The following is a 72,089-nucleotide window of genomic DNA, read 5'->3' as shown; positions in this document are numbered from 1 at the left end:
AATGTCCCTGCAGGAAGGTTAGATTGAATTGAAATGCTGTTTTAGCTCCCATCTTGCCTGAGGAGGCTGTACTGCTCAGCCACAGAGCATTACCATGTCTGCCTTTGATCCCTTTTGCACACCACTTTCACTACATGATGTGCTCCTCTGCTGCTCTCATTGTCATGGTTCTTAGTGAGAATTACACTGACCTTTCATGTGTTTTTGTAAACTCCTATGGGCAGAAAAATCCCCTTCTGCCTGTACTGTATAGGTGGAACCTGTGTAAAAACTGTGTAACGTATTGCAACTGAACAAAGTGCCAAATGCCTCAGGTCTTTGATGTAGAATACAACTGCTAAATATCAATAAAACAAAGAGATAATAATCTCTTTATGTGTCAGACATACAAAAAAAAAAAAAAACAAACAGTAAAATCCTTAAGATGGTTTGATAGTTTTTAGATATTTAAAAATGCATTATGTAATGTCATACAGTAAAATTTATGGTCCATCTTGAACTTATAAGACCAGAAATCTCTGTCAGAAACCTTTCATACATCCACATCCAGTACAGGTTATTTTAAAAGCTGTTAGAAGTTGTTTAAGAAAATGATGTTCAAAAAATAATTCTGTATCCTACATGGCAATGAAATGGATGTAACTAAACCACATGAATAATTTTTCTTGTTTTTCAAAAAAGTCAGATGATATGTGGATAGCTATTGACAGCTTGCCAAAACTAAAAACAAACAAGAAGAAAAGCCAGGTTTGGCCTGACTCCTGAAATTTTTCTCAGGTGGTAGAAGCAAAGTCTCTTAAACACCTCATTCAATATCCATCTTTGTGTAAAACAGACATCAATGACTGGAAAAATACAATTATAGGCAAGATAGTTGAGATCATATCTTAAGTCTAGGGCAACAAACCACGTGCTTTCTCAGTGCACTGTTCTTCCCCTCCTCTAAGTTACTCAGCATGACACTCATGAGAAGATGACCACAGACTTCATTTTAATAACTGATTTAAAATCACGCACTATTTGCTAGAACCTTGAATGTCTTCACTTATTTCACCACAGTAGCAGGTCTTTTGAGTTGTATTTCTCCCAAAATGTTAAATGTCTGTGTGAGACAGAGCATGAGTGGGGGAAGGGAGGTGGGTTGCAGAAGGAAAATAGTACTCAAAAGACAGTTTAACCAAGGGAACAACGAGGTCGTGTGAAAATGCAAATGTTCCTATGTATTCCTGTGTCTTCATGTGACATTTAAGATAGTGCTTCTGAGCATGATATTTCAAAAAGAAAACATAATATAGTAGAAAACAACAACATAATAAAGAATCAAGGACCTTGAAATACTGAGTTAACCCAATCACAGAAAAATCAAATCAATTGAAAGCCTTGAGGTAACTTGCATCTCTAATATACTCTATGTGCAAGAAAACGCTTTGTCTCTGGAGTTTATTTCCCCTCTGGAATGATTCTGCTATTGTGATTTATTTGTTATTCCTAATATTTCTATAGGCAATGATATCAGTGTTTTTGTTTTTGTTTTTTTCTCAGATAAGTGAATTTATTTCAGATTTTACCCTCAGAAGACTTTGAGGAATCATATGAATACATAAAAAAAGGCTGTACTAAAAAGTCAAACTCTGTGAAAAAAACCCCAAAACCAAAATCAAACAACAACAACAACAACAAAATTCCTGGACAGATTTCAGTTATATAAATTAGAAAAGTCCAGTTTATAACAGTTTCATCAGTCAAGTTCTTCTTTCTTTCAGCTCTGTTTGCTTTTTTTTTCCTTCTGTTAAGACCATTCTTTTTTTCAGCTCTGTTCAGCTATGAATTAATCCTAGTACAATTTTCAGTACTACGTTCAACTATGTTCAGCTATGAATTAATCCTAGTACAATTTTCTAAGATCTTGGTTTTTAGCCTTCTTTAATGTCTTATGGAGACAGAGTAATAACATTGGAGGAAGAAATGGGAAATAAGAAATACTCTCCCCACAAACCCAACACTTTTATATTTGTTTCAAAATTTACTTGAATCTCTACTGTTAGCAGATAAATATGGTAAGCTGAAGTTATTTGAGACAATCTCAGGACAAAAAGCTCAGAATTTTTATAGTAATGAAAATTCCTAAAGGTCTTCAAACTAGAGTTTTTCTTTTTCAAGAGAGCTAAAACTTGCAGCTGAATGTCAGACAAGAATCTCCTTCATAATAAGTAGCCAGAATCCTCTGCAGCAGCTGAGGGGACTCATGAATAGTGTGGACACATGTATAGAAACAAGAGATTTAATCTTTAAATTCATGTTTATTTCTTCCAGAAACCCACTAAAGAACTAAAGAACACACTAAAGTTCCTTAAAGAAAACTCAAACCTGAAAGGGTTTTTGTTTCAGTTTGTTTTTTTGGGGGTTTTGTTTGTTTGTTTTTTGGGGGTTTTTTGTTATTTTTTTTCTCTGGAAAGGCTGTACTAAAGTATCGATCAACATTTTTTCTTTTCCCCATATACAAAATTGGATACTCTCACAGTTAAGACTTGGCCTTTTTCTGAAAAAAGGTCTAAAATTGTTCAGATGTTTAATTTCCTTTTGTAAGAACTACATAACAGCAGCTAAGGTCTAAGAGGTCTGGGAAAAAGATTTTTGGAATCAGTGGAAAAAATTCCAATTTTTTTTTGGCTTTGTGTCATGTTCTAAGATAGGACAGACCACTGAGCAGACAGTCTCATAATTTCTATCCTCTTGTACAATTGAAAACTTACTGAACCATTAGTTCCCAAATGTCCCTAATCTGGAAACTGATATTTTGTATCACAATAAATCACTTTAATTTTAAGAAGAAGATTAAGCTAGATTAGGACAATTCAATTAAAAAATGAGGATGTGCCTGATTTAAAGTTTGCCTTTACCTTCAATAAATAGAGATAAGAATGAGCATGTTTTTATTCATATTTCATGATATTATAGCAATTTGCTATTCTATTTGCTAATTGAATTCATAACCTAAATATTTTTACTTTAAAGTGTTCAGCAGATCACTTTATTTTTGAGTTCTAATAACTCATTTTTAGATCAGATGTTCAGGAACAATGCTACAAGATGCTACAAAGACTTTGTGGTCTCTGTCTGAGCTCAGATGTTTTGCATGCCAGCTGATTTTCTGGAGCTCAACCAGTGATCTGTAAAGTAAGCAATTTTCCTGTCAGCTTTCCTTCCAGATCTGATAACAGTATAAAAAAATTTAAAAGATGACATCATAGACAACTGACACTAACTAACATAAACAAATAAATTGTAATGTTTCATTTTCAGTCCAAGTTTATTTTATATATTTCTCTTCACCATAATAACTCAGAAATAACATTAGAAAATAAACATTATTATCAGTGAACAATGTTCTAAGCACAAATAATGAGAACTAGATCATGTTAAGTGATCAAGACTGATAGACTCAGAAATTTAGAAACACATAGAAAAGCTTGTTAGATGTGCTGTTTTTCCTACTACTCACAAGCATAACTCCCTGAAGCGCACTCAGAATTTTACGAGGGCCATTGCCATCCTGAGAAAGAATGTTACCTTGAGTCATGTCATTGCCAAAGTATTTGCTCAGCAGTGAAAGAATTCCTTGAAGTTGCATCTATTTTACAGTGTCCTGCGTCGGAGTGAACACTATCCCTGCACGCTGCTCTGACTCCGTACATCAAACAGCTGCAAGGGCCACAGAGTGCAATAACTTCTCCTCTGGGCTGAGAAGTAGTGTTAGAGGAGTACAGGATGGCATCACAAAGTGGTGAGTTTTCTTGGCATCCCCCCTGCTGTGGAGACTCATATCAAAGCCTCCCACTACAGCATGGGTGAGAGGGGTAATATCAGAGACAGAAGTATTCACTCTGATTCTCAACTTACTTTTGTCTCCTTACAACACACCATGGCTCTGAAAAGCTATCCACAAAGCTAACACTTGTGTCAAGATGTACAAAGAGCTGTTCCTATCTTTTCCTTATCTCAGGGTCAGGGGCTCTGCGTGCCGAAAATATTCTTGGGTTGAGCAAAATTTTCTCTTCCAGGGGAAGGATAATGCACAATCAGCCAGCAGCAGCCAGATTACATTGCAGTTTATTGATACAAGGTGCTACGACTGAGACCAAAATATTTATGGTTGAAAAACCCATAGATTTATCTTGAGTGTCTAGGAGAAGAATCACACCAAAAAATAGATGGAAAATAAATTGATTGCACAGAAATTATTTTTTTTAAATAAGTTTTTTTTGAAACATCATTTTCATTACTCTTGATGTAGATATTACACTGCTAATATTTTCTGTATATGACTGGGATTTAATAATGATTTCACTAAAGTGATTAGTGATGTTCTGTGCAATGCTCCCAGATCTCATGATTTCATGTAAAGGATATGTAGTACTTATAAGGGTTTTTTCTAATATTAATGTAATTTAGGCTAACTGATCAAAGTGTCTGACAGCATCTGACTTTACTAGTGATCCGATATGAAGTCTGAAAGAGGATTCTTGAAGTTTTCTTAGTATATCTTTGATGTCAGGAACTTTGATCTAATTCTAAACTGTCTCTGGAAATTTCACTATTGGAAAATTGAGAAACTCCATGCAGAATTATGGAAAATTAACTTAAATTTTTTCTATAATTTTTCATTGTCTTGTCATAAAGATCATTAAGAATTGGAAATCCAGAAAAAACTATGGGGCAATGCCATTTCATATTTTCATTAGTATAGAATGATGAAATATATTGATAGGACAAAGATAGAAAATATCAGTACAGGGAGCCTAATAAAATATTTTAGAAAGACTTAGACATTGATAAATGAACCATATTAAAAATGATGGGAAAGATCAAATAGTCTAAAGTGCAAGATCATGAAACTTGGATAATAGTTAGGTTAGCTTCTATGAACTGAAAGCAAATAACAGAGGAAAAAAAAAGGACTTAATTACATTACTATTGAGAATATAGTCAGGTTGGAGGGGGTGTAGAAAATGAACACAAAGACAGTTGAAGAGCCACAAAGATAACCCTAGGATTAGGATGCCTGCTATTAAAAGGAAAGGCTCAGAGAATTATGTTAGATCAGCCTTGAGAAAAGAAGCCTTAGAAGATATCTGGTCATCTTGTTCCAGAGTTTAAAAGGTGGCTACAAAGAAGATGGAGGTCCTCTTTTTCAAGGAGTCCCATGGAAAAGACAAGGAGTATTTGGTACAAGTTATTCCTATGAAGATTCTAATTGGACAAAAAAGGACCATTTTTTACAATGAAGAAAATTAGCCATTGGAATAATCTCCCCAGTATATAGATGGATTCCCCAGCCTCGGATAATTTAAAGATTCATCTGAATTGGGTACTAGGACAGCTTGTCTAGACCATGCATTTACCAAGAAAGGTTGAACCAGATGATCCTTCCAATCCCTTTTGGTTCTATGAATCAAACAAGATTGTGGAAAAGTAAGCATGATCATGCAAAAAGTAAAATTACTAACAGAGATAAAGGATACTGGAAAAACATGCATAGAAAAATGATATATGATGTTACACCAAGCTGGAAGGTAAAGTCTTGGAATCCTTTCCAAATCTACTTTCTATGAGTCTAGTGGTCCTAGTAAGATTTATTTAGAAGTACTATGTCCAATTTCTCTAACTGAAATTTAGAAAACTGGAAGTTTAACCTCAGGAAAAAAAATAATCTTATTATAAAGCTCTGCAATGACCTCTCATATGGAACACCTGTTTTATACTAGAAGCTAAAGTTTGGCAAAACATAACCAAAAAATATTTTGTTTCTCTTTGCAACAAAACAGGAGGTGGAAAAACACCATAAACATATTTAACTGAAGTTAGATGTTGATATTTAAGCATAATCTTTTAGCAATTGTCTGAGAAGTAGCAGGTATAAAAGCAATGAGATGGTGGAAGATTAAGAATGATGGTATACAAAATTTGAGAAAATTCATAATGGATGTTGGTACCTGAAAGAAAAGGGTGGTCCAATACAGTCACAGGATCAAATTAACAGAGGTGGAAAATCATATAATCCCTGGATTTTCACATGCTTAAATGGAGTCCTTTGAACTTTGTTGTAAATTGTAAACAGATGATAACATAATATCATATTCAGATTATTATAATTTCTATACTGTAGGCAGGAACTGATCACTTTTCTACTGTGAGAAAATGGAGCTCAGAGAAACCTTTCTCTTGAATGAACAGAAAAAGTTTTTCAGCAGTGGAAAGGTTTAAATTTTCTCTTAATCCAAGTGTGAAAAAGTAATTTCTACTTTGATGCTGCAATAATGTCTTGGCTGGTAGGGTAACAGGAAATGAGCTTTCATGTGCTCCCTTTGTTTTCTGCAGTAATGTTAATGCTCTCTGAAGTTCATCCAAGCTGTGCTTAGCAGCTGAGGAGCCGATATTAATAATTAAATAAAATATTTCATTTTTTAGTGTAGACTTTGGAACTTATTAGTGTGATACAGCAGCACTTTCTTCATTAATACCTCCTTGTAACATATCCAAGACAGCAAGATCTTTACCATTTTGTTGAGTTTCTTTTAGTCATATATATCTGTTACTGTATTTTGATAGAATGACTGTCCTTGTCAAACCTCTGTGCTGATTTTTGTCAATCAACTGTATAGGTTAAAAGATAATTAAAAAGATGCACACATTTTAGACAAATTCTGGAACAATTCTGATTTCAGATACTAAGTTTAAAAAATATAGAAGATATGCTGAATTCACAGCTCCATATAGTACCACACAGATTTTACTGTGCTTTTGTCAAAAATAAGAAAGCTTCTGTATATACTAATATATAGTACTGCACACATAGCCCAATATGTTACTGCATCTCAAAAAAAGAGTATGTTCAATAATAATGGACATGCTCATTTTGCATAATGTGAAACAGATTTGTTGGAACTGACTGGGAAAGCTGTAAATTCTGGGTTCTGAAAGGCAGAAATACTAGAAAGTAATATACTAGACAGTAATGGAGGAGCAGAGCTTAAAAAAAGTAGACAAAAGAGCAGAACATAGGAATAGAAAGAAACAAAGCTAAGAAATATGGAAAAAACTATGGGAAAAGGGCATTAGGCAAGGAGAGAGCTGTGATAAAAATTATATAGCACATGCAAGTTAGATTCTAGCAATATCTTAGACACCTAGGTTCTAATTATTCATACACTGCACTATATATCTTACACTGTCCCCCATTTTCTCTCTTGCTAATTTCTTAGCCTTTGTTGAATCCTTTGAAATTTTAACTTTATCATTAGAGTTCTAAATATGTTTTCCTATTTCTGAAATGCAAATAACTTTGGGGAAAAAATATCAAGTACACACACACAAACATACCTTCACACACAAAATCAATAAACATTACACTGTCTTTTTACTATGCTAAAAGTCAGGTTTTCTAAACCACTTTGGACTGCAAGATCATTTCAAGATACAATACATCTTCATCTGTCACAAATTGGCATAGCCATTATGGAAGCAGAGGAGATATGATTTGCAATGATGAAAATATGCCCCTATGAAGTTCACAGATTTTACTTCTGTATAAATAATATTTCAAAAAATAAAAAAATCTATATTATTTTGGGCATCAAATGGCCTCACTATCCACTTTAAATTGCCTTTGTGCCTTTTTATCCTCTTGTCTTGCTCTTCCTTCTACTGATAAGTTGCCATATAACTACCTTCAAGGAAACTAAGAATTTGAAGACTGGACCTTAATGTACAGGTGTGGTGGGTTGACCTTGGCTGCCTGCCAGTTTCTCTCCTGCTCATCAGGGGAATAGGGAGAAAAAGTAAGACAAAAACCTTAATGAGTCAAAATAAATACAGGGCAATCTTTTACCAATTACCATTATCATGGACAAAACAGTACCTACTTAGGGAAAATTTATTTCATTTTTTTGCTAATTATAATACATTCAAATGCTGAGAAACAAAAAATAAAACACCACTCACCCTTCCTCCCAGGCCTGACTGGACTCCTTCATTCTTGACTTTACCTCACTACTGAGTAGAGCAGGGTAATGGAGAATGGGAATTTTGGTTACTTCCTAGCTCTTTGTCCAGGCTGCTCCTTCCATCTCATACTTTTACCCTCGTCCCCCATGGGTCATTTCCATGGGATACAGATATGGACTCTCCACAGATTGCAGCTTCCTTCAGAAGTTATCTACCCTCTCCATGGCTTGCAGCGTGCTCCAGTGTAATCTCCATGAACTGCAGGGGAACCTCTGCCCTGCTCTGGCACCTGGACCACCTCTTGCATCTTCTTCTCTCACCTTGTTGTCTGTAGGGCTATTTCTCACCCTTGTCTCATTCACTCCTCTCCCACAGCTATTGTGTTGCTCCATTGGGAAGGGCAAGAAGAATGACACAGACTCTCTTGTGAGCTGAACAGGAGAGTTCTTTCCAAGGTTTATTACCTCAGATCTTCTTTTATAGAAGATCTTCTATCTTTAGATATCTTTATCTTCTTCTACCTCTATCTACTATCTTTATCTTCTTTCTTTAGACCGATACGTGAAAGTAGAGAAAAGTAAAACTCTTATTAGTTAGTAAACTAACACATCACCATCATTGGTCAGTGGGGTACACCACCCCTCGACCTTCTCTTGCAAGAAAACAAGAAACTGACAAACAGCACCTGCAAGGCTGTTTTCTATCTCTGAGGATTGTTTTAATTCTTCCTTATGATTTCCCAGGCCACTTTCTCAGGCGAGACTGAGAAAGTTATACAGCCTGCTATTCCACAGGCACTGTGCTCCCTGCTTTTGCTCATAGTCAGCATCCATACTATTGTGTAGTGTTTTTCCCTTTCTTAAGCGTGCTTGGCTGAGGGCCTGAGCTGTGCCCTTTGCTGAATCCACTAGAGCCAGCTGGAACCAGCTGTGAGGACAGGTCCTCCTCTGCACCTGTCTCGTTGCCAAGGCATTGCCAGCTACACCCAACACATCAGATAAAACATGAGGAAAGGTACAGCAAAAATACTGATGCCAGTATGCTCGGCCTACTTCTTTGACACAGATATTTTCTAGCTCTCACGAGTACAGTCCACTTCCCTGTCTCATGCAGAGACAACTTTATGAATCTAATTTTTTACCAGATTGTTGTTTCTTTAGCTGATAACAAGAAACTGAAGATCAGTTAAATGCCTTATGTTTTAAGCATCGCTTTTCTTGGCAGAGCAACTAGGATACTGCAAAACTGAAAATATTCCAATATTTAGGAATTAGTACTGCTGAAGTCATATTCAGAGAAGTGCCAGTAAAATAATGTAATTAGCTCTGAGAAACTTCTCTGACCTATTTTGAACCATCTATTCATCTCCATTCAAAATTTTTTGGAAGAGTCATCACGAATTTTACTTGTTAGTGTGAGTGAGCAAGAGAAATGTTTCTTGTGTTAATTAAAATAAAATCAGAGAAGAACTTGGCAGATAGGAAAAATCCAGGATAGGCTTATGTTTCTCTAGCTTGCATGCATATATCACTCCTGGAAACTTTTACTTTCCCTAAGATACAACCACTGATAAAATCAGTGTAACAGTTTTTGGGATTTTTGTTTGGTTTGGGTATTTTACCTTTTCATAGGAGAAGAGTACATTTTAAATGCACTAAATGTAAATGAAGTGTACATTTTAAATGTACTATCATGCCTTCAGACTTTCTCAGTGCTGGAGTGGTTAAAATATACTGAACAACAAACAGGTCATTTTTCATCTTCTGCCATACTTTTCCTGACAGTTCGAGAAAAAAAGGGGGAAAAAAAGGATTAAAAAAAAAAAAAAAAAAAAAAAAGTGGTATTTTTTAGGAAGATCCCATTAAGTATGCCTGTACTAGTGGTGAAACATGATCTATAGCTTGCAATAAAGGCCAGACTTGGACATCTAGCTTATAAAGGAAAAAAAATTTCAACATGATATTGGAATTCAGCATGGATTTAGACATCATTGACAAAGACTGAACTTTCAGGTTCAACCACTGTGCTGTATAGTCCAGCAGTAAGGTCCTTAAATTTAGCTTTTTCTCATAAGACTTAAACGCTGCCATAGTCAGTCAATGATAAAGGCGTTCCTTCATCAGAAGCTGTAGCTATAGGACAAGGAGTAATGCAGATGGGAAATTTACATTAGACATGCAGAAGAAATTCTTTACTGTGAGGGTGGTGAGGCAGTGGAACAGGCTGCCCAGAGAAGCTGAGCAATCCTGGTTGGATAGAACTGGTCTAGTGACAGATACCCCTGCCCATGGCAGGAGGGTTGGAACTAGATGATCTTTAAGGTCCCTTCCAACCTAAGTCATTCTGTGATTCTATTGATTTTATAGAAACCACATGAGTCATGAGGCACTGTATCTTGAAGACTTATCTTCAGCCTGCTATATAGTTGAAAAAACAAGTTCTTTGAAAAATCAAAAACTCAATTTTGAGAACAAAAATTTAAATATATCAAGGTCTCATGAATCTAAAAAAAGTAGTCATCGTCCAAAACTGGCAAGGAAGAGGAAGGAGGTTATGCATAGACAAGATGGTAGTAATAGAGAAGTTCTTCTGGACAAAGAATAGTGATAAAAAATTCTCTCATGAGAATGATGTTTTCATACCAGAGGTTCAATATTTTGTGTAAAAACTGCCTTCCTCAAAGAAGAATAAGCCTTCTTTGAAGCTTTCTTAACAAAGTTCAGTTTTTCATTAAAAAAATCACTTATTAAATGACCAACTTCTACAATTTCAAAACAGGGAAAAAAACCCCAAAAGAAGCACCCTAGAAATACCCATTTTCAATACCAGCAATAAGTGAACAAGATGATTTCTGTCCTCACAAAGAAACTTGAAAAATTCCCATTACTGCATAAAGGTGTGCAGCATGTTGAGACAGCCTGTGCTTCGGGAGCAGCTTGTCCTACTGGGAAGCAGCTGCACTAGACTTCATAGCTTCTGTAACTGAATGTGAATATGGAAAGCTATGGGGTGTCTACCATTAGTGCCTCAGCACCTGGCAGAATTTCACATTATGTAGACATCTACATGGAGAGAGAACCTCGTGGTAACGTTTGTATCATGCATCAAATGTTTCATTTCTTTAACAAGGGAATGTATTACTCTACAGTGGACATAACACTATTCACATCATCATGCAGTATAACCTTCCTATTATGTCAGTTGGTGATTCACCTATCTTATGTTAGAGACAGCAGCAGCTGGTGCTATCAATGAGTTGTTTTGAAACATAAAATGTTTCAAAATTTCAAAAAGATAGTTGAACAAAAGCAAGGATAAATTTTTAATTCACATAAGAACTAGAAAAAATTGTCCATCATCACACTTGAAGGCTTTGACAACTTTTGACAAATTGCTTTGTGAAGCTAATCTGTGGGGTTTAGTACTTTTAATTCATAATGCATGTCTGAAAAATATTTTCTTTGAGTGTTTGGGGATTTTTGGAGGGGTTTTTGGGGTTTTTGTTTGTCCAGTGGGGGTTTTTTGTTTGTTTATTTGTTCATTTGTTGTTTGGTTGGTTTTTGGGTTTTTTGGTGTTTTTTATGGTTGTTTTGTTTGTTTGTTAGTTTTGGGGTTTTGTTGTTGTTGTTGTTGTTGTTGTTTTTTTTGTGATAGCCTGCACCAATTTGAGTTATCTTAAGCCAACAAATAATAAATTACCCAATTTTTTTGTTTCATAAAGGAGTCAACATTAGAATATAAAGAAATCTTTCAAAACTAGGCCTGATTTTTGTTGTTGGGGCAGGTGGGGTGGGCAATAGGCCTTGGCCCATTTAACATAAACAATATTCATCCTCTTAAAGCATTCACAGTGTAGCCAATTGCACCATAGTATTGTGTGCTAAACTATCAGAATATCAGTAATTTGTAGTAAAGGTAGTCCATTGACTAGAGGGATGGAGCACCTCTCCCATGAGGAAAGGCTAAGAGAATTCAATTTGTTCAGCCTGGAAAAGAAAAGGCATTGGGGTGACCTAATTGTGCCCTTCCAGTACCTGAAGGGAGCCTACAAGAAAGATAGAGAGGGACTATTTACAAGGGCATGCAGCGGCAGGACAAAGGGAAAGGGCTTCAAACAGAAAAGGAGTAGATGTAGATTAGATGTCAGGGACAAAAATTATTTACTGTGAGGGTGGTAAGTCACTAGAACAGGTTGCCTGGTGAACTTGTGGATGCACCATCCCTGGGCCAGGGTTAGGCTGGATGGAGCTCTGGACCATAGGGTCTTGTGAAAGGCATCCCTGCCCACGTCAGGCAGCTTGGACTGGATACCCTTCAAGGTCCCTTCCAACCGAAGCCATTCTATGATTCTATGATTCTATGATTCTATGATTCTATGATTCTATGATTCTATGATTCTATGATTCTATGATTCTATCTGTGATTCTATGAATGATTCTATCGTTTCATCACTGTCACAGGAGAAGTTCTTTAGGAAAACAACACATTAGGTGTTGTCTACTTATATTGCAGCATACTGCAAACTATGTTGTATGTATGTGTGTGATAAAACTTGATAAAGCTGATAATGTGATAGAATTGGGAACAGCCCAGAGCTCTTGAGTGTCCACCTACTACTATTTCTGTGGTAATACAGAAAAAGTAAATTTAATTATTTGATGTTTTGACAGATTGTGTTTTTTTTTTCTTTATGCTTAAACAAAAAAATAAATCACCAAATACCCTTCATTGGTCATGAAAATGTCACGCTTGTCTCAGTGCTGGCTATAAGCCAGTATGATTTCTGTTATTCCTTTCTAAGTATCAACTGCATGAATTTCTGTGGTTAGCAAAACATAATTAAATACAATTCTTCCTAGTGATGGTACTTGCTCTTTCATATAGCTGTCAACTTGTTTTCCAACATCAGCTATACATTAGGCAATATGTAACCATGACACCAATTAAATAGAAAAACATACAAAAGCTTGACCGATTTCCTGACTTTACAGTCTCTGTGCTCTGGAAGATTCTGGTAGGCTATAGGATAGCAACATTTTCTGTAAATTTCCTATAGAAGTAATTTTGGCTTTGCTTTGAAAGATGTCTGTTATCCATACTAGACAAAATGCTTATCAGCACTTTCTAAAAATACTTAGAGTGTAACTCTTGGTATTATATGGTGTACAAAACTGTTCTTTACTTTCTTTAAATGTAAACTCTTTGGAATGAAAGGTTATATTTTTAAGAATATTATTTTTTTAATTTTCTAGAATAAAAGCCAAAGTGTATTCTTTACTTCACTGAATAATTAAAGCTTAAAGTGTCATATCACCGTGCAGTGTTGAAAGTTAAATCAGATCTTAAATAATTTGGGGAATAAAGTGATGTTACCTTTGACTCTTCTTTATAGTGGGAGTTTTGTATTTTATCTAGAGTAGTGCAGAGAATATCGGTAATTATTCTTTTTCATATATACAGAGAATGTGTCCGTAATAGACAGGAGAGCTGCAAATTCTTATTTTTAAAAAATGTATATACTAGCCAGGTTTTCAGCTGGTGTAAATCACTGCCTTCATGCAACCTATGCAGTTTCTGTCAATATTACCACCCACACTACTTTTCCTTACCTTTCCTTGTTTTACCCCTGCACGGTGTATGTGTTATTATGAATGAAGTGCAGACCCTGACAGAGAACCTGTACAGTGGATGAGACAAAAAAGAGAAATACAAATTGATTGTGGTGTGTTTTGGACCAGCACTATAACAACTTTCCCTTCAAACCTCATTAGGCATTTTCCTTTCTTCAGTCTGTTCTGCCTGCCTCTGCTCCTGCCAGGAGAAAATGTCACACTTCCAAAGATGTGCAGACATTTTAAAGCTTTCTGTCACATGTCTTCAACCCAGCACATTGTTTTCTTCAGATAACTACACTTTTCTTCCACTAATGATGGACTGTATTCATATCTGCTGTAACACTATTTTGGGCCACAAGGTTTTCTTTAAATCTAAAGTGCCTAAGTCATAGACAGAGCCAGGAAATACATTATATATAACATACTGAATTTGAATGCCAAATCCTTTGCAAAATCCTCTCTTTGGTTCTCAATATTACATTCATCAGTGTCTGTGTTTAATATCATAATAAATAAAAATAATGCATTAAAATTATGTTGTTAAAGAATGTACATAATATTTAAGTAATTCTTCAACAAAACTGAATTGCCTTTACTTCTGGGAATTGTCTTATCTTTATTTTGGTTTAAAAAAAATTTAAAAGGGGAAAAAGAAAAAAAAACAGTATAGGAAAAAAAGGTATACTAATTTGTAATTACAAATTTTAAAAAAAGCTCTAATGCAATTAATTTCTTTGAACTTATTTTTGTCACACCACTTTGTGTATACATATATACATATACATATGTGTGTGTGTGTGTGTATGCATGTGTGTTCTCCCTCATAATTTCCTGGGGTTCACCAGGTTTCATTTTCATAGTTATGTATTTTCATAGGGTCCATAATTCCATAATTTCAGAAATTTACTTGATCTATTGACTTTTGGAAGTTCTTGCCAAAGGATAGTACAAGAGGAAGAAAAACATCTAAGAGGGTATATTTGGCTGTTGCCTACATATGGTGTACTGTTCTATTAAGAGTTTAAATGTGAGGTAACTGTGGACTTGCCAAGATTAACAAAAAGTGTGCAATAAAGTAGGTAGAGAATGTACAGCTACTTTGAGCTAATTGTCTATGTGGATTGTTCTAGCATGAAAAAATAGTATATATGTAAATCTAACTGTCATTAAAGTGATTTATTCAATATGTGCTTCCACATTGGAAATGAGTCCCTATTAGCAATAACACATCAATTTAGCTGTACGGGCAAATTCTCTGAGGATATGTAAAATTAGGAGTTTAAATTATGTAAGAGTTTCTTACAAATTGAGGTCATGTACCCTATAAACAATGGGGAGTGAGTTTAAGTTTCTTCCTTCAAATAATTGTCTTAGATTTATACAGCTTTCCTAATCCTTCCTTTTCCACCATAGTGCTGTCTACATTCTTTAGATGTGTTCAATCTCTCCTCATATATACATGTATTTATGTATGTGTATATGTGCACGTGTGTGTAAATACATACATTTGTCTCTGTGTGTGTTTATGTACTCCTACTGAGTTTTGACATTTTAACTGCAACCTTATGTGCATAAATGAAGATATATTTAAACTGATGTATCCACTGTGGTGTCAGCCAGAAAACTCCAGGGACACCTTTTTCTGGGAGAGGTCACCTTCTATCTCAATCTGATGACAGCTGTTACTCCAGCTTCTTCTTCACTACATCAGATTTTTTATTTTAATGGTCCAGGGACAATTTTGTAAGACAGTCGCTTCTTTCTTCCCCACCCATGTCTATTACTCCTCTCCATTTTATTTTATTTTATTTTATTTTATTTTATTTTATTTTATTTTATTTTATTTTATTTTATTTTATTTTATTTTATTTTATTTTAATTTTATTTTATTTTATTTTATTTTATTTTATTTTATTTTATTTTATTTTATTTTATTTTATTTTATTTTATTTTATTTTATTTTAATTTTATTTTATTTTATTTTATTTTTTATATTATATTTTATATATTATATTTTATTTTATTTTTATGAGACTGTGACAATGCAAATCTTATTCCAGATACTGAACAGATTCCTGTAGCATGGCATCTTTTTGCAGTGCTAGCTGGCAGCAATGACATTTTTCTGTCCAACAGGAGGTGTTCTAATGATACACAGCAGTAGAACTAGTCAGAGCCTAAGTGGCAGCCAATGTAGCATCATCCCAGTCACTTCAAATTAAATTTGGATGATGAATCTGTAGAACTGCAGAGCTTATGAGGCTGAGACACAGAGTTTATGTGATTAGTTCTCTTTTATGTTTTTTTCCCTTTTTCTATTACATTTGACTTTTTAAATCAAACCATGATACACATGGTTAACTTAAGGCTTCTAGATGGCATGATGGAACTTAACTAAGATATAGAAAAGATACAAAAAACTGGGAAAATTGAACTTACAAGCCTGAATGGGCAGCTGGTAGCTAAAACTGTTTTAAATGAAAATTCAGATACAGAAGCTATTCAGGATTTCATTGTTGCCCTGAAAAACACTTTGTTTGCCTAAAATTCACTATTCTGGGAAAGAAACATAAGAAAAATGATGTTAATATCTTGTTCTTCAAGGAACAGAACACTCTGACACATCATTGTTTTCTGTTAAGCTTGTTAAAAACAGGTCAGTCTTGCAGTAATTTTGGAAGAACTGAAAATAGAGTTGCATTACTTCATTCAAAGAAGAATATAAAACAAGCCAACCAAATAAAAATTTTTATTTATCATGACAATTTTCTATGTTATAAAAAACTGATATAAAATACAACTGGAACTTAACCTACATTATAGTATACAAAATAATTCTGTTGCTTCTCTAATACATACTAAGATCACAAAAAGTCACAAAATATATGTATATGAGACACACTATTAGAGCACAGAAATGTTTTTTCATCCCAAATTAGAGATGAAGTACCATAAATTAAAAGTTTCATGTCATAAAAGGATTTTTCTCCAATAGGAATAAAATTTGTGTCTCCAGAGAACAGGCTTTACGAGGATAAACATTTTTTTTTCTCAGTTTACTTTTCCTTTTTTTGTGAGATGGGTTTAGAAGTATATAATGAGTTACATCATCACTGTGTACCAGTCTTATCTGTTATTTGGATAAATATAGTACATTTACAGGTGGTTTTATTTATTTTTGCTTATTAATGAACAACAAAAAAATAAGCACTCATTCAAAACTATATTTCTATTATTGCCACTGTGCTTGCACATAGAAGACACATTTATTATACTGTAAGTAGGGCAAGGAGAGGACTGGAGTGTTTCTCCCTAGACCAAGGGATATAAAATCAGTGTCATTTTTCCAGCTTGTTTAAATCACATTGTTACAATCTGATTATTAAAATTATTAATGAGATGCCTCTGCCTAAATTAAGGTGCAAACAAGATCATATGCTGAAGTCAACTGTATGGATTTTATTTAGCAATAAAAGTGAGAGGGAGAGAGAGAGAAAAATAAATAGAAAAGTGAAGAAAGTGAGGGAAAGTGGTGGTGAGGGAGAGAAAAGAGAGACAGATTAAGCAGAATATTAATCATCAGCCCCATAGATCTCATGGTTGCCTGTTGGTCATCTTCTTCTGGTCTTGTCAGTGGTGAGGGTTGCACAAAACACACTGTTCCATGGGTTATTGTAGTTCAGGTGCATTTGGGAATGCCCAAGAACCTCCTTGGCATTATCAGATGGTCTGTGGGCTACAGCCTCTCCCATGCCAAACTCAACCAGAGCTGATTTTCATCAGAGCTGCTGTTGGCTTCCCTTGTGAACACACTCTTCTCCCTAAGCCTCGTCTACTTCTGAGACCTGAGATAACTGGACAATAGTGCCACCTTTATCTTATCTCCAGTTCTTATCAAGTGTCTTAAAGTCCAACTTCCTGAAATCCAGAAGGCAGGGTGTTCTCCAGTGGTTGCAACTTCGTTATACAGTTTGCCAAAGTGAGCAAAGTGGTGATCTTAATAGTGTTTAAGATATTTATGATTTTTTAAGCCTCCTGCAGATGTTTGTAAACATCTCACTTGTTAGTTAGGCTAGTTAGCCAGATCAAATAATCTTTATTAGTCAAAGAACTCATGGATCTTCCCAAAGATGTTAGTTAGCCTTGCTTTTCAAGTCGTAGAATCATAGAATCTTCAGGAATAGGAATTGACCTTCTAGTCCCAACCCACTCTGGCATAGGGTGGGACAGCTCCCACCAGGCCAGGTTGCTCAAGGCCTTATCCACTGGGCAAAGAAATGGTTGAGAGCAGCCCTGCAAAGAACACCATGGAAAAGTTTCTAAAATGCATGGATTCTTCTATTTAAAAACAATTATTTTTAGTAATATTCTCTTTTGTTTCAGAAAAACATCCCACTAAATTTATATTATTTCATATTCCACAATGTGCTAAAGAATGAGGACATTTAGCTTTGTGACTCTTACACTCTAATAAGGTGAAAGACTAAGTTTTAGAAACACCAAAGAAGAAATATAGGATAGGAAAGTTTATCAAGCCCAAAAGGACAAAACTTATAGAATCAAATGAACATAGGCTGGTTTGATTTGGAAGAGACCTTAAATATAGTTCTAATTCCCCCACCATGGGCAGAGATGCCAACTACTAGATCAGATTGCCCCAGATCCCATATCTTTAGGAGGAAAAAATGTTTAGACAAGGTTTCTGTAGTCATGCATTTGGGTCTGAAATTTTCAGTCTGTTTTGATGATGATACAGTGTAAATGACTCCTACAGTACAAATCTAAAGACTTCTGCAGGGTTTGATCAATTACAAACAAAACTGGAGCTCACAGCCTTTCGTTTAACAACCAGTTTTTACTTCAGAAGTGCTTGTAGGGATCTGGGCATATTTACATGCAGACACATCCTCATGTTGACTTATAGTTGTAATATGCTGAAAGAAGGAAGATCAATTTAAAAATATCTTTGTGCTACAGAGCAATGCTAAGAATGTGCAACAAGAGATGTAATATACATATAATAAATAGTTCACTGTTATCTTGTCTTTTAAGATAGACAGTTTTCATTCAGGTTTCATTCAGATTTAGGATCATCACTCTCATCTAGTAAATACCAAGAGCTAGCAAGTTATTTGTACTCATTCTCTCCACAAATTAATTTATATTTATAACACTTTTGTAATACTCCATCTATCTACTCATTCTCTATTTAAATCCTACTACAAATTGGTAAAAATATTGTGAGTAAATAGCCCCACATATTATAAGAGATTAAAAACACTGGTAAAATGTATTAAATTATGAAATATTAAGCCTTAGAAAAAAAATAATGGGCTTTAAAGGAAAAAGAAAAAAAACACAACAACTTCAACTTTGTTGATAATATCCAGTAATTAAAATTTAATTTCATATATCATCAGTATACTTTCCTTATCAGTTTATTATCTCACCTTCTCTGAAAAGTAAAAGGTATCTAGCTGGAGAAAAACCTCTCTGTTGCCCCATTTATCCTGTGACTCTTACTTTAAGCCCTTAAGGACTACAATCAAGCTTTTTTACTTCTTTTATCTTTTCCACAGTCCACTGCATGAAGGTTTTGTCTCTACTATCCAGAAATGTTTTACATGACTTTAACATATCGATTGCATGGTTACTGCCTTTAGTATTTGAACAAAGAATCTCAGAACAATCTTGTGTCAATGTATTGGAACTGCAATTGAATAATTTTAGAGATTTGGTTTTGTTTTTTTTTTTTAACTAAGAAAACAAGCTGAAAAATAAAACTATAGTTCAAACTTGAAATATAACAGTAGGTTTGCACACAAAAAGTAGAAAGTGGTGTAGCCTATGAAGAAAACATTATGTCTTCATTCAATACTAAAGCATATCATCAGTATAGCATAGCCAGAATTAAGGATATTAATTCAGAATCAGGGACATTAAAGGCCAGTTATCAGCAGTATAGTACAGTGCTTTCTTCCTTCCAAGAAATAGCAAATAAAATTTTAAATTCTTTTCTGCTTATGGATTAAATTGTATAGGTAGGAAATAAAACAGAGTGTACTCAGATTAACATTTCTTGTAGTTAGTAGAATATATTCAAAGAGGCAAAATATACTTTTGTACTTTCTGGAAAATCTTGTTCCAGCTGTCACTGCAGCTGTAGAAATAACAACACCAAGAAGAATTATCTCAAGCTTTGAACACATTTCTTACTTCTGTTTAACATGGACTCAGTACTTTGCCATATAGCTCAGAAAACCTAGGTTATTGGCTTTATAAAATAGCAAACAATTTACCTACGGCCCAACAAAGCAATACAGTGACTTATGACTTAAAATCTTCACAAAGTTGTTTTGAAATAAACAAAAGGTCTGTATTCTTACTTCCTCCTCCTCTTGTGTTGTTTTACTGAAAAGTATATTCTCTCTCTTTTTACAGTGCTGTTTTTTTTCCCCTTCTACATATGAAAAATGCCAGCAAAAAATAATCCTTACTTTCCAGTATCTTAAACTAAATGTAGATGTCTTTTGGATATTTGTTCCTCATCTTCAGTAAAGAGACAGAAAAAATCCCACCTATTTCATAGTTCACATGGATATACATAATCATGTTTTAGAAGCATCTTGCTTTGGTAACTGGACTATGTATTTTATTGGAATATTTACAATGTAAAAAATATGGCAGGTGTTAGAGATTTAGTCTGTCTAAGGATATGAGATGGCTAAAGAAATTTAGGTAACTGAGGATATAGGTGATGAATGTAGCCTTAGGTGACTGCAGGCTATCAGAAGACCAAAGCCAAAAATAATGCAGCTTTAAAGACACCAAATTTCTTCAGTTAAAAAAAAAGAAAAAAAACCCACATCAATAAACCTTTAGGATTTTTTTTTAAGGCTTGGTTGCTGGAGTTCTTTGTGTTTTAAGGAATAAACCTTATAGCTATTTCCCTTTTTTTGTTAGCTCTTTTCACAGACAGCCTTGTGAGCTTTATCTCGTCATCTCAACCACTTTAACTTATCACCAATTCTGTCTGAAACAGTCAATTTTATCATAATTAGTTTTGGATAGAGTCAGTCTCTCCTGTCCTGGAACTAATGTGTTTTTGTCACACAGAAGCACTGTGTCAGGTGACAAGTTTTAGGGATTTGCAGAAGGGAATTCAGTGATGTTGTAGTCTCCAGTGCAAATGTGCTTCCAGTGTAACTCCTCTATGTGCTGAACAAAGAACTCAAGGCACTGTGTTTACTTTGGTTAGATCCTTAGATTTTCTGAGTCAACACACCATATTCATCATAGATAGAATGAAAGCTACAGCTAGAAGTTGAATGTTGATCAGGTTAGTGCTATTCTACTGCATGAGACATATAGTGTATTAAATGAGTATTTTTAATGTCCTTTAAAAACATTTATTTCCAAGTTTTTGCTACAGTTTTGTGTTGTTTTTTTTTTCCACAAGAATCCAAATAAAATTATAGGCAGCTATATTGAACACATGGATATCAAGTAAATTGGTTTCCATGGGAACCTTATCCACATGACAGTTTTCAAATGCTTTTCTGCTTTACAGGTGACATTTCAGTAATTCTAACAGTATTAATATTGAAAGTGGACATGAAATATATGACATAAAGTGGTTTGTTTGTGTGCATGTGTGGACAGAACCTAAGCAAACAGCATATTGATTGAACAGCTTTTTCAACTCTGTGACTGTGACAGTTTGTCTGTTTGTTGTAAACTAGTCCCAAACATCTAATTCTGGGACAAAGCTGAATATCATTTGTTCTGCCTCTAAGTTTTAAGCACACATGCATTTCTAGAAGAAAGAAAATTAGTTTCAGCACAATGCATAATAAGTTCACTATACATTAAGGGATTGCTTCATTATGAAGCATTCACATATGAAACCAATTTTCTTTCTGCAGGAGGAGGCTACATTAAGAGTGCTGCAGACAAATTGAGATAGCAACATGGCAACAAAGCTGGAAATCTGGACAGAAATGTGGCAACTGGTGAACCCTGCTGCCTTGATTAGCACAGTAATTACAAAGCAGGTGTTAGCAGACTGTGTTAATGGGCTGCACAAAAGGTCAAGAGGGCTTAACTATCATTTTTTCCTCATCAAATATTTCAATATTTATTGCACCACTCTTCTGATTTGAATATGTCTGAGGAGGTCTAGTGATCTTCAAGAGCAGCCACCTTTTCCTTTTCTCCCCCTCTCTTTCTTCATTCTATTTGTGTTAGACAAGAGGTCATTTTGAATAAGAGTATGCAGTACCTTGTTAGAAAAAAACCCACTTAAACCAGGGACTAATACCCAAGGGACACAGTACTTTAGTGTTAAACACCTAACTAAAGGTGTGTTTATCTGGTCTGAATGTACATCTCAGTGTGTTTCTCTGTAGCAAAGGAGACAATCTTGAAATCATTAATATAATTTTTAATTATTTTTCATGATGTAGGCACTTAATGGATCTGTTATATTTCTTTCAACTGAGGGAAAATTAGGATTTTCAGATGCAAATATTGATCTTAATCTCATCCCTGAGGAGAAGTGTCTGCCTCTCTTCCTTTTTGAGGAATTCATACCTTCTTCTGGCTTGAAGAAAATCACCTCTCTGAAAGAGAAGAGTGTACGAACAACTAAAATAAAGACACAAGAAAAATATCTGTTAGAAAATTAAGCTAGTAATCGTCATTTATGTCTAAATTATATTGGGTCAAATAGTTCCAGAGTATAGTAAAATTAAGGGGAAAAAAACAACACAGATATTGAAGATAGCTGTAATAAATGGAAGCAGAAGTTGGTTTAGTTTGAGCCAGAGAAAATCTACCAAATGAAAATGAAAGGTAAAGCTTTATTTGATTATTTAATTACTTGGAACATAAGATTGGCACTATCAGAGAATATCAATGATCTAAATATAATGACTTCAGAAAAATATTTTCAGCATAAATTTCTAAACATTTCCAACCATTTTGGGATATGTAGACTATACATAATTTTCCATAAATACTGATGATGAAGTAATCCATTATTGATTATATCTGGATTATATACCTCCAATTTACCATTATGGATGTAAGTAACCAAATATAATCCTTCTGTTTGAGTCTCTTCATAGCATTTACAAAAACAGTGCTTCATATTTTTAAAATTTTAACATATCTTCTTTAATATTTTTTCAGTTCTATCATTTTTATTGACACTTGATTAAAATTTCCTTATAAAAAAAATTACCTCCTGAATCACAAACCATTCTGGTCTTCTCTTGAAAGATGTGATATAAGGTTTTTCTTTTTGTCCTCTAGACAGGTGCATAGCAGAATGCACCACCAAGCAAAATTTTGTCTTTCTTTAGTATGCTTCTCTGACCTGTAATAGAAACATGCACATATGCCCAGATGTGAGATACTTCTTCCACTGTTCTGAAAACTGCAGTTTGGCTTATGCTGACGACTATTCCAGGTGAAAGTACCATTTTTGCCATTTCCACACACTAGAAATCATGTGTGAAGGCAGAGCACTCTGCAGATTCCTGCAGAAAAAGAAAAATATTTAACAGTAGATAGTTGTGACTAATCTTCCTACACTGTAGCTGCTTACTGTGGAGGATCAACAGAGGCAACTCTTTCCCACAGGGTATCGCAGCCAACAAGACATGGACCTTGTGGTCAAGGGGGCTGATGCATCAGATTGAAGCTAGGTTATCTGAATGTCACGAGACAGAGAACCAAACACAGCTTTTGAAGAGAAGGTGCTGAAATAAATTGACTCAGACATGTTTTAGCATCAAACTCCAGAAGATGCACAAAGGGCAACTGACAACTGGAGAAGGCTCTCACAGGTTAGGTTCACACAGAGACTGAAGTACATCTTCAGTGCAACCTCTTGCCATCCACAGTCAAAATAAGCTGAACAAGAGTCATATTTGTCTTGGTTTTTGTCCACACCAGGTGGGATCCCTGATCTTTCTGTTCTGTTTAAATGTGATCACTGGATATTGCATGTATACCTTATCTAGGACACAGTCTTCTTATGAGGGTATGAATTTAAGTAAAATGCATCCTGCATTCAAAACTGCAAGACAACAAGTTGACAATTCATTATATTTGTACAAGCAGAAAAATTTCAGATAAATTAATGTGAAGATCCCTCTACATTCCCTACAGAATACAAAAAACTATGTACTTTTATCATTCTAGAAAGTTGTTCCTAAGTTTTCCTTGCAGATAATTTTTGTATCTTCAGAAAGACTTTAATCCATTCAAGGTATATCTTTTCCAAACATAATTTTGTGTTGTAAGCCATTTCTATTATTGAAATAATAGAATTTTTTTTAAAACTTGTGCATTCCAAAATCTTTTTTGGACTACTGTCTTTCTGAGAATAATCTGAGGACAAAAAGATAAAAGATAATAACCATCCCAATTACCATCTTTCAAAAGGTGAAACATATTTCAAATTTAAGTAAAGATGGTGGGTCAACAAGTAATTTAACTGCCTGAGGACACTTGGAAAGTTTATCCCTTTTTCAGGTAAACATTTAAAATCTTTAGTTTTCTTACAAAAAGAGAAAACATGAATCGGGGATCAGATGAATCTGATTCCAGATTCCAGCCTTCTAAAAGAAAACATAACTGTAACATAACTTTTTTCTTTTTTTTTTCAGTGTTACAGTGTACAGTACATTACAGTTTACAATCTCAGTGGTTGTAAGGCTTTTAATATCCATTAATTTCAGTAAAAGTTATCTTCCTAAATATTTATTGAGGCTCTGAAGAGCATCTAATCAGGTTTCTGTCTCCAGCTGTTTTTCAATGGGTCTTTAAGTAATAAATCACATAAAATTTCTGTTCTGTAAAAGTCAAGATGCTATACACAATCAACCTTTAATCTGATTCCAAAAAAACATGGTGCTAGAAATTTGGCCATATAGTCCTCCATAAAGTCTAAATTTGGCTTTGTCATTGTACATAAATTATTTCTGGCAACTGTTACTTTATTTCAGTATTACTGCTTCTGTCATCTATTACATCTATTTTAGGGGGGAAAAAGCACAACAGATTTGTTTTCTTAAAGAGAATTCTGAAGCTTTATTCACTTTATTTGTTTATTCCTAAGGGAAATACTTCAGCTTAGGATACATTTTCTTTAATTTCAGAATAATGTTTAAGGACACTTACTATCCACAAAAGGAATTTTTTCTCTTACTGTAATTATACAGGAAGGCTTGGATAATTAAAACTAGCTGTAAACACCTAAAGCTGGGCTGTGTGTGAACATTGTTTATGTCTGTGAAATAATCTTAAATCTTGCACAAACATCCAAATAAGGGAGACTTCCAAACCCAAATCCAGACCAAGTCTGAGGACCTGTAAAGCATTGGTAAATTGATAGGTAATCTTGCTGGTCCAATATGGTACCTCCTAGAAATCAGGATCTTCTGAGAAAACAATAACATGTTATTTTCTCATACTGGACTGTCCATAGCAGTCCTCTATGTATCATTACTCACTGCTATTTTTAATATTATATTACTAAGAATAAATTTGAAATGTCTGAGTGATAAGGTCATCAGTTAATCAGCTCCCTACAAAGCGATTTTAGTGTTAAAGTTGGAAGTTATAAGTCATCAGGGTGACAATGTAGTAATGGTATTAAAAAAAAGCATAATTTTAAATTATTTGAAATTTCTCAGTTTAAAATTATCCTTATACCACTGGGACTGATGTGTTTCATTTTAAAGTTCTGAATTATTTAAAATTAAGTTCAAACTGAAGTGTCATTGAACCATGTCCTTGTGCATCTTAGTAATACCAGGTTTGTCAAATTTGCCATTCAGAGTTTTTCAAACAAATCTATACTTTAAGTTTTTTCCAGAGTCTGCTAGCATTCTTACAATTACACTTGTGGGTAGGGATGTGTGATATGAACATCATATATGCATAGATACTACCTTAGTTTTATATTTGCATGTTTTTTTTCTGCAAAGATTTTAAAAAAATAAATAAATAAAAATTAAATATATCACTTCCAAAGCAACGATTTCCCCCAGTATGTCCTTCCTTACCCTATCTTGCCTCCCATACTTCCACTGCCTGGTACTAAGTGAGTCTATTAAGGTCTCTTTGGTACCCGTAAGTCCAAGTTTGATTGCATAGAAGCTCTTGCTCCTTTTCTGTGCTGAATCAGGTCAACTGCAGAACAGCAGCAGAGGGATTGTGTGATTGACAAGTCTGCCTTTGGGATACCAGCAGACATGAAAGTACACTGGTAGCAGAGGCTTCGATTAATTTGATAGAGAAACAGCACAAGAAGTGGAGCTACACAGTTTTTTTACATGATTCTTAAGAAATAACTAGATAGATGCATTCAATCTCAGAAAGAATCTTTGGGAATCAGTCTGACACAAATTATCTTTGAGAAATTTTGTTTAGGGAAGGATTTTGCTTCAAGCTCACTCCTACAGCATTTATCCCTGGTGGTTCATTTATGATGGTCTTAAAGCAAATGCTCTGAAAAGGTTAAAACACTGACTAGAGTAGCAGAAAAGTTGAAGCCATTTAGACACTTAGAGTGCAAGTTTGTTATTTACTTTGATAGGTGAAAAAGGGCCAAACTGCATTAAACCAATCCCTAGTGCATTATATAAACATTTCCATTTATAATCTGAGTCATCTACTGGCTCGGTAATTCTAATATCAAGGATGTGGTAAGCTCAAAAGTAGCTCTGCAGTACTGAGTCATAGCAAAGGCAAGCACATGCTAATTTTAATTTGTGCACCAGATTTTAGTCTAGTCACACATACTCAATATAGAGTACACATCTTAGTGATGAAGGTCAATATTATTTTAAATTCAACATGAAATTATGATTTTTTTTTTACCTCAATTTCATTCCAAATTCTGGTTGGAGCTTTTTTTACTTGTGCCATTTACCTCCAAGTAGGTTTCAAAGTGTTCTGAGAATGATTTTTACCTATGATGTATTTGTTAATACATTAAAAATGTCTTTTTTAGGTGAACCTCATGCTTGAACATTTTCAGTTTATTAACTTGGAAATAATAAACTTAACTTTTTCAAAAACTTTGTACATTCTTATTGAGTTCTCTACAGCACTGTGTTTTTTTGTCCTGTGCCATTGGGAGTGAATGCTGAAGGCAGACTGAATGAAAATTGTTTTGACACCTTTGCTGAAAGAATTTTAAGATCCTTTTAGTCAGCTGCAATTATACTGTTGAGTAAGGAATCCAAAACCAGTGGTCTCATTAGTAAGTGTTTCAGTAAAAACTGCCATCCATTGTGACAAGATATATTACATGTTATAAATTCTCTTGCAGTCAGTGATAGCTTTTGTATATATAATTTTTTTTTTTTCTCCATGCATGCCAAAATTCTCTCACACTTTAGCTTAGATCATCACAAATTAAATTAGCAATTAATTTAATTCTCAGAGAAAATCTTTTTCATATGATTGCATTGACAATGTGATTTCGGTTGGATGGAATAAACTTTTTGACATGAATACCAAGTACAAGCATTTTATATCTATACAGAAAAAATATTCCAAACGCAAAACAATTTATTTTATCTTTATCTTGCCCCAATTATTTTTACATCCCCATTCTGTCAGGGTGAGTTAGCTTGGGTTGACCCTTCATGCTTCTACTATCTGATCCACCTAGCCTCACAAGCCTCCAAGAGTGATTTGCTTGAAATAATTTGATCTTATGTGGACTATGGACTATCTTTGTAAACTAATTGCAAGAGACAACAAAGAAAATTTCTAACAGGATATGGACTAAACATACAGAGATTTCTAACCTTTTTTAATGTTACTTTCAGGAACAACAGCATATGGTAGAAAAAATTGCTGCAATCTGCATTTTTAGGTCCTCACCATGAAAAATATGGAAACTACTGAATGCTGTGAACTAAGAAGAACACTTTGAAGTTTTTAAAAAATATGAGTATTTAGCATGCTACCAAAAAATCACTTAACACCTGGTGAGGATGGCTCTTATGAGCTACTAAATGAATAGCATTCTCCAAACTTCCTCATCTTATGTCTGTGTGTGACTGAAAGCAAATGCTGTATTGCTGTACTTAGTCCTATTACAGTATGATTACTTGGAAATCTGCATTTGGAAACATTTGCCAATAGAAAATACACGATTACAAATAGCATGAAATATACTCATTTGCCTCGCATACACTACAAATATCTCACATAGATTGCACTAAGTGCAGCAGCCTATGATAATCTGCACATTGTATGCATATACATCTTATTCCTCAATTGGACATTTTGTCAGCTGGATGAATGCACCTTCCAGAGAGATTCTGTGATGCCCATGACTATCCCAAAGTAAATGCACAGTGAAATATGATTAAAGTAATATTTTGTTCCCTGAAGTGTCCTGTTGATGCCCTATATGCATTGATAGCCTTGGATAAAGAGAATTTGTCATCCTACCCCCTTTCATATAAAGATGAAGTCCTAAAGGCTCTAGCACGCAACATGTGGCTGCCTAATGGTTTAATCGATTGCTGATCATAAGTAGTGTTTCAGGAGCAAATGAATTTAAATAGTTGCAGGTGACATCCCCATAAAAGCTTCTTGGGCTACATTTTACCTGGCCTTGCCTGCTGCCCTCTGACAGCTGATCAGCCTGTGTTGTGCCAGAACTTCCATGACCTAGATACACTGTCACTGTAAATCACCCATAGACAGCCTGGAGTGGAACCTCATGGATGCTTCAGGCAATCATTCCCAAAACGTCTTGCCAATCCTGAACTGAACTCCCAGGGGCTAAAGGAAACATGACTCTGAAGAAGCAACAGATAAAAAATGTTATTAAGGGATGTGTTTTTAATTTGTCAAAGTTTTCTTAAGAAAATTGCAAAGGTAACAGTCCATACCTGCACCTTTAGCATTGAGTTTAAGCCTAATTTCTAATTGGTTGGATGTTTCTAATAAGAGGCAGCTGAAGCGACAACATGACAAAGACTGATGAAGATCTTTAAACACACTAAGATAGCAAAGACTGTCAGACAAACCATAGACAGAATATGTAGCTCTGATGCCAAAAACCGGGAGCAGGGGCAGTAGGTGGAATTGTTATTGTGACATGTAGCAGAAGTTACCTCAGTGTTGAGCTCATATAGTTTTTTTCCTAATGAAAGCCCTTAACGCAGTTAAAGATGGTGTTTGTAGTCTTGAAGCATCTGGATGAACAAACATAAAGACATGTTAGGTATATATCTAACCACCACAACCAAGAGTTATGGGTAGTAAATGTAAACACTGATAAATAGAATACATCAATGAGTATTTGAAAAGCTCATTGTGAATTGGCTTAAGGAAAAGGGAGCAGCCCATGGCCTTTATATTTAAAGCAATGTAAGCACAGTCCAAACTAGCCCTCCAGTCTGTTTGGAATCCACACAATCTAATATTACTTGTTAAAACTTCACAGTGTGCTTTGGTTGGCAATCCTTTCCCTCACTAGGACAGCATCTCAGTTCTGAAACTGGTATGTGCTGAACTTGACAAAAAGAGAGTTAAGATGATAATACTTCTTCCACAAGAGGTACTTTATTGCACATATAATTTGAAAAGATTTCCCGCTCAAATCTGCTTAGATATGTCACTTTGCTTTCAATTTCTTCTTTAGTCCTAGGAGCTACATTACAAGACTGTATGTCGATACATGGCCTGGATACATAATAAGTTTCCCTGTGTAACATTAATGATATGTATTTTTCTTCCGCAGTCAGTGTACAAATCACAAATTATGCTGCTTTTGGTGAAGTCCTTCAACTGCTGAATTCCTCCTACCTTCTTGTTCTCATTTTAAGTTTGTTGATCATAAGTGCCCTAAGAATACATATGCTGTTACTTTAGTAATAAGACTGTTACTTTAATTCTGGATCAAGGGCCTCATAGTCTTCAGTATATATTTTCAAGCTCATTTGTGATATATAGTAAATATTCTAGGTAATCTTGCCATCCAACAATTTCTCTGCTTTGATGAGGATTCTATCCTCACTGCAGTGTTTTAACTGACATATCTACACCTCATTGATTCTATCCATGAACATACCATTATTTAATTTTTTTGCTTTTTTTGATTCAAAATCTTGCATTTCAGTTTGGCCTTGTCTTGAAGATTTAGAATATAGTTGTACTGGCTGAGTCAATGCAGGCTTTTTTTTTTTTTCCCTTAATGTAGACAGTATACAGTAATAGAACAAATGTTAGTGAATCTTTAATGCTTCACTCTTGTTCTGATTTTATACAGTATGTAGAACTGGAATATGGCTAAATCAGGGGAGGTCCCAGAAGGACATTACAGAAAACCCACATCCCTTGAAAATCCTGTTCTCGGAAAGAAGTATTCTCCAGACAAAAGAACTCTTCTTCTTGCCAGGAAAGAAGAGAGCTTTGTTCTTTGCCAGGAGAATGGGCTGTTCTTGATAAACTTCCTCTTATATTACCTATGCATAAATAATAACCTGCTTTGATTTTTAATTTATTTCTTTTGTCAGACAACCTGTGGGATTTGTGTGTGAAAATCTGGTAATAATTAATATCTTCAAAGCTGATGTGTCATTTTGATTAATTTTCTTTCTCCTGCAAGTGAGGTCTAACTTAATGCGTTCAGTATAGCAATGTCTTTTCCTTCCCACATTCTGTCCTCATGTAACTTGTAGGAGTTGGATGGGCTCATAGTTACATCACGTTCCCTATTTTCAGAATTGAGATGTGTTTTCATTTCCTGGCAGGCCATTATATGGGAATTTTCGTAATTCAAAATCTAATGTATCACTTTCCTCCTCTTTCTCTATGGCCACACAACAAAGCAAAATTATAATTTAGTAAGTGTATTTCCCCATTTCCTTTTGAAATCCTAAATAATCATGAATTTTCCTGTTTTGAGATTTTAAGGTTTTTTTTCTTAAGCAAATCACAATGGCTTTTCATATGATCAAAGCTATGAAATTAATTCTTGCAACTGAGCTTAGAACTGTTGATTTATCCTAGAGCTGTTGTCAGCCTTAGGTCCATTTTTTTCCTGTCTTGTTTGTTCAAATGTTTAAAATATGCTGGATATTTAATTTATGGTATGTCAGATATTTCATGATATGAGCAATCTTGGAAAATTTGAGAATAAGTATTAATAAATTATTAGTACTGGGTAAATAGTTCAAGAAAATATCTGCTTTCCGAATTTATATATTTTCCTTAAAAAGTGGACAAACATCTGAGACGTAACCTTCAGGAAATACATTCCCCTGGAAGGTCCCAAATTATCAGGGTTTAAACCTAGCCAGCCACTAGATCGCTCAGTCACTCCCCCTATCCCAATCTGGATGGGAGAGTGTCCTGCAATGACTTTATGATACTGGTATTCCCAATCGCCTGCTTTATATATATTAAGTTCTGCACCTTTAAGATTAACTTTAGGAGCTAAGGAAGTTGAAACTACTGCTGGAGGCTGATGGGAGTTTTTTCTCCTGACCAATAACTAACCATTTCTGAGACTTGACAGTGATTTCAACCATTGAAAAGTGAGATCAACCTGTAAACACCTACCTTAAGATATAAGCCCAGGAATTTATTGCTCTCTTTGGTTTCCGACTGCTGAAGAGGTAACAGGATCTGGCTTGGCCTCCTTCCCCCCACCAGGCTGGACAAGGCCACAGAGGGTGGGGGGAGAGAAATGGAGCCGGCCGGCCTGGCTTGGTTTGTAGTTTCTGCCCCTGAACTAAAACCTGACACCATGAACATCTGCTGCTTTCCAAGACTTTAACTCTTTTACTATCTGGATGAGACTTGCAGATTAATCCTTTTTCCCAGAGAGCCGGGGAGAGAGTGATCAACATGTAAAGAGACAACACGGGGGAAGAAAAGAATTAAGCCTCAGAGAGGGTAGATAAAGAAGGAGATACTTTAATAAGCTGAAATATTTTTCTATTAAAGCTATAGAAGTGGACAATAGTGTTCTTAAAAAAAAAAAATCTCCTTTAATTCATGACAGAGTATATTGGGAGGAATGGAGTGTTTCAAAGTGTGGATTTTGAGCAAATGGTGAAGTGGTTGTGATACTGTGAGATGCTGGAACAGGGAGGGGGAGAAGTAATAGTTGAAGATTTGTGGCCTTTAAGAGGCAAAGAGAAAACTTCTGTTTTCCGGAGAGGCTCACAAAAACAGAAGAGAACTTTTGCCTTTGAATAACTCATCCTTAAAAAATGACATTCCTAGACTCATTTGACCCATAACACACCTCAGAGTGATGTGAAATGGGAGGAGAGAACTGATGGCAGGATTTTCGGGCAGCTGGCAGCAGAAAAATGGCAAGCTATGAAGAAGATAGTTTTCTTGTGAAAAACTCCATAGATTAGCAGAAGACTTCTTTTTCTCTGCAAAGACTGATGAAAGGACTACAGAAAGAATTGGGACTGTTTTAACCATCAATGTTTTTTTTTTGTCTTTATGTTGTCATGTGAACAAGGGAATGGTTGGGTAGTTGCGGGAAAAAAGGAGTTTCTAGAGGTTTTATTCTGGTTTCTTATTCTTGTAGTTTTTGTTAATAAACTTTCTTTGTTCCTTTAAAGTTTTTCTCTTGTTCTAGTCCATATCTCACAACAAGAAATAAGTAAGTTTTCTAGTGATTTTTTTTAGTTACTGCTTTAAAACCACAACATTTATTTGGTACGTTGGCCGGGAAATTAAATTGGCAAATCTAAACCACTACAGAGAGAGAATCTGAAGTCAAAAAGTAAGTCAGTTGTAGGTTGAAATAGAGTTTAATGGGACAGAAAAAGAAGAAAATAACAACAACAACAACAACAATAGAATATACGGACAAATGATGCAAATGAAAACAGTTGCTCACCACGCCCAGCCTGATGCCAAGCAGTGGCTGCCCAGCCAGATCCCTCCTATTTTATATCCTGAGAATGGTGCCATACACTATTTGGCCAGTGTAGGTCATGTAGTCCTGGCTCTGCCTCCTCTCAACGTTTTACATCCTACCAGCCTTCTTGTTTAGTTTAAACACAGTTTAGCAATCATTAAAACATCATTGTATTATCAGAATTATTCTCATACCAGATCCAGAACACAAGATTGTACCAGCTCCTAGAAGTAACATCAACTCTATCCGAGCTGAAACCAGGACACAGACTAACACTGTGAAGTTTGTTTTTTGTACTGTTATGCATTCTGAATTAGATCTTTCATACACTGAGCTAGTAAATAAATAAATTTCTTCACTTTAGAAAAATGATTTTTAAATGTAAAGCCATGAGATTCTAAAATACAAATACTACCATTATTATTATTATGACACTACAAAATGTAATCAAAGCCAATCACAGATACTTTACCTAGGTCATATACCTTCAAACTACTAAATTGTTAAATTCCTAGCCATTAAGCTCAATCTCATTCGTTTCTTTGCACAGTGAAAAAAACCCAATCATTTTGATAAACAACTCAATGTCAAAAACACCATCAAAGTTCATCTGTGCAAGCAATCTGCTTTTCTAGGGGCACCTTTTGTGTTTAAACAGAAGTTATGATGACAGTAATTATTCCAGTGTAATCTCATTCAAAGATTACAAAAATACTTGTGTTACATGTAGTTAACCTGTACTTACTATTTGCTTCACATTCCCTGTTAAATATTATGAGTACACATATTTAGCCAGAAGCACGGTAAGAGAAAATATGTTTCATCATTTCCTGTAGAGGACCAGGCCGGGGTGAACATGACAAAATTCTGGATACTATTTTTTCTGTGTAGCTAGATCCTCAGCAGCTACTGAAGTCAGGAAGCAATGAAGGATTAAATGAAGGAAAGGAAAGCCCTTGCACTTGAAAATAGTATTCCTAGGGCTGGAATTAACCTAGAATGGGGAATGGGTGATGTCTAGCATGCACTCAGATTGATGAAGATTTCACTTAAACATTAGTGGTCTATAAATAGAATCTGCCTATGATCTAAACTTATTGTTTAAAAGGGAAAAAATGTGATTTTTGGAAGCTAATATGAGAGGTCTGATGTAGTGAAGATTTATAACCTGGTATGAAAGGAATTAAATTTTTGACAGGGTAACTGTAGAAACTGATGCTTTAAAATCTACCTATGTTCACAGTTCTATTAGTATCAGTGAAGAAAATGGAGTTAATATACCAGAACTTGATTCTATTTGGAGGGCAAGCACCTTCTAAATCCCCCTAGAGAAGCAAAGACTTTCCTCTACCTGTTCTATGAAGTTTAGAGTAGAGCCGCCCCACTTACTGACTTGAATTGTTACTGCTGGGTTCCAGCCACCAGAGAATCATTAAAATGTACAGTGGAGCATCACAATGCCAGAGCCTGAGAATTCCATAAATCTGTGTCAGAACAGAGACTGGCAGGACTGAAGGGAATTCCTTGTGCTTCTTATGCAGATTTAGGCTTCCGTGTATAATTTGAGTAGAATGAGTCTGTATCAAAACTGAGATCTAATTCTAGCAGGGAAATTCTGTGGCCTTCATATGAGGCTACATGTTTCTTAGGACCGTAGAGTTATATACCTTATCTATAGAGTTATATACTTTATCTATATAAAATATATTTCTGTATGTATATGATATGTGTATACACACATATGCACAAGCATCAATACCAACAAACTAATCTGATGATGATATACATATAATGTAAATATATATGCATGTACATTTAATGCCATGAGAAATGGCTGTGTTGGCTAAAATGCCTCTTTGGAGGAATGTTTTATGGAATGGATATGTTGCTACATAAAACTTTGACTAGGATAATTATAATGCATTTCAATATCAAGGCTAGGCATAAATCAACAGACTTTACAGTTTTGCTTTTAAAAAATACTCTGAAAACCCTCATATGTTCAGCTGGCTTTTAAGATATATGAATGTGTTTAAAAAGCTGTGTTTCATTACTGAAAATGTTGTTGGTAATTCATGGGCCTTAGCAGAGCACACATATTCATCCTGGCAAACCTAAGTGTTCTCACTATTGCTTATCACCTAAGAAAGAATATAAATTAAAAAAAAATGTACAGGTGACAAAACATGAGCATGGGGACTCTGTAGAGTTTTTTATATTTCATGAATGTTTCAGCGTTTCTGAAACCTCCAGATAAGTTAAATGCCAAAATTAAATTACTCCACTGAGTTATACTGTGAAAAAAAGTTGAGAAAAAAGGTGTGACTCATCTGATCTTACCACATTTATTTGGGGAATGCTGGGATTCTCCATTTTGAACATCCAGTTGAGGGTTGGGTGAATGGAGTACCTCCAAATGTAAATGAAGGGCAGTTTTGGGATCCCTTGATGAAACTGAATTGCCACAAGTCTATGGGTCCTGATGAGATGCATCCCAGGGTTCTGTGGGAGCTGGCTGATGTTGCCCTAATAGTCTCCTTTGTATTTGAAAAATAATGTCAGCCAGGGGAAGTCCCCAGGAAAAAGGGGAAACGTGACTCTGATTTTTAAAAAGGAAAGAAAGGAATGCCCAGGGAGCTGCAGATCAGTGAGACTCACCTCCATGCCTGGGAAAATCATCGAGCAGATCTTCATGGAAACACCATTAAGGCACATGCAAGACAAGGAGGTGATCCTTGACAGCCAGCATGGCTTTACCAAGGGAAAATCATGTGCAGCCAGTCTGTTGGCCTTCTATGAAAGTGATTGCCATGGTCAATAAGAGATAATTGACTGATGTAATCTACCTAGACTTCTGTACTTCCTTTAGCACAGTCCCAGAAACTATCCTCATCTCCAGACTGGAGAGACCTGGATTTGAAGGGTGGATATGGGAACTGACAGTGGTCAAATAAGATTTTTAGGCTTCAGGCATTAGCTTGAGCCTGTGTGAAACTAGTTCTCACTCTGGCATAAGAAATCATAGGGAGGAATCCAAACAGTCCTTAGAGAAGGAAAACAACAGGTGGACTTTTCAGTGCATAAGGAGATGGATGGATGGATGGATGGATACAGACAGAGAGTTTTGGTCAAAGCTCTATGTCCAGGAGGAGGCCTGGGATGAGTGATGTCCCTCAGGGTTCTGTCTTGGGACCGGTGCTCCTCAATATGATGACACAGAGTGGGATCAATTGCTCCCTCAGCAAGTTTTCAGCCAGCACCAGGACGAGATTTGCATTTGACACAGTGGGATGGGATGCCATCCAGAGTGACCTGGACAAACTTGAGAAGTGGGCCCCATGAGAATTTAATGAGGTTCAACATGTCCAAATTCACCTGCGCAGGGCTGATGACTTTCCCTGGGCCCTAAAGATTAAGAGCCAGACATGGTTAAGGGATAAAGGGTTTTTGCCTCAGTATTTAGTAAGGATCTTTATAGTGCACCACTACTCCAAAATGCACACACATGATAGATCACAAATACAATTTTATGGACCATACAAATTAGCATATCTAAAAAAAGGTGCCCTACTGAGAGGCTTGAATGAATAGTGTGATATTCCCCCATCCTGAAGAATTCCCCCATGGATGGGCTTAATCTTAATTTATGGGAGGTATTGTAAAGAGGATTGTAAATTGTAATTTGTAAATTGTAAATTGGTTTTTTAAGATAGTGTAGGGCTTTCCAATCTCCAGCTACGAGACCTCTAGGATGTTTGGTCTTCTGGCCTAACAGAATACTAGGGCTATGCTAGATTTTAAGACTTAATGAATTACAAATATGCATGCTAAGAGCACTGAGGATATGTAAAAGGTATATAAAAGGTGTATAAAAGAAAAGGCAAAAAATCACCATGGCATCAGGGCAATCCCAGACATGAGCACAGACTTGTGGGAAGGAGGGAGAGGAAGCCACTGGGCACTGAGACGATCTCTGTGGAGAAAGACTTGGGGGTTCTCATGGATGAAAAGCTGGATATGAGCCAACTGCAATAGATCAAAGACTATTTGCCCAATAGATCAAAGGACTGATGATCCATTTCAGTTCAAATCCTCAAGTAGTGTAAAATGGAATACCTTTATTGAAAAAAACTGTCTCTATAAACTTTTTCATTAACATGAATGTTTTGTTAATCATAACCAGCTCTATAATCTTGATTACAGGAAAAAGTATACATTTGTATAGGTTAGCAAGCTTTAGCTATGGGTCACAAATATTTCTGAAAACGTTGAATTATTGTTAAGTTTTCAGAACACAGTTTGGCTGACTTGTTGAAGAAAACCTTTCATTTTTCTTTAAAGATAGACTTTTAATCCCCCAAATACAAAGACAATGCTGGCAAAATACCTTTTTTTAATCTCTCAAGCAGCTTGTCTATTTATCCCAGCAGCAGACAAAAAGAACTTGTCAGATTCAGATAATCAGAAACTCACAGAGTTTTTGGTTTAGATTGGAAGATCACCTTGTCCAACCTCCCTGTTCAGTCAGGGACATCCAGATCAGGTACCCTGGACAATGTGCAAAAGATTTTGGAATGTCTCTAAGGATGGAGACTTGTCCTGAGTACAGAGAAAAAAGAGGGGTAGAGTATCTAGCAAAATTCTATTCCATATCTCTCTTATTGTATTTAGTATTAATAATGTTGCTTTTACTGTTAATTTTTCTTATTTCATTGATTGTTTGTTTGTTTGTTTGTTTTTTAATCAAGTCAATCGTTCTTATCTGAAGTAGGAATCTGTTTTTGGTTTCCCTTTCACCAGGAGAAAGAGTGGGAAAAGAGCAGCTCAAACATGGTTTCATTTTCCAGCTAGATTTTAAACCAGCACAAGACTGCACAAAGTTCCTGGGCAATCTGTGCACAGAGAAAAAGTGTTTTTCTGCAGTTCAGGAGGAACCTTCTCTGTTTCAGTTTGTGCCAGCTGTCTCTGGGCCTATCACTGGGCAATGCCAATCCCAGCAGTCAAGTGTGGTCTCACCAGTGTTGAGCAGAGAGGAAGAATCACCTTCCTTGACCTGCTGGAAATACTTTGTCCAATGAAGCCCAGGAGACCACTGACCTTTGACATAAGGGCACATTGTTACCTCATGTAACGATGCATCCGGACTTGTCCTGGAGAATGCTAAGATACAGACACACATAAACAGGATAGTCCAAATTGAAATATCATTACAATATTTGAATATTTATCAACATAGATATATGAGAAAGTCTCCTAGAGGAGGTTTTAGTTCTAAAGATTAGTTATGAAATGGCTATTGATTGGAAGTGAATTTTGAAATATGATTTAACTGATACTGCTTCTTTTCTTTGATTTCTTTGATGTCTGAAGTTGTGCAAGAATGTTATAAAAATACAGAGAATGTCTATTATGTGAAGATAACAGAAAAATGAGTAGCAAAATATAGCCTACAGAGATATCTTTATCTTAATTCTTTCTGAAGATATCTGATTTTTTGGGGGGTGGGTTTATTTTAATTATGCACAATTTTTTATAATATAAACTAAATTTTGTCATTTGATATAAAATTAGCTGGATATAGAGGACTGCTTCTGTCACACTATACACTTGTTTTTTATTACATACAGAGCTGAGCTTTTGGAAAGTGTTGAAACTAATCTAGTAAGCCAGGTATGGCTGAACTGGTAATTGCTTCTAGGATCCATACTTACAGAAATCAGAAGTAGTTGGGAGCTTTATTTGATCCATGTTGCACAAAAAATTGAGACAAAGCCTGCCTCAGATAGATGCAATCTAAATGAAAATGACAGACAACAAGCTGCAAGCACGTAGTAAGCACCTTAAGTAAAATGCCTTGGTTCCAGGGTCAGTGTTACAGTTCAAAGTCCAATCCAGGTATCAATTATTGTTTGTAACCACTTTTCAAGCAAACAGTATTGAAAATTTATTTATACTTCATTCCTTCCTACTGTTTATGGATCTACCTCTGGTTAAACACAAAGCTATTTTCAGATTATGTCTTTTATTAGTTTTTAATGTTGTGAATGGGGCTACTTGTTTATATGTAATATGCAATTAGATGTTAAACGGCATTTAAAATCAGAGTTCATTGAACAGATTGCACTTAGAATTTTATGAAGATGGTAACATGATTTAAGCTTCATATTTGAGCCACTCATTGCTTTAACCTGCAGAATATTTACAAGATAATTAGGAGAAGAAAAATAATTTTGGTGGGAGTTTGAGCATTTTTTCTTTACAATTTGTAGACACAACTTGGATAAACCAGAACGAAGAAAGAATCTTCACAAAAGCCTATGCAATTGGAGACCCCTAATCACTTTAAAAATTATTTACAGTAATAGTTTGAAAGATATAATAAACAAATTAGGTGAATATTAAAGAACAGCTGTAACTGAAATTTTCTTCTTTTCACTTTAGTGAGTTTTCTTAAAAAATGGTTCTTCCAAGGGAACCATTTAGGACTGTGTTAGGACAAGGCCAAGAATTCTTGAAAAGCTTCTAAAGTTTCAAAAATTATTGTCATTTAAAATAAATTTTCCTCTATTTATTTAAAAATTGGTTTTAATTGTAATAATTTTTGTTCTTTGAAACAGTCACAGAAGTCATCTCCATTTGGTGATATTATCCCTTCAGCCCAGAATAGCTATATAAAGAGATGTGCAAAAGATTAACCACATTAACTAACTTTTCTTTCATTAAACTGATGATTACGACTAGGACAAATTGTTTAGATAAAGTTGCTACGCTAAATAATTTGCAAGAAATAAAGTAGCTTTGAAGATAACAAGATGAGAGAATTTTGCTTTTCTTTAATACCAATTTTAATATTCAGGGAAAGTAAAGGGTTTTGAGTTACAGCTATCACATGTACCTGATTTGTGGTTGACAGTTTAGAGAAAATTCTATTCTTCTGTTAATAGGAAGAGTTAAAAAATGTAAGATCCATACAATGCATTAGGTATCTAGCACTATCCCCATTGAATTAGGATAACCTGTGAAGGTAGAGCATGAGCAGGAACACTTGTACAGTCCACGAGGGTAGTGAGTTTCTTGATATACTTTCCTGGAGCTTTTTAAATCTATGGTCAAAATTTCAAGGCTGGAATCAGTGTTCACTGTATCTTTCTGTGCTATACTCAATTTTGACCAATCAAATATGCTATAAGAAAGCAAAAGAATCTTACAGTCAGGAATGCATGATATTTTAGTGTTACACTTGTACAAAACCATCTTAAAACATAATCTTCAACTATTTTAAGAAGTCCCAGAGGTGTAAAGAGAAAACAAGACTCCACAGCCTTGATCAATCAAGTCTGTCTAGATATAGTTCTGAATATTAAGTACATACATTGAGTAAACATTTTTGAAAACATTAAGTTTCTCAATTAAAAATGTAAGCTGAAAGTAAAATACTTTTGAATTTTTAGCAGAATCTAGAGGCAATAAGATAAAATTTCAGAGAAATTGATATGGTTTTGTTTTTATCAAGCTAATGAGCTGAGGCTTTCTGCCTCTGGATGAAGTCTTCAAGGGTGAGAAAAATATTATTATGTCAATTCTAGTAATTTAAAAATTTAGTAGTTTGGAGATGTAAGATCTGAGAAAAACATCTCTGGATTCAGTTCAATTTTTGCAGTGTCATTGCCATAATCCCTAGTAAATTAGTAGTGTTGGTGGTTGCAGTAAAAAGTACAGAGTGAAAAAGTTCCTTACAGACCTATTGGATGGCCTTGTTCTTAATCCTTTTGCTCTTTCATAAAGATTCACAAGAGAAATTTCCTTACATTCCTTAATATATTTCTGATCTTGAAATAATCCTGATAAAAAATTATTTTAACACTAATCTTTTTTTGAGACAGAACATCAAAATAATTCTAAAGTCTCATTACCTACATTAATAAGGTAATTTTGACAGCATCACTAAAATCAAAAGGAATTAAAGACCTGATAGTCAAGTTATATTTTTAACAGAAAACAATAAAACCCCAAACAAACATGAATATGACAAAATAAAGTAAAACCCCCACATTCATGCTCTATAATGTGTTTATTTGACTTTTAATTTGAAGCACAAGCCTTGGTACATGATCTACTTTTCATTTAACATTTATATTTCTGGTTTTCATTTTTCATATAGATCACTTGGAAATGCTATTAACAACTAATGGTAAAGGCTAAATACAGAAGATAAAGCATAATTGTCAATGTTTAAATTAAACAGATACATCCCTTTCCTCTGAGGAATCTGCTGGTGCAGTGAATACTGATACATCTTTTGACATTGAAAATGATGAGTTAGGTGTAATTTCAGATCAAGACAACAGATTACAAGGTCAAAAGCTATCCACTTGAGATAAAACCTTATGTCATCATACAGAACTCAAAACCCTTGATATAGAAATTCAGGAGCAGAATAAGCAGAGAAGTATTCTTTTTAATTTTACATTTGAGGGAGATGATAGTTATGATTTGAGACAAAAAGTAACAGAATTAAATAGGAAAGCCAAACTAAAGCTCTTGAGACCTAAACCTTAGGTCTCAATCCATCCAAATGAGACTTTCTGAGTGGACCCACATGCTAAAAGCAAATGTGCCATTCCCAGTGGACCTGAACATGGTCACAGCCTCAACGACAAGGATCAGACTGGTTGACTGTCAGACTAGGTACCTCTGCTGTTCCTGGTCATGGAGAAACAAAAATCTGGTAGCTTGCTCTAAGGGCAGGAAAAAACATTAAGAGAATACTTCTAGCAGCTCCAATATGAATGATAAGTCTCACTCTCACTGTTCATAACAACTGTCTGTGAAATTCTCCATGTATCTACCAGCTTGTGTTGTATCTGTTTCTATCGGATTCTGAAATCTATTTTCTTGGGCAATATGTTTTAAAAGAAAAGGTCAGGAAAAACCTGAATTTTTTAATATATCTATGAAAACAATTAGATTCAAAAATGTTTGTTACAATACCTGATAGAGCTTTCTTTCTGAAAATATGAATATCAGATCCTCTCTGTCCTTTTTGTAACCAAGAGACTCAAAGGTATTGTGCTCCCATTAAGGAGAAATCAGATTTCACACCAAAACATGTAGGCAGAGAAGAAACTGCAAGACCAATAATTGTATCTGTAGCTATGCAACTACTGAAGAATTTCTCACAGAGATGGTGAAATATAGTTCCCAGGTAATAAAAGGATATTTTTCTCCTCTACAAGTAAATCTCAAAAAGCAGGCCAGAAAAACCACAGTTAAGAAGCTAAACAGAGAAAGGTCACAGCACATAATAATTGTATGTCAGTACATTGCTGCATTTAGTAACACCAAAAGAATTTCTAGAAAAATCTGTACAAGAGCTTCAGTAGTCCAATCACTTGGCCAGAAAGAGAGGGAAAGAAGCTCAGCATTCATATTTCACTAGGGCCTTTAAAATTCAGATTCTAAAGCCAGAATCACCAGAAATGAACCACACTGGAATGTCATTCACCATCTACATTATATTCAGTCCTGACTGAAAACAAAGATGACTGAAATATGTTTAAAATGTTTGTCCTTAAGTTACTGTGAAACAAGGGAGGAATATAGCAAAGCTATTCTGGTATAAAACATGCAAAAATACATCTTTAGGACACCCACAGAACAGTCAACATAAAAGATTTTTATTAAAAATTATCTTATCAATATAAAAATAAAAATTAGAATTAATACAATGCAAAATAGTTAAAATTTAAACAGTGTTAAATCAGTGAAATCCACCAAGTCTGGCAGCAAATTCTTCTAGGTGCTGAGGCACAAATTTGGCTGCCAACTGGAGCCACATGAAGAAGGAATAGCCATGTAATTGTGGAAATTTAAAATGGCCACAGATACCATCTTTTATTTAGCTCAGATCTAGAATCATTAACTTGTTTGCTGAGTGTGCTAGTCAGAGTTCTAGCTGACATCAACCACTGCTTTAACATTAAATTCTCCCCATTCTTATTAGTTTTCTGATCCTTGTTAGTTGTATTCCCCTTACTACTTACATCTGCATTAAGAAACAAGTTTAGGTTTTAGGCTTTACATCTTTGATCTATTTGGATTTATGGTTGTTTGCAACTGCCCTGATAATTTTTTCAGTCTTTTATAGCCTCCAGTGGAAACAATCCAGTAGAGTTTGCCTTAGGCCAGGTAAAGCTTCATTTTTGTTGTAGAATGCAAGCAGGCTTGCCAGGTGGTTTCTAAAGGTGGAGAAAGTTACAAACAAGAGACTGAAATAAAACTTTTGCAATAACTAGGGAAGCCAGAACATAGGAGTGCTCTTTTTTCGTTGGATTTCTACCTTTCTGTATGTGGTTTGCCATTAAACAACAAGAAACCAGAGATTTTAACTGTTTCTTAGTAAGCAGGACACTGACAGTCTCTCAACACCAAGAATCTCTGAGTATGATGGAGTATCACACGGCAATCAGGAATATTTAATCTCCCATTCATGTCTAACCCCAAACCAAAACAAGACTACATTTATGGTAACACAGATAGAAAAATTATCTATAGTAAAATTATCTATAGTAAACCAAACTTCTTCCAGCAGTAACAGATACAAAAAATTATGTTATGCGTAGAAGGAACTGATTATATGTTATTGTGATATTTTTTCTAATTCTTAATTGTAACCTTAGACTTCTGATTCCCATTACAGTATCAATTTGCTAATTTCTACTGGTTCTCTAATGACAAGTTTCCTCCACTTCTCACAGATTTATGCACTATATTCATTTGTACCATCTGTTGGCAAAAACAAACCATAGATTTACCAAACAAATAAACATAAATATCTAAAATAATCTAGTGACTTGGAAAATGTGTTTCAACCTAAAAAGTTTTATGGGTTTTTTAGCTTTTGTTTTCTGTGATATTCTCTCTTCTTCTGAGGCTTGTGTGAACAGAACTCATCTAAAATTCTCCTGTGGTAGAATCTAAACTTAATACATGGGAAAGTACCTGGTGGATTGAACTAGTGCTCTTGACAAGCCTGAGAAGGCTTCTTATTTTTCTCTCTCAGATTAAATAAGATGACATGCTTAAGTGCCATCAGAACTTGAGTTTTCCCATACACTTTGACATCAAACTATTTCTCATAGATTATAAAAGTGAAAGAATTTTAAAATGAAAGTACTGTAATAAGGAAGTGCGTGCGTGCGTGCGTGCGTGCGTGCGGAAGGAAGGAAGGAAGGCAGGAAGGAAGGAAGGCAGGAAGGAAGGCAGGAAGGCAGGAAGGCAGGAAGGAAGGAAGGCAGGAAGGCAGGAAGGAAGGCAGGAAGGCAGGAAGGCAGGAAGGCAGGAAGGCAGGCAGGAAGGCAGGCAGGAAGGAAGGCAGGCAGGAAGGAAGGCAGGCAGGAAGGAAGGCAGGCAGGAAGGAAGGAAGGAAGGAAGGAAGGAAGGAAGGCAGGCAGGAAGGAAGGCAGGAAGGAAGGCAGGAAGGAAGGAAGGCAGGAAGGAAGGAAGGAAGGCAGGAAGGCAGGCAGGAAGGCAGGCAGGCAGGAAGGCAGGCAGGAAGGAAGGCAGGCAGAAAGGAAGGCAGGCAGGAAGGAAGGAAGGAAGGAAGGAAGGAAGGAAGGCAGGAAGGAAGGCAGGAAGGAAGGAAGGCAGGAAGGCAGGAAGGCAGGAAGGAAGGCAGGAAGGCAGGAAGGCAGGAAGGAAGGAAGGAAGGCAGGAAGGCAGGCAGGAAGGCAGGAAGGCAGGAAGGAAGGAAGGCAGGCAGGAAGGCAGGAAGGAAGGAAGGAAGGCAGGAAGGAAGGCAGGAAGGAAGGCAGGAAGGAAGGCAGGAAGGCAGGAAGGCAGGAAGGCAGGAAGGCAGGAAGGAAGGCAGGAAGGAAGGCAGGAAGGCAGGAAAGGAAGGAAGGCAGGAAGGCAGGAAGGCAGGAAGGCAGGAAGGCAGGAAGGCAGGAAGGAAGGAAGGAAGGAAGGAAGGAAGGAAGGAAGGAAGGAAGGAAGGAAGGAAGGAAGGAAGGAAGGAAGGAAGGAAGGAAGGAAGGAAGGAAGGAAGGAAGGAAGGAAGGAAGGGATCATCTGCATTTTTTTGTTTCGCAATAATAAAAAATAATCTTATATCCAGGAGCTCCATAATATATGTCTGTGTGATAGAGACAAATTTTCCAGATTTCAGGAAAGAGTAAGATTTTCCTTCATTTTGTATTTAAATTATTAGCTTCTCCTTCTGACCTGAGTAAGGACAGTCAGGAGAAACCTGCTTGTGACAACATCTTTGAATCAGATTCAGATTGAACCCTTTTGACAGTAAGGTGTTTCCTTTGGTTTTCACAAATGGGCCATTCTTGCAGTGGTTTCTCTGAGCTCAAGTCTGGCATCCATTTATTTGCATTTAGCTAGTGAACAACTTATTTTCCACCACAGCACTATATTATACTCCACAAACAGAAAAAAAGCAACAATTTAAGAACATAACAAAAATCTTCAACCCAACTGTCTTACAGAGATTTCTTCAACTGTACAATGACACTCTTCTGTTTTAAGGCAAATTTATGTCAATGACTCTCTAGGCTGTCTTCAGTGAGGTTCACTAAGGTCTAGCAGACTTCAATGTAATACTAGTAATTTCCTTAATGTTGTATATTTTGAACCAAAAAAATAACTGCTAATGTGATAGAAATATTAGCAAGTTACAGCTTGTATCTTCAGATTTATTATTACTGTACCATATTACAATAATTTTCTCAGGAATTCATAATTTTTCTTTTCTCCACTTATATTTCAAGAAATTCACAAGACTGAAAAAAAAACAAATCCACAAAACACTCTATACTGATTCAGAAAAATATATCCTAGCCTTCTATTAAATTGAAGGTTATTTTACTGGCCTTAATTTCTGTTTCTCCACTACCATTTAGTGGTCCATTATTTAGCATATTATTTGTATTATACAACTGTTAAATGTGTAGGTATAGTTCATGAACATATTTCTTTGTACGTGTGTATTCTTTTGTGGGTTTTAGTCTTATGCAGATGCCAGTCCTGCAGATAGAATATACCTACCTGCACACGCAATTTTGATTTATTTGATTACTTTTGCTAGCCTCCAGCTATTCATATTCCAAGTACCTATTAGCTTTCCTTGACTGAGGATATTAAGAAACAAATATGTTTGTATATGATTAGTCTTTCAAAACATAGAATCCATCAAAAAACAATATAAAAGGGCTTTTTTTTTTTTTTTTGATGGAAGAGAACCTGATTCTGTTCAAAGATTTTAGAATAGAAATTATTTTTAATTAAAATAGAAGCCAGACCAAATAATTCAACTAGTCTTCATTTTTTTTACTTAGCCCTTAATATATTCCTCCTGTATTTGTATGATAAAGACCATTTATTGAGCATCACTACCCAAATTACACAGTTTTGATGTTGGATCCTGAGACTGTCATCTAGTAAGTAACAAACAAAGAGTATCTGTGAGCAGCTGACCAATAAATTGGACTTCATCAAAAATTCAATACCATCCAGCAAAGCATTGGGATATTGCTGGCTTGAATTTATGGAAAAGGATTTTCACAGACAGTGTGCCAATCATGCAAAAGGATGGTTGAAAATAACTGTTGGATTGGCATATTAATGATCACAAGAGACTGATGTAAATGTCATGAACTATTGGGAAAGAATAAACTGAGCACTACTACGAGTCCTCATGTGTTCCCACTGTGCACAGATAAAAATTTTATCACAACAAACAGCATGGTAGTTTGCATGAATTATTAAATCATATGCATACAAGAGGGTTTGTAATTAAACAGAAAGACTTACTGAGGATTATAGTAACTGACAATGTCTAGAGCCTGCAAAGTCCAGCTATAAGTCAAAAGACTAGCATATATGATTGCTTTTAATTTGTACAACAATTTGTGAGTTATTAATTTATAACATTTTTTGGATATTGCCAAAGAGGAGATGAATGTAGAATTAGTCTTTCAGTATGCATATATCAAACATAATAAAAATGTTAAGCATATAGCATTATTTATATGCTATCACTTTTATCTGTCACCATAATAACAACTCCATTATAATAAGCTATTTAATGCTGAAATTTAGTTTAAATTGACTATGTTGTCCTTTATACATAATTATGTATGAACCCTTCTAATATGCCTTCTGTTTTACATTTTTAGCAACAGAATCACATGCTTGAAACTCTCAAGGGCTTTTTTTTCTATTTCAATGATGAACAATTCAGATTTAAGGTCCTTAATTCAGACTATAAGGCCTGTGACATTTACAATAATACTGGAGGTTCCTTTTCACCCCATTATGTACACAAAGTCTTGTAGTATGCTAATGTGTGCAGAAGGTCAGTAGCTCTCCTTTCTTATTGCCCTCTACCCATAGAGAAAAAAAAGAATGTAGTTTGTAGAAACAAGTAAAAGTTTTCAATTATGTTTTCCTTTCATAACCTGAAGTGAAGTGAAACATCAAATAGCTTTATATTTACTTTCTTCTTCACATCTTATTTTACCTACTGTAATGGATTAAGTTGCTTTATTCTTCTCCCCTGCTTTGGGACAATGTGGAAGATGTTAAATCGCTGACTACCACTACTTCATTTAAAAGAAAACATGTACACAGGAGTAAAAATTTAAGGAAACTAGCCCTGATCTTCTCAGTATGAAACTCCCAAAGGGGAGAAAGTTTTTCATCCCTTCCTGAAATGTCTAAGCCCCAGTTCTTATACTGTAAAATACACTTTAAGCACTCTAATTTGATGCTAGTCCAAAGTAGTTAGCTCTGTCAGAACTGGAGAATTTCTGCATATCATAGACTCACAGATTCACATATGCAGCATAACCATACGCATGAAGAATTTAATCTTTCTAGTCTGAGGTAGCTATGAGGCAAGCACACAGGAAGATTCCAGCAAGTTATCCAATTGTGTCTATTTCTATATAAAAACTTGGGTTTTTTCCTTGAAAAGTACTGACTACTCTATTTTATACATTTTATGCATTAAATTGGTTTGAGAGGTTCTTGAATAATTATTCATTTATATATCACACAAAATTAATTACTTATTTTATATGTTCTTTATAATGTTGGCATGCAAACTTATATTCCACTTTGAAAACAATTTTTTAAACTTTGCAAAGTGCTTTCCCACACCAGTTGTGCAAGTTGAAGTCTTAACGTCACTTGCAAGGTCCGAAAAATTCAGACTCAAGCTCAATAGGACAACACAAACTTTACAATGGATAAGTTTCTATCTGATACTGAATTTAGATGTAATCTAACTGCACCTAAACTGTGGTACCCCTATAAATATACAGAAATTAATCAAAAGTAAAATTCTTCCAAATTTATTTTAGGGTTTTGTTTCTATACCAATTATAGACAAGTAGTGTCCATGATCATAGAATCATAGAATCAATCATACAGTCATTCACTGACTTAGGGTGGAAGGGACCTTAAAAATCAACCAATTCCAACCTCCTTGCCATGGGCAGGGATACCTTCCACTATACCAGGGTGATCCAAGCTCCCCATCTGACATGGCCTTGAACATTTCCAGGGATGGGGCATCCACAATTTCTCTGGACAACCTGTTCCATTGCCTCATCACCCTAGGTGTAAAGAATTTCTTTCTAGTACTAATCTAAATCTACTCTCTGCCAATTTAAAACTGTTACTCTTTTCCCAAGTCCAACGTGCCCTTGTGAAAAGTCCCTCTCTGGCTTTCTTCTAATCCACCTTAAGCTAGTTGAAGCCTACTATAAAGGACTCCCCAGAGTCTTCTCTTTTCCAGGCAGAACAACCTCAGTGTTCTAAGACTCTTTTCATAGCAGACATGCTCCAGCCCTCTAATTGTCTTCATGGTCCTCCTCTGGACCTGCTCCAACATGTCCTTGCCCTCCTTATGTTGGAGGGGAGGAGATTGTGAGACCAGATGGGGTCTCACAATAGTAGAGGAGGGTCAGAGTGACCTCAGTTGACTCAAAGACTAAATTTGACAGGCATGATTTGCAGTTAATGAAACCACATTTGACTCATGTCATCATTTTCAATATGTATTGGCATAGACCCCAGGAGGATTTGCTCCAAGATCTTCTCTCACACCAAGGTAAGACTGATCAGTCTGTAGTCCCCAGGTTTTTCTTTCTTTCTTCCCTTTTTAAAAGTGGGAATTATATTTTACCTTTTCCGGACTGCCACAACTTCTCAAATATGATGGATAGTGGCTTAGTCACATCATCTGCCAGTTCCATCAGGACCTGCTGATGCATCGCACCAAGTCCCATGAGGGGACTGCTTAGATGGCCTCAATCTTCTCCTACAGTGGTGTACTGTGCAGACTTCTGCTATAAAGTCAGATATAAGGCAGTATACCTGCCCCAGCCCTCTCTTTGATCCTGACCATAAACTCTCAGTTCATACCTCACCCATCCCCAGGCAGAGCTGCAGGATTCCATTTGGTCATTGACAAAGCAGACAACACTGCTTCCTTGTCCCCCCTGATTGTCTTAAGGAAATTTTACCTCTAGCTCTACTACTTAGAGATGCTGCAATGAAATTAACATTTTTTTCTGTCTGTACACTAATTTATCTTTTTTCTCCTGCTCTGTGATATCTGTTTATTTGAAGTTCATTGGAATTCAATAACAGCACATTTCCTCTCCTGTTCATAACCCCAGAACTTGGACATGATGCTTTACTTAAAAGATAATATGAATAGTTTAAAATAATTTTTCTATTTGACAAAAAACCTCACCTATGCAATGAGCTAAGGTGATTACTTTAAATTTTTCAGTATGGTATTGAACTATGTGTGGCATTTTTAATTTTTTAAATTTTATATATTTATACTATATAACATATAACTAGAAGCTATACCTGAAGTCAAGAATAATTATTTATTTTAGTAATGATTTATTAAAGTGCAGGAACATTTAAACTGTAGTACTATTTCTTTCTGAGGAATAAAACAACTCAAGATATGTTTGTATTTTCCTTTAAAAATAGAGGTACTTCAGACCCATGCATTTTGTTAAGGGGTTAATTGTGCTAGTGCAATCAAATCAAGTATAATTGAAGAACTGAAGAAGAAATCTTAATCTGCCTGGGTTTATAGGATTTTTTAAAGCAGTTTATGCTCTTGAATAAAATATCTGTCTCACAGAGGCAAGAGAAATCTATATGGAAGTCAAAAGATAAATGTTAGCTATCTAGGCAAAAAACAATGCTTAGTTATACAGACCAACACTTAAAAATTTTATTTTGAACATTCTTATGTATTTTAATGCATTTTTTTTTCCATTTTAATTTTATAGGAAAATCAGCTTTGTTTTCATTGTTTACCCACTTGTTTGGAATCTGACACTAAAGTAACTCAGCCAAAAGCTTTTTGATTAGTGTCTTCACACTTTGCTAAGCAACATCCACCAGTATCCAAAATAAATACCTGCTAAAATGGAAATTAATATCCTGTAACTGAAAACTGAGATTATTTCATGCAAGTATTCAAATATAAAGCTATCTTAAAAAAAATCTTCAGTGAAATCTTGCATAATAAGTGCTCACTTGTTTGCTGGGCATTTGTTCTTCATTGCTTAACAGTGCAAGTATTTCTGTGGTTGTTTCCATGCTTCAGCATCCACGTATGTGTTGTAAGAGAGTTAAATATCTGTGACACTTCAGTGAGTCCCAGAACTTGGGTACTGAGTGGTTTTTCTTTCAAGGAGTGGAACAAAGTTCTTCAGTGTGAAACACTCAAACCATCCAACTAATTCTGACTGCAAGCTGGATTATGTAGGTAAGTAGCTAGAGAACAGGTATTTCCAATTTTTCTCTGCAGTGTCTCTCTCAGAATGTATGGCTTCATGTTGTACATCAGACTTCTAGGTCTTCATCTCAAATGATGGACTCCCTTTTAACTTACCTGGATACTTAACCACATCAGATTTTCAGAACATTTTCATGGCATTATTCTCACAGTATCCTCTTACATTTTCCCTCTAGTTCAGTCCTATATTTAACAACTTTTGGTATGCTTTTTCTGGGCACTTTCCCTACTTCTGATATCACTGATAAAAGACAAGTCTATGAGAGTAATGGAATTTCTAAGAAAAGGCAGTACTAGCCTTACAGTTAAAATATCTCACCATTCTCTTGTATGCTAGATATATATCATAGAATACAGTTCCTCCCACTTCTGTTACTGAATATGGAATAGCAATGATCATCAGAGAGCAATTTTTGCTTGGTGTTGTCCATCATTATCAGCAGGTCAGTGTCTCACAAATTGCATTCATTAAGCTTTGAATGTGTTGCTGGTGTAAAAAGCAGTCATCTAGCTGCATTCACAAAATTACAAAAAAAATGTAATACAGGGAAATCAGTTAAAGGTCTAGAAATCACAGGCAAAACCCCACTCGTACTTCTTCCCTCTTTAAAAGCACTCTCTGAGAAATGGATGGTCTGCAAAGGCTCCACCTAAAAGCTTTTCTTAACAAATTCAATTCCAAGACATTTTTTTACAAGACAGCAATGAATGCATGTCCTTGTTTTATTTAAGTACTTCATGAATTAATCGCAAAGAATGATTATTTTAAGGAAAGCTTAAAAAAAAAAAAAAAAAGGTGACCTCTCCTTCCATTATCTTGACCACTAACTAGGCATTTATCAGCATGAACTTTAGCATTCATAATTGTGTTATGTCCTGAAAGAAAAATTTTAATCAATACTAATAGATTTCTATTCTGAAGCAGAACTTTTTCAGGTAGAAGTCCCTACTTATTCCTAGTTTGGAGATAAGAACTTTTCTCACTTTTTTCTCTGTTACAAGTATTTGGCATGCCACAGGTCTCAGCCTGGTGAACAGGAAAATATGGACAAGGATACTCAGTTAGCAAGTGTGTTTATTGCACTTCACTAAACTGAGCTCAGGAATACAAGTCTTAATTTCTCATTCTGACCAAGAGATGACTAGTGAGACAAGGAGGTAGAGAGATGGTCTTTCCAATCTGGAATCCTTATTCCCACTTTTGCTGTGGACACCAAATTCTGAGGCAGGTTCTAGGTCACTGCACAACTTAAACCATACTTTCAATCATCCTTGGCCTCCAATCAGGTCAGTCTCTTTCTTTGATGAAACCCTGGATGTAATACATTGCAGACAAATTCATTCCCTCCTGACCTTCACTTCCCAGGCAGAGCATTGATAATTTTACTAAAGGCTGATTCATCACATCTCCATGATAGCAATGTGAAGAAGTCAGGAAGCAGAGTACAGGAGAAAGTAAAAAGAAGAGAAAAAAATACAAAACAAACAAACCCAAACAACCACCAAAAAAAACCAAACAAAAAACTCCAATCCAAAACAAAACAGAAAACAAATCAAAAAATAAAACAAGAACAAAACCTCAAACCCTGCCCTCCCCACCCCCCAAAAAAAATAAAAACCACAAGCTCAAAACCCCCAAATGCCCAACCTACAACCCATCAAGAATAAAAAAGTGAAGGTAACCATATCCAGAGATCCATATCTACTACCCACCTGTGAGATGTAATAGATAATAGCAAATTTTTAGCTCATGGAAAGATATAGGAGATTTGACCTGACTAAGCAGCTAAGGTAAATTGGGCTGACATTCCACATTATGTTCATTATGTCTATAGTGAATAGTATTTCTATATAAAGGGAAAGAAAAGGAAAACAGCCCAGAGAGAGCTAGGGAAGTTTTCTAGGGCATCTGAAGGAACAGCAAGACCAAGCACTTTGTGTGTCTATTATCTCCTGGTCAGGTCTCAATGCATGGCTGCAAAAAGACAGTTTTGGACCTAGATGTCTTCAGAAGTAAATTAAATGCTGGAAAATTATTAACTGTTACAAGACTTGGAAAAGATGGAGAATTATTCTGAACAACAGCTTTCAGGGAAGTTGTGCATGAAATCAAAAGAGAAGCCACATCCACAGACCTGTAGACCCCTAGGACCATGGAGTTTTCCCATTTAAATGCTTCTGTGATTCTGTAATGCAGGAAAAAAACCAAAACATAAAAGAGCAAAAGATCACAATATTGTGAATGTGGGCATGTCCATGAAGCATTTAAAAATGTTGTTGATGAAAAAGGCTCACACTGTAAAATGAATTTCCTACCAACATCACAGCTCTTCCTCACTTTCTTGCCTTGAGTCACCACAAGGGCTGGGAATAAGCTGTCTTTCCCATCAACCATTACAAGATACCCTGAGGCAGCTTTCTTAGGTCAAAGAAAATCAGGATTCCTCTTTTACAAACATCCACACTTCTATCCTTTGTCCCATACACTTTTAAAATGCAATATTTTTTTTTGTCAGATGAAAGAAACATGATCAGCTCTCTTCTTCCTATCTCTTGATTTCCTTTAATTCAAAAGGCTAGATTTCAATGTCGTGAAAGGTATTCATGCTTTGACACAGCTTGGAAAGTCTCCTGTGTGCACTGCCTGCAGGCAAAACTAAATTCAAGTAGATGGATTTCTTCATAGCCTAAACCAAAAAAGGTAGAAGACAGGAGAAGGTGAGTTAGACACTTAGCTTGTTGTGATTAAATCATACTTATTTGTGTGGGAGATAAATTATAGAGCTCAGAATAACTTTTTGTCTAGAAAATGGCATAACTGCCAGGATGAAGATCCAGGGTGAATTTTGAAGATGAGGTAATTATATCTTGGGATGTAGTTTTCCCATCGTTCACACAGAGATGCTTTAGGTAACCATTGCCATTAACTGTATGTAAAATAACCAAATGATGATGTGACAATGGGAGAACAGAAGGGGTGTGCAGTGCTCAAGTACGAGAGTTAACAATAGTCTGAACTCTGACTATAAGGAATTTGGATGATAAGAGGCCAGTCTGTTTATACAGATTCCTATGCAGATTTTATGGGGGGTACTGAACAGTTCAGTTTTTGGGAACAAAACTAGTGAGAGGTAAGTAGGGTACTGGTATGGCAAAAAGTGAAATGGGGAGAAATCCTGAAAATTTCCAAGATCCATAGTAGTACAGTTGGATGGGGAACAGCCCAGCAGAAAAGGAACCACCCAGCCCAACACTTAATAACCAAATCCTTCACTTGGTTGGCTGTCTTTGCAGAGGAAAAAGAAGTAGAACAAGGGGAAGATAAATGGGGTTATCTGTTGGAACAGCTGCAAGTGAAACATTGCCAGTCTAGGATGAGAGATTTGTTGAGAGGGGTAAGTAGAGGACGGCTGGTCACCCTAAAGGCTCATGAAACATTTATCTCTGCCTGCAGGCAATTCCACACCAGACTGGAGAAACATCCCCTGCAAGATTCCCCCTCTCTGTCTACGGGCAAGGAAAGGGTTATGGGTAACTTAGCACATTGACTACATTGGTCCTTTTGACAAAATAGGAGGGAAAAAATATATGTAGGAATTAAAATAGTCCCAGGTCTGGTACAGGCTGAAGCAATAGCATGGGTCACAGGGAAAAGTACAGTGACCAGGGTTATGTTTCAGTTTCCTTCCTAAAGCCAAATAAATATTATCAGATAGTGGTAATCACTTCACAGCAGGAATAGTCCAAGAACGGCAAAAACTAGTGGAATGCTGCGGCTGTTCAGCACCCCTCAACTATCCACAGGTCTGTTGGATAGTAGACAGGACAAATGGTCCCCCTAAATCTGTTTTTGAGACTTTAGGATGCAAAGTGGCCAGACAGACTTTGGGAGATTACGACTAAAGTCATTGACCAAAGGAGAGCAAATGGATGTCCATGATTTGTGTCATTTAGACCTAAGTCACCTAGTATCTCTTCTGGCAACAAAAGGACTGCCAATCCCCAAAACTCTTTACATTTTCCAGCCAATATTGGTAAACTTCCCAACTATCGAGTAATAGGAGTGCAATAGAAGTTGTTGTCGGTTATTGTTTTAAGAAGAATAGACAATTCTTATTTTCTGAAGATTAGTCCTCAAAATATAAATCATCTTCCTTGCTGGACTACTTTCATTGAGACAGTAGGCAGTGGCTTTTATCTTGAATTTTTTAAACACACACTAAAGAAAGTTGTCCTGGCATGTATCCCGGCTGCTCTTTTAATGGTCAGTTTAACCTTTGTTGTCAGAAAGACAAAGTACTGCTTCTTTCCTGTATAATGTTTATAATATAGCTAGAAGTTAAAAATCAACTGAGCATTCTGGAGAAATCACTCTCTTCTTATTTATTTCCCCAGTTTGCATTGTAATTAGCTATGTTAAATTACGGTCTTATCATTTAAATAATTCCAATTCAAGCATGTTCTGACCTTAAAAAAGAGAGAGAAAGAAGAGGATTTAATTCAATTACATTGGAAATTAAATTAAACATAAGAAGGAATAACTTAATTCATTACCAGTTCAAAGTTCTTGGCTGAAATAGCGGTCATATCGTTGTAAATTCTAATAACTAATATTCTGACATGTAAAAGGACACTAATTTCTATCTTTCTAATCCTGCTTATTGCAGTGTTTGATGTGATCAATACTATAAATGCATCAGCTGCCACCCTAGAGTTAATGTAACTGCTAATATTACTTTGGTACAATTCATGGATAAGTCTAAAACCAAAATAAAAAATTAATTGGATAATTTTTAACCTTTTTAAAATAATTGTAGACATATATTTTTCCAATATTATTTATGATATAAAGAATGATATGTGGACTTCATTTTCTTTCTTTTACATGCGTCATTTATCAGTTTACAAAGATGAAAATTTGAATAATATTATTTTTTAATTTTGAAAATAATTTCTGTCAGAACAAATTTTGTTTTTATTAGCCCAACAGAGAAAAAAAGAAAGGAAGACAGAAGGAAAGAAGGATGGAAGGAAAGAAGGATGGAAGGAAAGAAAAAGGGAAGGAAAGAAAAAGGGAAGGGAAGGGAAGGGAAGGGAAGGGAAGGGAAGGGAAGGGAAGGGAAGGGAAGGGAAGGGAAGGGAAGGGAAGGGAAGGGAAGGGAAGGGAAGGGAAGGGAAGGGAAGGGAAGGGAAGGGAAGGGAAGGGAAGGGAAGGGAAGGGAAGGGAAGGGAAGGGAAGGGAAGGGAAGGGAAGGGAAGGGAAGGGAAGGGAAGGGAAGGGAAGGGAAGGGAAGGGAAGGGAAGGGAAGGGAAGGGAAGGGAAGGGAAGGGAAGGGAAGGGAAGGGAAGGGAAGGTGCGGGGAGGGAAGGGAAGGTGCGGGGAGGGAAGGGAAGGGAAGGGAAGGGAAGGGAAGGGAAGGGAAGGGAAGGGAAGGGAAGGGAAGGGAAGGGAAGGGAAGGGAAGGGAAGGGAAGGGAAGGGAAGGGAAGGGAAGGGAAGGGAAGGGAAGGGAAGGGAAGGGAAGGGAAGGGAAGGGAAGGGAAGGGAAGGGAAGGGAAGGGAAGGGAAGGGAAGGGAAGGGAAGGGAAGGGAAGGGAAGGGAAGGGAAGGGAAGGGAAGGGAAGGGAAGGGAAGGGAAGGGAAGGGAAGGGAAGGGAAGGGAAGGGAAGGGAAGGGAAGGGAAGGGAAGGGAAGTTAATTATGGTTACACACTGTTAGGGGCTATTAATAGACCTGTGAGGTAATGCTTCAAAATCTTCTGAAACTTCTCATATGTAAAATGATTGTTATTGACTTTATTAATATTGGTAGCAAGTGAAATGCACCTTAGTCATTTGATGTCTGATTGTAAAAGCTTTTTACCATTATGGTTATTGCTGTCATCATGTGCTACTTCAGATTGAACAAGTCATATCTCTGTCATCACTGATGGTCCATTATTAATACATGTCCTCAATCACTGATAAATGTAGCTGGATAATTTTCATGCTCTCCCTCAGATTTTTTAGCAGCCTCTGGGACTGTGATATCATGCCCATAGTTAAGTAGGCTTGCACTCAGTATGAAGAACTTTCTGATATGGACTTGCCATACACTATCATGTTAATCATAGTGTCTATATTTGCAATGCCTTGGTATGTAGTCCAAAGAGTCATTCAGGTTTGCTAGGAGACATGACTCAGAGTGGCTCTTGCCATTTTGCTTAATAAATAAGCCATGGAGAAAACTGTACTGCATTACCCTGCATAGCATTTTGGATCTTCCCTACTTTACCATGTGACTGTCCAGCACCTAATGTCTACCACTGAACTGCTATGGGCACACCATTTGATCAGACTGGCATCTTCAAAAGCTAGCCACACATAAAAGAGAAGTTGCTTCCGATTTTAATAGTGTTACAGCTTAGAAAATATTAACGTGATCTAGGGCAATTGCAATGCCTGACTCATTATCTAACCTGAGGCAGAAAAATAATTTCCAATCAGAAAAATCTCACAATTCTACAGAAACTTGTCATTAGAAAAAAAAAAAAATAAAGTGATATTATATCAGAACACAGGGTAAGACTTAACCCATTAGAGACATATGACATGGTGTCTGGGGAAGGACTACCTCAGAAATATGTTTTCCCACATTTTCATATGCCCTTTCAACCCAGGGGAGAAAATCAGGACCAAGGAACTCTTAAGTGATTACTTCATAACAAACTGAAATCAGAAGCATAATTATGTATTCCCTACTACCTCTCCTATCCAACTATCAAGGTTGCATTTTTCATGACATATAATTAATCACTTGTGATTTATCTTCATTCCCTTAGGACACTTATAGCATCTTGTATTTGCACTTTTGAGGTTCCCTGCAACAGTCCTGATATAAATGTTACTGACAACTATGCTTCATTAGCAACAATTACTCACACCTGCATCCTTTTATTAGCATCACTGAATAGGTCAATTTACAAAAAAGTCCTAACAGTCTAGTAAGAGGATAGATATATGTTCATATATACATAGATAAAGTATTTTGTTGACTTTTTATTGTTGTAATCTATTAGTTTCAGAAATATCAGTGGTATGTCATCAAGATTGCATTAAATATTGCTCTCCATACAGATCAGACCTGAAACACGTGAAGTTAAGTATCCTGAAAACCTTGACCCCTCACAGTAAAAAACAGCCTGGCCCTTCTCCACATATTTACTCTTTTCTATGCCTGTTATTCAGCTCCTTTCTTTCAATGCAGAAAGCAGGTTGCAGGTGCCTCATGCTCTTAGAAGAACTTGGAAAGCCATCTTGTGTGTAGCTCTTTTCAGAAAAGTTCTCTAAAGATATGACTGTCTGCAAAGGCATGGAGTCTTACCTGCACTATCAACCCCACCCTCATGTAGATGAGCGCTGCTGCTGCACAGCTGTTTTGAAACGTTAATAGGATAAATGACAAACATGTATTTTATTTTGCATCTTGACCTGTGGATGGCAAGTGAAGTTAGGAAGTCTGATAAGATTTCATCACAGAAAATAAATAAAATATTAAAGGAAGACTTGGGAATGACAGCCCAGGTATTCTTTCCAGGAAGGACTCAATCCCTGTGATAAAACAGCACTTTGAAGAGCAGAAAAGGGCAGCATTTTCTTCAGCACATTCATGAAAAACAGAAGGTCCTGCAAAGCAGAGACAAAGCCTTTTTGGCAGACAACTTGCATCATCTGTGGAGTTACGTAGTTGAAATGATTATTCTGGTTTTTGTACTTATTTTGTAGTTTTTAAGAGTATTTTGCATACACGCTCTCAAAAAATAAATTTTGTACTTTATGTACATATGTACTTTATATACATTTAATTCAATACTTAAACAAAAAAAAATCATAAAAAAAGATCACACATCAAATATAAAAAAAAGCACATATAGCATTTCATATGCTTTTTAAACAGTCAGCACAGGAGAACTATGAGAATTCATATCTCCATATTTATCCCTGCAGAAGGGCAGACATCTGGCAATCCATATAATGGTGACTTTGAAGTGTTTTGTATCATTAATTGTCCCATGTTTCTTTTATTTTCTTTTCCTTTTTCCTTCACTGCACTTTAATATGATTTTCCTAACGCAGAAGACAACTGCATCACCAAATGGAACAAATTTAAATTTGCCAGATGATTCAATTGTGCAAAAATCCAACAAGAATGTAGATGAAGTTACACACCAAGAGCTCTTTTTTTCTTGACCAAATTTTTCTCTGATTTTTCTCTGAGCTTTCATCTTTTATATTAATACACAAGAGCTTCTACTATTTTTTGAAGTTTCTTTTATAAATCAGTGTGGAGATAGTTGATTTTTCATTAGTTATATCTTGCCTAGGCAAGTAAAATTTATTTTATTTCATTATAAGAAATAACTGTAGGAGAGTTCATATAACTGATGGATGATGGACAACACAAAAAATTAAAGTTTGCAATATGTTGTTGCAAGAGTTTACCTCATTTTTTAAAACTGCCTTTTTTAGTGTTTGTCAAAAATATTCTGCTTATCTATTTTGAATTGGGTAACAAATATCTGACCTTGTACATTTTCTCACTTTTTTTTTTTATTTAAAGAAAAATGGAAATTTTGCAGGAAAAAAGAAAATTCTTAATCTAAAACAACCTCTCCAGACAAGCCATATGGGAAAAATCAGAATCACAATATGCCTCCATAGTTTTAACAGAAATTATTGTCATTAGTGTCACTTCTGGCATCCTACAATAAACATAATTTATAATTATGTACATGTATTTATTTTTCTCTGATAAGATGCAGCATTTCTACCAAGGTTTACTGCCATTTTCATCAAAAGAATAATATGATTTGAGTGACAATGTTTGTATTGATTTCCTCTTTCAGTACTACTCCAAGGGTTCTTAACATCAGGAATAACTTCTCTGTAGTTTTATTTATTTATTTATTCATTTATTTATATTTTACTATGTGTTCACTGCAGAATACTAGAATAAAAGTTACATTTTGTGGCTTAGAAAATGAACATTAACTGAGTGGCAAGGTACATACAGTAAATATACACAGAAATTCTTGTGCATCCCTACACCATGAATACACAAAACTGGCATGTTTTCTTTCAGCTAGTACAGTTTTTCACTTTTGCAATTCTCCTAATTGCATTTTTGCAAGTCATTAAAAGCTAGAAAAACTATTAAGAAAGACATGCGACCAAAATTTTAGGTTTTATAAAATGATTAATGATTAGTTTTATCAGTAAATCAGCAATATAGTACACCATACTCTACTGCTTCATATTGTCATCAAATAAACTTGGTTAGTTAACGAATGACCATTTGAATCTGTACAAATACTCAGAATGCAACAACTTATAATGCAATTAATTTGGTAATTAACTTCACTTTACATTTATATATAAAGTCTTTAATTCTTATTACTATCACTCTAAAGATTTTGTGCTTCTTTTTGTTTTCTTTTTCCTATAACCTGTCTTTAGAAATGGTAGACTGTTCTTTGCTCTATTGGTTTTAGTGGTAGCTGGGGGCTACAGGGATGGTCTCTGTGACAAACATCAAAGCCAAAGAGAAAGGAAGAGGTGCTCTAGGTCTCTGAAGCCACTGGAGAAGCCCATGGTGAAGCAGGCTGTTCCTTTGCAGCTCACAGTGAAACAATTTGGAACAGATTTCCACCTGCAGCCTGTAGAGAACCCCACAGCAGAGCAAATGGATATGTCCTGAAGGAAGCTGTGGCTCCACGCAGGAGCAGATTTTTTGGCAGGAGCTGTGTCTTATGGGAAACCCACACTAGAGAAGTCTCTTCTTGAGGGACTATACCCCGTGGGGAAGACACATTCTGAAGTAGTTTGTGAAGGACTGTACATTGTGGGTGGGACCCCACACTGGAGTAAGGAAACAGTGTGAGAAAGAAGGAGTAGCAGAGAGGAACTAATGGGCTCATCACAACCCCCATTCCCATCCCTCTGCATCGTTCAGTGAGTGGATAAAGTAACAGAGTTAGGAATGTTGAGCCTGGGAAGAAGGCTAGGTGGAAGAAATCTGCTTTTAGTTTTTTTGTTTGTTTGTTTGTTTGTTTTTGTTTTTTTTTTTATTTCTCACCATTATGCTTTATTTTTGATTGAAAACTAATTAAATTAATCTTCCCCAAGATGAATTTGTTTTGCCATGGTGGTCATCGGTGAATAAGTGATATTTCTGTATTTATCCTGACATTTAAATTTGTCATCTGATTTTGTCCCCTATCCTGCTGATGAGAGGGAGTGAGAGAACAACTGGGTGGACATCTAGAAGCCAGCCAAGGTCAACCCACCACAACCACTTCTCTTAATTTTCATTTTCACATTTGCAGAATGATTTATTTGTTTTACCCTCACATGACTATTACAGCTGAGCTTATTGTGTAGTAGAAATAGATGGACAAAACATGTTTGATACTATCTTGATACAAATTGCTTCAGAATTTTTCATGATATTTTCAGTTTTTAGACTAATTTCATATCCATGACCTCTGGTTGCCATCTGTTCTGAGGAGCTAACTGCTCTCTTCTGCCTTCATAAAGCTATTTCTCATCTACAATTTACAGTTCTCTCTGTGGTATCAAAATCCCTCTTTGCTGGGTTAGATGGTAACATCATTGACAAGGAAATTTGGAAAGTATAATGTATTTTAAAATAGTGTACCTCTTAAGGCAGGCCTACTGGTCAGGAAAAACTAACCAACATTTGGAAGGTTAACCTGACCTAACCAGTCCTTACCAAAGTAAAAATTCTGAACTTTTCTTCTAGCCACATAAGCAAATGTCATATTTGTAGGAACTTGAGTTTAAGTAACCCCTATCACCTCTCCAATTTACATCAGACAACTCCACGTATAGACCCAAAAAGGTACATTCTGTCTTCCATGCAGTAGTTTCTACAGGAAAATGTGCCTCAGGCTCACCAAAAAAATGTTGTTAAGGGTACAGTGCCTTATATAACATCCTTTCCCTGACAAGCAGGTCAAATGTACAAGAGGCACTGGGTCAAGAAAGACACACAATGTCAAGCACATTTCCTGGAGCTAAGCACACCTCCACATCCCAAATGATGTTTCCTGCACTCACCTTTCAGAGCACAGAGGAAGGAGGCTTGCAGTGTAATGTAGAATGTGAAACATGGTGAGGAAGGAGGTGGCATATAAGAAGGGAGGGAGGGAATCAGCACAAGTGCCATCCATCCCGAGGCACCAGATGACACACTTTATTGCATCTCCTCTGAGCTCTACTTTCAGGACCTGTGAGCTCACAGTAACACAGGCACATGAAGGATTGAGGGCACTGGGTGGGGAAGATGGGAACACTGCCATAATGTGGCATCTGTATCCTCAAGAATAAGAAGAATGGCCAGCATTACTCAGCCATATGTTTGCTACACATTTGTAGTTTCTGCAGGGCTTATCAGCCTGGAGCTTACACAAGACAGAAAACAATTAGAATATCCTATCTTTCGGGATGGCTGTCAGTCATGAGATGAAAGACATGACTGTTCTAAAGTTCACTTGCACACACAGGAAATTGTTCAGCACCATCAGCTGGGGATTTCTTCACAAGCATACTGCAAAATCCTACTGCATGAACACAGCAACCTCACATGTGTATAGATTGTGGCACTCTAATGGGAGGGCTACACTCAGTAGTGATGATGGCCATAAAAAAGGAGCAGGCACAAGTGCATACTGCTATCACTACCAGTAGCTCCAAAAGCTTTTCTTTCTAAAGCTGAGGTAAGGAGCCACCTGGTAATGAAGCTGGGAAAAACTTTTTATGAGGTTCCCCCACACCTCTACATCACAGAGAGATAATGCCTATAAGACCAAATGGCTGCAGCTCCTGCAGCTCCTGTTCTAACAGTAGCAGCCTATGGAGGAAGCATTTTCCAAAAGGATCAGTGAGGAAGCCTGAAAATGGGTGATTTTTCTGAGACAAGCAGCAGAAGGGACAGGCTGATCCTTGAATTGTCCATGATGTGTGCAACTGCCACTTGAAGGGTTGAGGGAGGATTGCAGTGAGGCTTCATAGCCTGGTAAGGGCAAATTCTATTTTCAGGGCATATGCAGTGCCCTCAAGATGCTTTAGTTGCCAAAGGGCCACATGAGACAGCTTCATCTGCCTTTCCAAGGTGGCAACAGAGTGTGTCATGTCACTGTCAGCCCTGCCTGTCCCACCCTGACCTTGGGGACTCAGCTTGTCCCCAAGAAGGTGTTCAATGCTCAGGTCTGGGGCTGCAATGGTGCTTCCACTTCCCTGCTCCTGTCTGGGACAGCCTTGGCTACCAGACCCTGCTCTTCCTGCTCCTGGGTATTGTTGGCCCCCATGGAGATTCAAAAGGGCGTTGTAAAAGAAGGATTTAACTGCAACGTGTTACAAATTACAAGGTAGAGATACTGTGATGATACATGAAGACCCAGAAGGTGCCTGTTCCAGCTGGCAGCACTGAAAAGAGCTCTAGCTGGACCCTTTACCCAGATCAGCCCTCTGTCTCTAGGCACAGCCATGTCACGGATGTGTGGATCTGGGCTGCTGAGCAGCAGTAGAGAAGATCCAAGCAGCCCAGGACATACCTGTGTGGGCACTGTGAATGTGTAATACAATTTAACATTGCTATTCTCATGTATTTTTTGCATGTTCCCCTGAGACACATTATCAGACACCTCTGGGCCCATTCAGCTCTATTCTTCTCCATTAGTGTGGATGTTCAACATGCTGCAGTGTTCTTTCTGGAGAAAGTGGCCTTGCTAAGCTTCCTGTGCCCTCTCCACTCAAACCAGACTGAAGACTGAAGTTTTTGGAGACTGCAGAAGGTAATCACAGGGATTTGGGTTGCTTGAAGGTAAATAGAAGTAAAAGATTAGGGCTTAAATTTAACTTTGAGTTTGGGGAGTGCTTTGGGAGAAAGGAACCATGATGGATGATGACACCAGGACTTACCTATGCCACTACTATGCCTAAAAGGCTCAGGAACACTAGTTTAGTATGTTTAGCAGTTCAACATGAGATTAAGACAGAAACAGATATCAATGCTATACTCGTATATCCTTTTCTAGGAACAAAATTAATTTGGCTAGAAGTAGATATTTATGAGAATGATTCCTCTGCTTTGGGGGTTCTGGTGCACTTTGTGTTAGTGCTTGAGATCAATTAATCTTGTTTGTGAAACCTCTGATAACCATCTCCATCCATTTAACTATTCTCATCCAGGACTTCCAAGACCATTTTGCGTTCTCCTCCTAAAGAGAATATTTAAAGATTTCTTTTAAAATTAACACAGCTGTCCAAGGTACTGAAATATTTGGCTAGGTTTTGGTGGTCTACTGTTAAGAGCTCTGCTTGAAGATGTTTCAGACATATGCACTCATCCAAAGAAGTGAATTCCTCTCAAAAGTCCTGGAGTGTATACTTGATTATAGTCTGAAAGGTGTAGTGCGACGGAACTATAATATTAAGAGTCTTAGGGCACACAGGAGGTGGTTATTCACATATGTCCTTGGCATCTCTGTATTTGTCAAGCTGGCCCAATGCCTATAACTCCACTCAGAAGTTACCAACAAGACCATGTAGACACAAATCAAGTATATATGTCTATGAGCAAAACCCAGAGATGTATCCTTCCACTCGCGTTTCTTGTTTTTGTCTGTCCACAAAAGGACACCATGTCTGGTGAAAGGTCTACAACACAAGTCTAGAACAGTCTAGAATGGCTGTGGAGCTGGTGTTAACCTGGAGAAAAGAAGGCTCAGGGGAGAACTTATTTATCTCTATAACTACATGAAAGGAGGCTATATCAGACTCTTCCTCCTAGTACAAGGACAGACTAAGAGGAAATGGTCTCGAGTTTTTCCAGGAGACATTTAGATCGGACATTAAGAAAAATTACACCACCTAAAGGGATGAGAATTGAAACAGATTGTCCAGGAAAGTTGTGGAGTGACCAATCGTAGAGGAAATTAAAAGATTAGTTGATGTGTTGTTTAGGGGCATGGACTTAGCAGTGTTAGGTTAATATTCAGACTAAGTGATCTTAGAGGTCTATTCCAAATTAATGATTCTATGATTCCATTACTTTATTGTTTAATTTAACCATCTTCTTTAATAAAAAACACTGTCATCACATATGCTTTTGTGCCAGACACACATCACCTTCTTCACTTTGATGCTGTAGTCCAGGTATGCTGCTGACAGGTCCTCGAGGAGTTTGAACTGATATGCTGATGTGTGTGCCTAATGCTCTTTGAATAAATGCCACAAGCTGTGACTGAGGCAGTGGGAGGTGATGTGCTCTTGTAAATGCCTAATACTGTCAGCCTTAATTGTAGGTGAATCACTTTTATTCTTTCTGTTCTACTCCCTTCTACAGTGCAGAAAACTGAAGTTGCTTCTGCACCTTCCTTCAGCTCCACACATTCTGTGGTTCAGGGACAGAAGGAATCATGCCTCATTATGCACAGCACATTTCTGGGGCTTGGAGTCCAGTGTTAGGGAACATGCAATATTGTTTTACTTCTCCCATGCCTTTGGTGAAGCAAAGACTTTTATTGGACATAATAGACAGGACACCTATGACAGGCTCTTCCATGAGATGAAAAGCTGTTCATCTGTGCCTTATATATGCAATTTATTCCTATCTATACAGGCTGAAACTATTGTAGAAGACTATTGTACGCTCCAGTTTAGAGGAAGGGTTTTCTTCTCAGGGAGAGGACAGACATAATGTAATTGAGGAGGAATTGAGGATGAACTGAAAGGGATCAGAAGTATAGCTTTCTTTGATTGTGGCTTGTGATATAACATGGTTGAAAATGTGACCGATTTAAAATTCAATTTTCATTATGGTATATATCTACAGAACCTTCTGTGAATATAGGAGTAAATAAGTAATTCAGTGCTTGAGATGATTCCCCTTATGAACAATGATAGCTATGTCAGAAAATACAGTCAGGCTAAAGATAAACACATATTTAACCGTGAATCTAACTCCTATAATCTGTGTGGAAATAATAAGGAAATTAGGCCTAAGGTAGTTAGTGGTTGAAATATGTTAATGTAAGTTGCAGTCCCGTATTTGATTCTTCATTCAAAAAATGCAATAACTACAGGCAGTGCCTTCTCTGAAAATACCATGGGAAACTGGAGTCTAGACCCATTGAAGGACCTCCAAGGACCTCACTTTTCATGCCCCAAACCCTTACTCCCACACACTAATACCCAAATGTAAGTTACGAAAATATTTTTATGCTTTTTTTTAGGTACTCTGTGATATTGTTGAGGAACACTTTTTACAGGGTCAAACTGTTTTCTTACAAACTCATTTCAGTCATGACTGCATGTAGGAATTATAAAAGCCCAGTTGCTCCAGTATGTACTTTTAATATTATACCCCATCTTAAACCCTATGAAATTCAATGTTATATAAAAGGTTAAATTTATGTGTTTTAGATGTAACAAAAAATATTAAAAAAACCCCAAACAAAACAATAGAATTTTACCACAAATAATTTCTGAATAAATATGCTTAAATCCTCAAGGTGACATGGATGAATGCATTATGAATAAAGCTGAGCAAAAATAGATTTCTGACCCCACATTGTTTTGGTCTTTGTCAATGGCCTAGAAGAAATAAGGTTACAGTCAATAATTTAAAGATGATAAATATTCTGTAATTGGTTAAATAATGAACAGTACAAATCATTGCCACAAGAAGATATGGTTCACTTGGTAAATTAGGGAATGACAAATATTCCTTTCAAAATAAAGCAATGCAAGCTATGAGTACAGAAAGACTATTTTAGGGAGAACTATACTAGAATGCAAAGACTCCAGAAGACTAAGTGGATAATTAAATAGGAATTTGCAATAGTCTCCAATGTCATAAATACAACAGGTAATTAATGAACTAGGAAAGAGGAGTAAAGAGGTCCACATCTTGAGAAGGGTCTTAAAACAGTGGAGAGATTTTAAAACAAAAATAAAGGCATAGAACCATAGAATATTTTGGATTGGAAGAGACCAGGATCAGGCATCAGGATCCCAGACTCCAACACTTGGCACTCAGAAGGACACTCCAAGAGTCACACCATGTGCCTGAGAGCATTGCCCAAACACTTCTTGAACTCTGTCAGGCCTGGTGCTGTAACCACTTCCCTGGGGAGCCTGTTCCAGGGCTCAACCACCCTCTGGGTAAAAAAAACTTTTCCTGAAATCTAACCTAAACCTCTTTTAACTCAGCTTCATGCTTTTTCCTTGAGTCCTGTAACTGGTCATAAGAGTGAAGAGATCAGTGCCTGCCCCTCCTTTTCCTCTCGTGAGGACGGTAAAGACTGAAATGAAGCTCTCCCTCAGTCTCTCCTTCTCCAGACTGAACAAGATCAAGTGACCTCATCCCTCCCTTGCCTGGCTGGCGATGCTGTGCCTGATGTCCCCAGGACACGCCTTGGCTGCCAGGGCACTGCCGACTCATGCTCAGTTTGCCATCAGGATCCCCAGGTTCCTTTCCACAGCACTGATGTCCAGCCTCATGTTCCTCAATCTATACAAACAACCAGGGCTGACTTGGCCCAGGTGCAGAATCTGGCACTTGCCTTTGTAAAACTTCATATGGTTGGTGATTTCCCATCTCTCTCTTAATTTGTCTAGCTCTGTCTGCAGGGCCTCTCTGCCCTCAAGGGTGTCAACAACTTCTCCCAGTCCAGTGGTGTCAGCAGACTTAGTTTTGCTTTGAGTCTCACATGCAGGTGGTTAACGAAGATGTTAACGAGAGCTGGGCTGAGGATGGAGCCCTGCAGAGCCCAACTAGTGACAGGTCACTGTTGCTAAAGGACACAGAATGATTCCCATGAACATGTCTCAGTGGTATGACAGGAAAAGAAGAAATTTTATTCTGACTCCTGTATTTATAGATTCTCAACAATGACCAGGGATTGGATGACTAAGTTACTGCCTTCCCAATCACACTGGTCATGAGAAACATCCATCAAAGGACATTTCAACAAGCAGTATTTTCCCCTCATGAACCCATGCTGACTGTGACCTGGCCCTAAAATAATAATTCCTATAGTTGAAAAAAACATATCACAGAATCACAGAATCACAAAATCACAGAATCATAGGATGACTAGGTTGGAAGAGACCTTCAACATCATTGAGTCCAATGCTGCCCTAACACCTCAACTTAACCATGACACTGGGTGCCACATCCAGTCTTTTTTTAAACACATCCAAGGATGGTGACTCCACCATCTCCCCAGGCAGACCATTCCAGTACTTTATCACTCTTTTCGTGAAGAACTTTTTCCTGACATCCAACCTATATTTCCCTTGGCACAGCTTGAGACTGTGTCCTCTTGTTCTGTCAGTTGCTGTCTGGTGAAAGAAACCACCTGACTGCAACCTCCTTTCAGGGAGTTGTAGAGAGTGATAAGGTCACCTCTGAGTGTCCTTTTCTCCAGGCTAAATAACCCCAGCTCCCTCAGCTGTTTTTCATAGGGATTGTGTTCCAAGCCCCTCACCAGCCTAAACAAACAAAACTCTATATAAAAACTCCTATACAAACTCTCAGAAAAATCCTCAGTGTTTTTAACTTGAAGGAACTTGAAAGAGTCATTTGATCATACCCCTTAAGTATTTGCATAGCTGTACTTACATCTTAGTTGTACTTGAATGCCTTTGAAGGGATTTTCATTCTAGTAAAGGAGAAAGTTGTGTCACTATTCACTAGACAGTTGACTGGATGTGTTAACTTTAATTATATTAGGAAATTACATTTCAGAGTAGTAGGAGCTCTGTGTGTATGTGCTTTGTGAAGGTGATGCTCTGGCATTTGATTGATTGGATCAAGTTTATGAAAAGGACATTGAGAATGGCCCTACGTGTGTAGAGGCCTGCTGGCCATCCCATTACACTACACTGTTCATACCAGCATAGCAACTGGTTTTGAAGGTGTGGAACTTCCTTTCCACACTGGAGAAGGGGAGGAGGGAAATTGCAGCTTGGATGAGGATCATAGTTGACTACTTTTGTGATTGTGACAGTGACTGGTTCAGAGAAACAAACCAAACCAAGATGATATCCAGAATTCCAAAGGCAGAACAGAGTTTTTGGTGTGCAACAGTTCTGTGGGTCCCAACTCAGGAAAAGGTCAGTTGCCATTTGGTCTGAAGAAGACATAGACAAAAACACAAGTAATTTGAGCATGATTAAAACTTAAAATTTGTATTTGAAGCAAGAAAAATATCAGGTTTTGACATCATGTAGAAAATATAGTAAATCCCAAGTCAAGCATAACTGAAAACAATTAACATTACTTTTAAATGTATTAGAATTCAAAATTACCTTTTTAATGGAGAATGTTGTCAATATTTGTATTTAAACATCTCACTGTAGCTTTCAGGAAATAATGTGTAATTTTAAAATGTTTGGAATCACTTTCAATCTCTTCCCTATTGACTGAAGTACTTCTTAAGCAAATGTTTGCATATGTAATTAGAAAACTGTATGCATGAATATGTGCAGCAATTATATTTGCAGCACTGTACATTTTTTGACATTTATACCATTGAAATGAGATGCCTCAAATATTTACACTTATTATTTAATTTTAAATTTTTTATCAGAGACACTTTAGTTATACTAGAAATCTGTGCTATGTTATTAATTCATACACATATAGTATGACCTTTCCTTTTTTTATCCCTCTGCTTTTACTTCATTTTACTCCGAAGTCAGGGTAATTAAAAATTTCATACTTCCTTTTATAACAGATTTTTTACTTGTGTGTGGGTTGATGAGGAAAATCTTCATTGCTTTGAGTGACATATCTTTTATTTCTGTTTCAAAATACACTCTACTCTCATGTCCAAAAACTAATCTGAATTCCAGGAATGTTTTAACTTCAACATATGCACAACTGTCTTCCATGTCATGACTAACTCTTATGTTAATAGAAAAGTACATTGATATATAACTTGGACAACATTTGTGAGTTTCTCAATCTTACCAAAGAATGTCTTTTATTTTCTAAATTTCTATGGAATTCTCAATGAATCATTACAACTTTGAAAGATACTATTTTGGAAGAATAGGCTTGGGTGTAATGTTAAGACATTTTTGAAGTTTTTCAAATTTGTGTATCTAATGAACTGAAAGGTTTCTTTGATGAAATAATGATTTCTGCTCTGATCCCATATTCATTAAAAGTAAAATATGAGAGTTCTTCATGCTGAACTGTTTTTTGTTTTAATGGCTGAAGTACCTTTGGTTGTTGAGTAGGGATCAGGCATATTTTCTCTTTGTGCTTTGACCACTCAAGCTTCAAACTCGACTGCTAAAATTTATAACAGATCCCAAATCAGTGACAAATGTTACACTTTCCACTAACCCTGATTGTGTGCACAAATACTTTTAAAGTTTTATTTTTAATATGAAATTTATTGACTTAAACAGTTATTAGCTTTTATCTAGTAATAGGAAAGTGGTTCTAAAATCTGAATCTCGATAGCATGGTTCTTTGCCAAATATGGCTATAACTGAGAATTAAGACAAAACTCAGCATTGCTTAGGCGGTGACTCAATATGAATGAAATATTAAAGGAACACAAGGTCAGTGTCTCTTCACTTTGATAAGTGCTTTGATGAAAAACTCAGACAAAAATATGTGTGGATGTATTTGTGCTTTCAAAGCAAATGAATTAAACAGAGTGAAAAAAGAAAATTTTCTTCCCAAGGAAAGAAAATCTATCTATACATCTGCAGTGTGAGATTAAAGGTAGTACAAGGACAATAGTGCTTTCATTGGTGGTGCTCTTCCCCCATTATAGCTTGGCCCCACAATGCTTAATTTATCAGGAATGTATTATGGGAGACAGTTTAAAAATATCCAAGTGATAGATATTCTTTTCCTGTTGTGTTTAGAATAAATGGCTTACTGTAATACTGGAATTACAGAAGAATTTAGTTCAGAACTTCTGGGAAAATGAACTTAATAAGCCTTTAGAGCATTCATCTATTTATAAGTCTTTTCATTGTTTTAAGCCTATTTCAAATATCATTGTCCATATTTTTCTAGCATTTTTGACGTATGAGTGACAAATGCACATTTTCTTCACTGCTGGTCCATTTTCCAGACCTTTGTATGTACCACAATTCTCATTTCTGGAATAAGAAGTCTATAGTTTTATCTGCTGAACACAAGTATTTGCAGACTGAGTCTCATTAATTATACATCCGGATAAAAAATTAGTTTTACAAATGACTTGTGATTAATTGATGGGTAAATGATCCTGCATACACTTTCCTTCTGGGAAATGGATGATAGGAAATGCTACTCTGAAGGAGAAAAGCACGAGAGCTCAGATCTCCTCAAGCAATTTAATGGGTCTAATCATGCTGGCTTTCTGTCACTGCAACCTAAGGAATTTACTAGATACAATGACAAAGGTCAGGTAAAATTAAAGATGTGCAAGAGCCAAGCTGTCAATTTCTTGCCCATTTCCAGCAACACACAGTCACATCAGCAGCAAGAAATGACAAATGGCATAGTTTCTGTGTGGTTTATTAGTATGGTTCTCCCTATCAAGGAAGTTTCATTTAGGAGGCAGGTATTGTAAACAGTGTTCATAACACTTCCTTTTTGGTCACTGCTCATTCTATAATTTTTTTGAAAATTGTACTTGGCAAATGCAAGAATTATCACTCTTCCTACACAGTCTTCATGTTACCAGCTTCACAGGAAAATGGAAACATAGGACATTCATCCACCATTAATGGAAAATAAAAAATATGGTATGCAGGCGTGAACCCATGCACCATGTTATTTCTGCATGGATTTTTCAGTCTACATCCATGTAAACAACTTCCTTCTTCATTTTATAGGCCTAAGGTCTCACAGAAAAAAAAAAAAAAATGGACAAGACTACAGTACATAGTACATACATACAGCTCATAAAAAATTGAATTTCCCAATCAGTAGCCTGTTGCACTCCTCATAGGTCCTTTCACTGCTAGTTTTAAGAGTAATTATTTAGAGTTTAGTAAGATACAATATCCTGTTGGGGTCAGAGATGCAAGATATATACCTTTATCTGTAATGCCTAACTCTGACACCCAAGAAAGCACTGAGTTTCACACAGCAACGTGGAGACAACTGTTAAGAGTTAAGTAAAGAAGACTGAAAATGTAAGTGTGTGAATTAGAAGGTTTCTTGAGTCACTGGGTGAATGGGTTGAAGTATAGAGTTTAAGGTAGTTTAGAGAGCAGAGGACAAGATGGAGGATTTAGGGTGTTGTCTCTTGTCCTTCTTCTTTCTTCTTCATATTCTTCTCCTAGGGGTTTTTAGGTAGTAGTAAGTGATTGGGTAAAAAATGCCACAGTGCAGCACACAGGTGTTGGGTCATTGGGTCACTAAGAAAAATAATTTAGTTGGCATCTGTTAATTGGGTAAATAGACATAAAAAAGACCTTGAAAAGGATCTTTGTTAGCCATTTTACCCCTTTTCTATCATAGTGCACATAGCTCCTTGTACCTTGTAATGCTGATAAGAAAAGAATAAGCTACTGAGACTGAACAAGAGAAAACTGCCTCCTTTTTGTCAATCTTTAGTTCAAAGGGAAAAAAACCCTAACCCACAAGTCCTTAACGGGGCAATATCCTTCA

General features: G+C 36.2%; 1 long non-coding RNA gene across 7 annotated transcripts; it reads right to left on the bottom strand.

Moving 5' to 3' along the window:
* Positions 1–17,056: 17,056 nt before the first annotated feature.
* On the bottom strand, positions 17,057–68,419 carry LOC147655513 (uncharacterized). 7 transcript variants are annotated; one of them, XR_015288223.1, is made up of 5 exons: positions 33,903–33,985; positions 28,776–28,856; positions 28,265–28,457; positions 22,865–22,999; positions 17,057–22,266 (listed from the first exon to the last, which is right to left on the bottom strand). It is a non-coding gene; the product is annotated as an uncharacterized LOC147655513 (long non-coding RNA). The 7 variants fall into 7 exon arrangements; XR_015288222.1 differs by lacking the exon at positions 33,903–33,985 and adding an exon at positions 31,228–31,591; XR_015288235.1 differs by lacking the exons at positions 28,265–28,457; positions 28,776–28,856; positions 33,903–33,985 and adding exons at positions 68,082–68,121; positions 68,201–68,419.
* Positions 68,420–72,089: the final 3,670 nt, after the last annotated feature.

The sequence above is a fragment of the Cyanistes caeruleus genome, chromosome 1 (genome assembly GCF_971803275.1).
Source record: "Cyanistes caeruleus chromosome 1, bCyaCae1.hap1.1, whole genome shotgun sequence".
Taxonomy (NCBI): Eukaryota; Metazoa; Chordata; class Aves; order Passeriformes; family Paridae; genus Cyanistes; species Cyanistes caeruleus.
This window is presented reverse-complemented; position numbering and strand designations above follow the sequence as displayed.